The 72,089-nt window shown below is 36.4% G+C and overlaps 2 protein-coding genes across 4 annotated transcripts; both read right to left on the reverse strand.

The window, feature by feature from the left end:
- Window positions 1-34,311: 34,311 nt before the first annotated feature.
- LOC143625736 (nuclear poly(A) polymerase 3-like) lies at window positions 34,312-42,894 on the reverse strand. 3 transcript variants are annotated; one of them, XM_077095995.1, is made up of 10 exons: window positions 42,789-42,894; window positions 42,602-42,679; window positions 42,159-42,266; window positions 42,014-42,076; window positions 41,762-41,923; window positions 41,582-41,695; window positions 41,413-41,475; window positions 40,598-40,906; window positions 40,056-40,220; window positions 34,312-34,898 (listed from the first exon to the last, which is right to left on the reverse strand). In XM_077095995.1, exons 1-10 carry the CDS (start codon window positions 42,819-42,821, stop codon window positions 34,542-34,544), a joined length of 1,452 nt encoding a protein of 483 aa, XP_076952110.1. In that variant the 5' UTR covers window positions 42,822-42,894; the 3' UTR covers window positions 34,312-34,541. The 3 variants fall into 3 exon arrangements, with proteins under 3 accessions (XP_076952110.1, XP_076952108.1, XP_076952111.1); XM_077095993.1 differs by having other exon boundaries at window positions 41,762-42,076; XM_077095996.1 differs by lacking the exon at window positions 42,789-42,894 and having other exon boundaries at window positions 42,010-42,076; window positions 42,602-42,681.
- Window positions 42,895-44,512: 1,618 nt separating this feature from the next.
- On the reverse strand, window positions 44,513-49,310 carry LOC143625750 (uncharacterized). The gene is made up of 9 exons (XM_077096004.1): window positions 48,532-49,310; window positions 48,305-48,434; window positions 47,808-48,235; window positions 47,645-47,725; window positions 47,443-47,541; window positions 47,239-47,364; window positions 46,534-46,620; window positions 46,379-46,450; window positions 44,513-45,097 (listed from the first exon to the last, which is right to left on the reverse strand). The coding sequence occupies exons 1-9, from the start codon at window positions 49,240-49,242 to the stop codon at window positions 44,807-44,809; spliced, it is 2,025 nt and encodes a 674-aa protein (XP_076952119.1). The 5' UTR covers window positions 49,243-49,310; the 3' UTR covers window positions 44,513-44,806.
- Window positions 49,311-72,089: the final 22,779 nt, after the last annotated feature.

The following is a 72,089-nucleotide window of genomic DNA, read 5'->3' on the forward strand; positions in this document are numbered from 1 at the left end:
GAATATGAGTGACTTTCTTTGTTGCATGCCACATGACATTTACCATAGTCTTCCCGGTTCATGGATCCCTAACTCCTTTGGCCTTCTTCAAAAATGATTCGGCGGTCTTCATATTAGGAAATCCAGTGTCGACGGCGTAGGAAGTTCCAGAAGTCTTTTGCCCGCTTTTCATGAGTTGGGTTATGGAATGGAGCATAACCCAAAGTCCTTCATCTTCTTGTAGTATTCGGTGCTCCGAGACTTTCGTTTACCCATCACATATTCTTGTCAGCATCAAAACCCCACGATACAACTCCGGAATGGTCACCGTATTTATCCGAGAATCCCTTTGGAAAGGTGACAATGAACCTGTCTGGATGATCAAATGATTCAACATTTTGATTTGAATTCTTCATCACAAGAATCTTTTTTTGAATCCGATCTGATTTTTCTTTCGTCATCTGAGGTGCGGACATATAATTTTCCAGCGTCTCAGATTCATCTATATTTGTAGCTGGACGAACAATGGAACTTCCACCTTGATCAACTTGAGGTGTCCTAGACGATACATCATCACTATTCTTGAATTCATCTCCAAACTTGTGAATTAGTTTTTGTTGGAGGTCTAGGTACATAGTAGTTAATCCTCCCATGTTGGATTGAAGCTCTTTAATCTTGGAATCTTTATCGGAGTTACTAGCTTCCAGTTCTTGAATGCGTACATCTTTGACAACAGAGTCTTGTTCGAGTTCAAAGACTCGACGTTGGAGAACTTGTACATCAACAGGAGCATCCGCAAGCACAACTCCCTTACCTTTGTTCTGTAAATATTTTTCTTGCATTGCAAGAATCTGAGCAATATTGTCAGAAACACCAGAACTTGACTGACCATGATTGGCTGGGCCAGATGATCCAGAAGGGGCACCATCATGTTGAAAATCAGCCTCAAATTCAAACTCACGAGCAATATCATCAAAAATCTGATCTTGAGTCTGAGGCTCTGCGGTGGATGGGCTTGGATCAACATGAGTCTCAGGAACATTCGACTTAGGTTGATGTGGTGGTTGTTGTTGTTGTTGTTGCTGCTGCTGCTGCAGCTTCAGTAACCAGCACGCCAGGTCTCGGATCTTTCTTTCTTCGTTTTCATGGAATGAGATCGGCGGCTGGTTCCTCGGGGATATCATCTTCTTCATTTACAGCGACTGCTTGAGGAGGCTTCAATGCAGTCGACTGTAGTAATTCCTTAAAAGTCTCAAAATCTTTTAGTTGTTCAGCAGTCGGAGCATTCTCTGTTTCACGTTGTTCTTTCTCTTCATATTCATCATCTGAACTAATCCCAAAAGCAGCATCCCGCTTCTAAGCTGGTGTCACGTGCTCTTCAGCAACTTGAGCAATAAGAGGTATTGTTTCTGTTTCGGCAAACCGGCCAAATTTAACCAGTTCGTGAAGACCCTGGTAGACGACTTTGGTCCTTTTCTTAACTGTTTCATCAACCCAAAGGTGTTGGGTCCCATCGATTTCATATCCAAAGTCTCAACAGATCTAATGAGATCAGTGTAATGTGAATCAAAGATCATCTGTAGGAACCGTGGATACATAAGAAACATCTCTTTCTTCTTTCCCTTCAAATTACTCATCATCTCATCGAGAACGAACTTGGAATAGTTGTAATTCCAATTCATAATCAAAGCAACTACAGCCGACATCTGTGTGGCTAATCTCATCCGAACCTCCTTTTCGTCCCGACACACACGTAAAGAATGTGTGTATAAGAAATCTCCAATACGGGTGGAACAACTTCTTGTTTGCTGGAGGATAGGATCCCTCATAGCCCCATTCTTATAAGAACCTCCGAAACAACATCAGTTGTGTGTTCCGTTGAGTAATCAGGTTAATCCCCAAATAAAAGAACCTCCCGTATAATGGCCTCTGTGATAACGACCGGCTTCTTTTGTACTTTGGATTCTATAGACACAACTCCACCAGGTCCAGGTCCTTGCTGGTTGATTAAAGCATTCTTCCAAAAGTCTGTGATCATGTTCTTGCAAATGACAAGATTTTCTCGTAAGGCGTGAGAAATCCTGCAAGTATTTAGGCCAACGATCATGGACTTGAACTCCTTGAGTGCTGGAGGAGGATCAAACATATATCCAGCTATATTATGAGTATCCACAAACTTTAAGAAAGCCTGATCAGCCATTACTGCAACAAACGAGCCAAGTTAGTAAATATTTTACATGACGTGAGTGACAGTTATAAGCATGAGGTCCTAATTTTAAATTATAAAACATGGAGGGCCAATGTGGCATTCGTCAATTTCGGGTCTCGTTTATGTTCATTAGGTAATCATTTTTGTAACATGTCGATTTCTTTTGCTTTTTATTTTAATAAGTTATACTTCGTAATGGTTGTTAAGCTTGTAAATTTGAACCGTCAAATTCCCTTAGTTTTAGTTTATAAGTGTGGTTAAATAAGCTTTAGGGGCTAAAGTGTGTTTTATCTTAAAGCTATTCAAGTTTGAACCATTTACAACTAAATACCAAACTTGAGTGGCCATTTATGTAAATATGTATTATATATATAAACCAAAAATACCTAACCCTAACATTATTATTTTCATCAGCCGCCACCCCCCCTTGCCGCTTTCCGGCGGCCCCGATCTCCGGCGACGAGCTTCCGGCCACCACCTTACTCCCTCCCCTTTTCTCTGACACCACACCGAACACCCCACCTCTGGTTCGAACCCCTAGCCGCCGACCCTCTTTCTTTTTTCCCTCTCCGGTTCGCTATTCCGGCGACCGGAAAACCGGCCACCGGTGCTCGACCCTCCCTCTCCGTCACTCTAACTCCTGCAGCTCTCTCTCTACGTCACACTCTCTCTCTCTCTCTCGCGGGCTCTTTCTCTCTCTCACGGCTTCTCTCTCTCCCTCTCTCTTCTCTCTTTCTGTTTTTCTTCATTTCCGGCGCACCTCAAGTGGCCGCAATCGGCCTCGGGGACTATATTTTTCTTCGCATCCAACGGGTTCGGCTCGGTCCTTCCCGGTATAGAGCCACGACTCGTGAACAATCTGATAGGTAAATTAATTTGGGTTTTGGTGTTATTAATTTTCATATATCGATTATCGGATTTAAATTGTTAATAATTGGTTTGGTAGTATCGGTTATATTTTTGGTCAATGGATATATTAAGTTCTTATGGGTTTAATTATTTTGGTTTGGTTGGTTTGTACATAAGTTGTTGAACGAGAGGTCTCGGGTTCGGGTCTCATCCTAGATCGGTTTTGGTTCTTATGGGTTTAATTATTTTGGTTTGGTTGGTTTGTACATAAGTTGTTGAACGAGAGGTCTCGGGTTCGGGTCTCATCCTAGATCGGTTTTGGTTCTTTTTATACTTAATAAATTTATTATTACTATTAGTATTAACATAAATACATAAAGATTATATATTAGTATTATTACATATAACTTATTATTATATTTATTTATTATTATTATTATTATTATTATTATTATTATTATTATTATTATTATCATTAATCTTGTAAATATTTGAGTTATTATTATTAATAAAGACCATATTATTATTATTATTATTATTTATTAAAAACCATATTTCTATCATTTATTTATTAACAATAATATTATTATACTTATTTTGTGAATTCGTTTAGAAATCGAACCAACATCAAGTATGGTATCATTATTATTATTATTATTATTATTATTATTATTATTATTATTATTATTATTATTATTTATCAACAACACTTTAACTAATACCAAGACTTTTATTCTATAACTATTATTATTAGTATTATTAATAATAATAATTGTTATAATTATTATACTATATTAGTATTATTAGAAATAGTTATTGTTATTATTATTATCTTATATATCTATATATATGTATATATATAACATATCTTTTTAGAAATATTATTATCATTACTATCTTATCATTAATACTATTATTATAAACTTCATTATCTATTCATTTTTATAAAACCGAACTCTTAAATTAAGCCCGTCTTGTTTCTATTTTGATATTGGTTTAGTTATTTAAAAGCCCAATAAAATAATAATATTTTTTTTTAAATTATCAATTAAGTACGAGTCTCTAGTCATTAACAAATTAACCGGTAATCTGATTAACAGCCGAACCTTCTTGTTCAATGTTTCAATGTAATTTCAACTAAGGTTCAAGTTCATTAATATTTTATTTATTTGTATTCAATTAGCTTTCAAGTCGGATACGTTTGTTTCGTTCACAAGCTTGTTATATGTCGATCATTTATTATTTCCCGATTCGTTAATCGAGGTGAGTAACTTCATACACCGTTTTCTATCTTTTTTTTTGGGGGTGACATTCCATCTTATCTAAACTAAATGTTTTATACTTGGGTCTTAAACCACAAACGTTGTTGTATACTTTACTTAAATACTTGCTCGATTTGGTGTTCTATGCTTATATGTCTATGTGTTTATCGCTTTCGGTTGGTTGAATCTATAAATCCTAGACTACTTGGCATCCCCTTGTAGCAAGGTGTCGTTAACGTAATGCAATTAACGATATTCTATTAAATCCTAGACTACTTGGCAACCCCTTGTAGCTAGGTGACGCTAACGTAATTCTATTAGCGATTGTCAATTTATCCAAGTTGTTGCTTTTATTTATTGTTTTGTATACAAGTTTTGTGGCTTATTATTACTATATACTTATATGCTCAAACTTATGAATTGCTCACCAACCTTTGTGTTGACAAACTTTATTTTATGAAATGTTACAGGTTTGACTTTTGTTGACTCGAGGACTTGACGAAAACGTTACCAAGACTATTAGGATATTAGTAAAACGAACAATATAATTGCTACTTGTATTCAACTTGTTTGTGTGGACGGGATGTGTTGTTTATTGATTTGTTGAAATAAAATGAGTTGATTAAATATTGTCACTTTAAATAGTGTCTTGTGTATTTGTCCAATCACGTTGCACCCCGGAATGTTCCGCCGCCTTTGGTCGGGGTGTGACAGCCAATTATGAAAAAACCATATTAGGTGGACCATAAATGAAAAACAATAAGAGTATTATAATTGATTTCGTCCAGGAATGAGTTTTCTGTCCACAGGGGGAGATTTCGGTCATATAATATAGTTTTCGGTCAAGAGATATGTTCTCTGTCCAATCCCATCGAAAACAAGAGTTTTCGGTCAGGGACAAGAGATCTCGGTCAACGAAAGTCAACCGAAAACCCTTATGGGTTGTCGGTCAAACCCGCTGAGACCAGAAAATCCTTTGTATTCTCTCTTGAAATATGTTCCATCTTCTCCAAGAGGGCCGAAATCCCCATTAAACCTGCAACAGAACTTTTGAGTCCCTGATAGTTAGCCCCAACACGTTCCAATTGAAATTTCAATCAAAGATCTTACAACTCATGACCCCGCATTCATCTATGAGATCCGTCTATTCATCTATCCATCAATCCTTGAGAACACGGTTCATTGAGTCTCACAAAGACACTCAACTTGAGCCTGGGTTCATTACCTATGAGTAAAACAAAAACGAACACCAATAGAAGCTTAGTATGAATGGTTAAGAAAAACTAATTTTGAATGTGAATGTGATGAAAGAAATAATTGAGGTTGGAGTCTATTTATACTCTAAATGACGTGGGCCGAGAACCCACAAGGCTCAAGCAGACGAGCCCAAAAGGAACACAGAGCCCATGTTACGTTTTGATAAGACCAGTAGATAAGATCAAGGTCCAAAAACAATTTAATCACATCAAAGACATCCCAGTTTGAACACATGTTTCAAGGGGAGTAGTTTCAAGATAAAACAAATAGAACAAAGAGAAAAAACAAAAATAAATACAAATTTCAAAAAAAAAAAAAAAAAAAGTTAACACGAAATACCAATCCTTTTGAATTTTGCAAATTTGGGATCAAATTTCAATTTTTATGGAAACGCCGCCTTTTGTGAAAAGATCCGAACATGAAATCATATTGTTTAAGATGCTGTCACAAGGATTCATGTTCAGATTTATTATGGCATAATGAAACAGGTTGATAGCAGGTATAACAAACTTAGCATGATTTTCATTGTATTAGTGATATGAGTTAGGTTCAGTTCGGCATAAAGCTTAGATGGACATCACATTTGGACTTGTGATGCCTCCTATCTCTTCTCAAGGCGTAATTGGCTTTCCCCAGATCACCCCAAGTTGACTCCAACCCCCTAGTGCTTGATCAAAAATTTTAAGAAAGCGATAAAACTTTGGACCTTAAGTCTATTGAATGACAACAACATAGATTATATACGTATTTAACTACTCAAGATTTTTTTTTAATATTAATAACTATAACAAGCACCTGTAAGTCCTGAATTTGGATCACTACAGTAAGATAGCACAATATTTTTGGTGATCAAGACACTAACGGGCTCATTTATGACTGGGTAATTGCTTTTCTGCATATCATTCGGAGAGATGTATGTGGAGACATGCACATTTATTCAAAATGACTCTCCACAGTAAGTTCAGCATATTTAGTTTATATCACTTCTACTTTTACGCATCATTGAAAGCTACCATACAAATCAATGACTGTTCTAGAGCCTTTTAAGCTTAATAACTTCACCGGGTTAGACACACAAAAACAATTTTCCTATCATTTTCCAAAGGTTGGATCAATTTTCATTTAAAAATATTTTGAAGCTTCAAAGAGCTGTTAACTGAATAACCATATCATTTATCATAGAGTTACAGAAGACACACATGTTAAGAACTCAGTCACCCCGGTCACTCTTTAGTTTTCAGGTAAATGGCTATCCCGTATGACCACTAGTGGTTAACAGGACCAAAATACATATGAGAATACGTGTCCCTCCAACTTGGAATTACTGACATAATTTTAAGTGAAAGAACTCAAAACACAAAAACACATCACAATTGCCCCAGATGCTTTCATTCCTTAGATAAATGGCTATCATGTGAATCTACAAGTAGATCACCGAACCAAACATATAAAAGTATATGCTCTTCAAACTTGAGCAACAGACATAATTTTAAACAAGAGTGAATCTTGAAAAAATGTAGTCAAAACCTTTTTTTTATTTTTCTTTTTTTAATAATAATAAGCATACACACATTGTTTTTGAAGTTTTTTAATTTTGTCCCCCTAAATTTGTGCAAATTTATAAAATACGTACAGATTTATTCTAAAAAAGACTCAATCATCGAAATGAAGCATTTTAAGAAAACTCACAAGCACATTAAATTTGGCTGTTCCGACCAGTTTTGTAAATAAGTCCGCCACATTATTATCAGTGTGAACTTGTTCAAGATGAATCAATTTTCGGTCGTTGCAGTCGCGAATAAAATGAATTTTAATATCGATGTGCTTGGTTTTAGAGTGTTGAACCAGATTCTTAACAATTGCAATAGCAGCGTCATTATCACAAAAGATAGGAGTGTCAAGAAATTCCAAACCGTAATCCAGCAGTTGATTTTGTATCCAGATAACCTGTGAGCAGCAAGCTGATGCAGCAACATATTCAGCCTCGGCGGTTGATGTAGAAACCGTTTGTTGTTTCTTGCATTGCCACGAGATAAGATGATCACCCAAGAACTGACAGCCGGCGGATGTGGATTTCCTGTCAATGTCATCTCCACCATACTTGCTATAAGCGAAAGCATATAAATCAAAGTCTGAGTTTTTGGGATACCAAAGACCTAACTTCAGTTGTCCCTTCAAATATCTAAAAATATGTTTAACAACAATTAAATGAGAGAGTTTAGGGTTAGCCTGGAAGCGGGCCACTGGCACACAACAAACATGATGTCAGGACGACTGGCGGTGAGATACATCAGGGACCCGATCATCAATCGATAGAACGTTTGATCTACGGGACTCCCTTCCGGATCGGATGTCAGGAGTGGTTTTTCCGCCATAGGAGTGGTAGCACTCTTAGAATCCTGAAACTCAAATTTTTCAAGCATGTCTTCAACGTTTTTCCCTTGATGCAGCAAAATTCCCGTCGAGCTCTGACGAACCTGCAGCCCTAGAAACGTTGTCATTCTCCCAACGAGCTCATCTCAAATCTTATCTTCATTACTTCTTCTAATTCTGTACACAACTCAGCACTGGTGGATCCAAAGGTAATGTCATCCACATAAATTTGAACTAGGATCAAATATTTCCCGACAGTTTTAAGGAAAAGAGTTTGATCAATAGTCCCCCGTTTATAACCATGACCCAGAAGATGAGCTGTCAGCGTAGCATACCATGCCCAAGGAGCCTGATGAAGCCCATATAACGCTTTATCTAACTTGTAGACGTGATTGGGATTCTTTGGATCCAAAGGTAATGTCATCCACATAAATTTGAACTAGGATCAAATATTTCCCGACAGGTTTAAGGAACAGAGTTTGATCAATAGTCCCCCGTTTATAACCATGACCCAGAAGATGAGCTGTCAGCGTAGCATACCATGCCCAAGGAGCCTGATGAAGCCCATATAACGCTTTATCTAACTTGTAGACGTGATTGGGATTCTTTGAGTCCACAAAACCCGGTGGCTGATCCACGTAAATCTCTTCTTTATCCTCGTCATACAGAAATGCGGTCTTAACATCCATCTGATATACTGTGAAACTCATGTATTACGCATAAGCCAGAAAAATCCTGATGGCCTCAAGTCTAGCTACGGGAGCATAGACTTCAGTATAATCTAACCCTTCTACCTGAAGAAAACCATGAATTACCAATCGTGCCTTGTTTCTAACGATAAACCCTGTGTCATCTTGTTTGTTTCAGAAAACCCATCTTGTATCGAGTGCTTTCTTTCCTTCCGGTAACTCAACCAATCTCCAGACTTTCAACTTATCAAATTGATTCAATTTTCATGCATAACATCTATCTAGCTCGATTCCTGAAGAGCCCTTTCTACTGACTTTGGCTCAATCTGAGAGATGAAACAGGAAAACAAACAGCTGTTTAGGTGACTTGTCTGACTTCTGGTGGAGACACCAGTTTCAAGAGGACCTATGACATTCTCAATCGGATGATTTTTCTGAATTCTTGATGGAACCAATTGTTCGGAGACATCACTGGTAGAATGCAAGTTTGACAAATTTTCATCAACCTCAGTGAGAGGATTCTTCCATCTAGAAGTCGCTGTACTATGTAAGTACGAGGTACTGGCGACATATTCATTTGGAATGACATCGGGAAATAGAGTAATTTGATGAATATGTCTCTCCCCCTCAAATATTAAAGTATTTTGTGATGGAGTTGGTGAAGACACTGTTGCAGTAATCTTCTCTGATTGATTGACTGGCATGGACGGAGTAACATCAAGTGGTTCTGTTAGATCATCATCCAGAACTAGAGATATATGAGACACCGCATGCTGATCTTCTTTCTCAATGTCTACGGTAGCATTAGACGAGATGTCTGAGTTGATGACCGGAAGCACATTGAATGGTTTGAAAAGTTCATTGTAATCGAATAACCAGTTAGGATCGACACGAACATCGGTCTCATTTTCTTCTAACCAACGAACATCATATGACTCCAGAATTTGCTTGGTTGACTTATTGTATACTCTGTAGGCAGTACGACCAGCATAACTGACGAAGTAACAGCCATCAGCTTTGGCCCCAAATTTCGGAGTTGACTCAAGAGTCAGTAGAGTACACGGGCAACTGAACGCTCTGAAATGTGCAACAGTGGGCTTATGACCATAGACAATCTCATAAGGAGTTTTCATTTGAGACTTGTTGATTATCACCCGGTTCTGAACGTAGCATGTCGTATTGATAGCTTCAGCCCAGAAAAATAATGGCAATTTAGAGTCACACAACATTGCCTTGCCGCTTCGATAAGAGTCCCGTTTCTCCTTTCAACCACACCATTTTGTTGTGGTGTGCGAGCTGAGCTTTACTGACGAAGCACCCCTCTTTCTGAGCAAAAATGATTCAACGAGGCATTCTTGAATTCCGTACCATTGTCGCAACGAATGCCTTTCAGCTTCAAGTTATGCTGATTCTCCATAAGCACCACGAATCTCTTGACCAGTTCTGCAGTTTCACTCTTAGTTGACAAGAAAAGCACCCAAGTAAAACGTGAGTAATCATCAATAATAACAAGACAATAAGAACTGCGGGAAAGACTCAAAACATGAACTGGACCGAAAAGATCCATCTGAAGCAATTGAAAAACTGATGAAATGGTATTAATCAATTTTGGCTTATGAGTTTTCCGATGATGTTTACCCAAAGCACAAGCCACCCATTTTTCAGTAGTAATAAAATCTTTAACGGGTAAACCACGTACCAAATCATTTTTAGCAAGACGGTTCAAGTTTTTCATATTAGCATGACCAAGACGTCGATGCCAAAGCATGGCGTTATGTTCAGACACTTTTGAAAACAAGTAGGTTATTTCATGAGGAACATTTTTTTTCATGTCGATCACATAAGCGTTATCCTTTCTTTGTGATCGAACAAGAATCCAGTCTTCTGGTATGATGATACCAGGCTTCAAAATCAAACACTCTTTCTTAGTAAAATAAGTTGAAAAACCTTTATCACAGATTTGTGACACGCTCAACAAACTGTGCTTCAATTCTGGAACAAAATTAATATTTTCAAATTTCAGAACACTGTTACTTACAGTTCCTTCTGTGTAATCTTCCCCTTTTCTCCACCCGCAAAGGACACATACCCACCATTAAAGATTTGAATGTCATGTAGCTGGGAAATGTCTCCTGTCATGTGCCTGGAACAACCACTATCAATGTACCAAGGTCTGATGATATTCATCCATAGCTGTTCCTGCACGATGTGCGAGATCAGTTAGACTTTGGTACCCAGTCCATAGTTACACTGGGTGACCCTGACTCATCTAAAGTTGTCACGGGTTGCCATGACATATCCTTTTGATCGTCTAACATGGAATTCAAAGTCTCTTTTACTAGAGATTTAGGCAACCATTCATGTCTACCTTTGTAAGGCTTAGCATTATATGTACGAATGGACGACTTGATCTCCGGTTTTTCAGGGTTAGAGACAGACGATTTTGTCCTTCTCACTTATTTCGGTTTTGAATTTGTGTTCATTCTAGGAACCAAAACATCTTTTTTACCCTCTTTAAGAAACATGCTGGGTTTGGTCTGATGAGGACTAAACCTACCAGATATGTTTCTGTTCCAGTCATCGTCAGAGGGATTAGCCTGATAGTGCCTGAAATTTTTCCTATAGGTATTATGAGGCATATAAGGCATATTCCTCTGATAAAATTCATAATAAGGAACATACGGACGATGTGTACAATTTCTGGCAATATGACCGGGAGTTCCACAATTAAAACAAGTTCTGAGTTTAACATGGAAATTATTTTGGGCAACTCCTTGTCTGGACTGATTGTGTGGACCAGCTTGCTTAGCATGATGTTCACCACCCTATTTGTCATTAGAGCATCCCTCTTTGACAAACTTAGGCGGTTAATACTTGTTGGAATTTTTTGAATTTTTAAGTTTATTAGGAACATCATTATTGGAATTCAAAGTCTTAACAGAATCAACCACACAAGAATCTTTGCTCTTAAAACCAGAGCCCACACAAGTAGTCGGAATAACATAACTTAAAACATGTAGTTTTAAAGAAACATCATAATCAAAGTCTTTATTAATAGAAACACTCGAGTCAACATCCTCATCAGTCCATTCCTCAACGATTACTTTCTCTGCACATGAGGAAAACACATTAGAATCGTTCACTTTAGAAGCAGACGTGTTGGGCCTAGTTTATGTGGTTTGTACTTAGTTTACTTGTATTGGGCCCGGGTATGGGTTATTATGTAAACCGAGAACACCTTAGTGTTCTCGGTGGGCTTTTGTGTGTCTGCGCCAGTGTGTTGGCTTTCCTATATATAGTTGATATCATGTATAGGGTTAAGGGGGTTCATTCACTTGTTTTGACATTGTGTATTGTAAGTGCTTAAGCACCCGACGTATCTAATATACGTGTGTTTTGAAGCAATACCTTGTTACTATCGTTGTTTTACTCGTGTTCTTGATTCACCAAGTGTTGGTATTCCGCACCAATACTCGTTATATTGATATCATAATTGTAGTGATCCAGATTCGGGACTTACAATTGGTATCAGAGCCTTAGACCTTTTTCAGGCTCGTTATTGTGATATCAAAGACTCAAGAATAACATCTTTTGGTGGTGTTTCCGGAGAGGTACTAATCATTGAAGAAAGATAGCTAATGGTTTGGTCAAGATCCACTTTGTTTGGAAATAATTTGAATCCCATAAAAACAGGGATTAGAGTGTTACCAAATTTACTCGGTCAAACTTGTTTCTGGGTGTTCTCGGCAGATCTTCAGGGTTTTCTGTCTAAAACATTGCTCTCGGCCTCCTCGTTCTCGGCCAAACATTGTTCTCGGCTGCTGATTGTTATCGGCCAAGTCTTGTTCTCGGCCACTGGTAGTTCTCGGTCAAAGGCTACTTTGAGTTCTCGGTCAAACCTTGGTCAAAACTTGGAGTTCTCGGTAAAAGCCCGGTCAAAACTTGAGTTCTCGGTCAACGTTTGCCAAGTTTGGTGGTTCTCGGTCAACCACTGTGGACTTGCTCTCAGCCCAGTTAGTTGTTTGGGCTTGTTTTATTTGGACTTGGACTTTTAAATTTGGACCTAAGTGATAACTGGACTTAAAAACAATCTTTAATTAAAATGGCCCAATTAACGAATGGTAGTAACTCAATCAACTCATCCCTTCATCAAGAACTTGATTCAATCATGGGGACTGCCACTCGCATACCCCGTCTCTTATCTCATGAGGGATTCAGTGAATGGAAATTCCGTTTTGAACACTATGCCTAGATGAAAGATTCTAAAATTTGGAAAAGCATTGTGAGGGGACCTCAAAGAATCACCTACCAAAAGGATGGCTCATACGAAGTTCTTGTGAAACTAGTTGCTCAGTATGACGATGATGATTTTGCTAAAGTTGAGGAAGATGAAAAGGCTCTCTCCACTCTAACCATGGCACTCTCACCTGAGATTCCCCTTCAGTTTAGAGAACTTCAATCTGCTACAGAGTTGTGGGAGGCATTGATAGAAGTTTATGAAGGGAATGAAGATTTGAAGAGAAGTCGCTAAGATCTGTTGTGACAGAAGTTCAATATGTTTAATCATGTCTTGGGAGAAACGTTGGAATCCCAACTTCAAAGATTCATATCTCTCGCGACTGAAATGAGATCAGCAGGGATCTATCTAAAAACTTCAGAAATAAACAACAAGCTGGTGAACTCATTGCCAAAAAGTTGGGACATGAACGTTGCGGTTATCAAAAAGACTAAGTATCTCAACAGAATGGGTATGAGTGAGATGATAGCCACCATTAAAGCATGTGACATGGATGACAAGCAACGTGCAATAAATCAGGCAAGTTCCTATTGTGCGGCCGGATACAATGTTGCCTCAAACAATGCTCTTATGTCTCAAGACATCTTTTCTTTGTTCAAAGCCAACCAACAGCCACCTCAGAGTAACTTTAAGATATTTTCATCTACTCGAGGTCAATCATCGTCATCATCGACCCCAACCTAACTAGTTTTCTTCACCAATTCTGGACAGTCGTCTAATGATACTGAGAAAACCTGCTCACACTTCCAGTCAGAATTTCAATCAGATTCCCACCATATCAAAAGAGACTCAAGAGAATATCGCTCTAATGGCGAGATTCATGAATTGCTACAATGCATTTTTGGCTGGAGACTTGGTTCAACCAGTGGTTGCTGCTGAATTAGATCAGATTCATCCTGATGATGCTGAAGAGATGGACATCTCGTGGCAAATTGCCATGGCATTTTTTCGTGCGAAGAAGTTCACTAAGAGGACGGGTAGAAATAATTGGAACATGCCGAATAATCAAAAGGTGGGTTTAAACAAGGATACTCTTATATGCTACAACTGTCACGAGCCGGGTCACTTTGCTCGAGAATGTACTAATCCAACGAAGGAGGGAAATACAGAAAGGGCTTTGGTTCCTGTTGGAAATGCCAGAATTGAGGTCGAAGGTAATTCTGGTAACGGTGAAAGGGGTATGGTTGCACAACAGTTCTCTTGGGAAGGTCAGATGGCTGCACTTAACATTGGAAACCAAACTACAAATTTTGCCAATGTTGAAGACACTGGAGAAGAAGACACTACTGAGGAGAAGATCAAGGAGCTTCAGTTTGCTTATATGGCGTTCACTTCACCAAGTTCATCTGAGGTAAGTTTCAAACCATGCTCTTTAAATTGTGTTGAAAAGATAGAAATGTATAAGCTTCACAACGATAATCTAACGAGAGACATGGAGAGAATAAAATCAGAAAATTTTAAACTTAAGAAAAATGAAAAAGGGTTTCTAGAAAAAATAGAAGCACAAAAGAAGGATATTTCTAAGCTTAAGTCTGATTTTAGCATAAAAAGTTGCCATCACCTAGACGCCAAACAAGAAATTGCTGAGTTAACTGCTTAACTAGAAGCATCTAGTAAGTTTGAAAAGGCTGAACTTGAATTTAAAAAATTCAATGGTTCCAGTAAAGTAGTTAACTCAATGATTGAGAACCAATTGTGGTGGAAAGAGAATGAGGGTGAGGGAATAGGATACAGTCAAGTTCCCCCACCTTACAACCCGAATTATGTTCCTACTCCTGTCACCAAAGAATAGGAAGAAAAGATAAAGGACATGAGATATGGTAAACAAAATAAGGCTGAAGAAACAGTTCTCTCACTACAAATATGAACGATTCTAATGTATCTACTTCATGTAAAGAAAAAGTATTTGTGAAGGAGTGGACTGATGAGGATGACGACCCCTGTTTTGAATTTAATAATGATTTTGTTTCAGATGTTTCTTTAAAACTTCCTGTTTTGAATTCTGTTATTCCGGCTGTTTGTGTGGGCTCTGCTTTAAAGAGCAAGGATTTTTTCTGTGGTTGATTCTGTTAAAACTTTGGATTCTAATAATGTGGTTTCAAACAAAATTAAAAACAAAAAAATATCAAATAAATATGTTGCACCTAAGTTTGTCAAGGAGGGATGCTCTAATGACAAACAAGGTAATAAATTCAAAGATGGGAACAAAAATTCTCGCAAATTCAAGCAGACTGGTCCACACAACCAGTCCAGACAAGAAGTTGCTCAAGAAAATTTTTTCATAAAGTGTCAAACTTGCTTTAATTGCGGCACTCCTGATCATATTGCCAGAAACTGTCCACATCATCCATATGTTCCTTATTATGGATTCTATCAAAGGAATATGCCCTATATGTCTCATAATGTGTCCAGGCAAGGTTTCAGACACTATCAGGCTAATTCCTTTGACGATGATTGGAATTGAAACGAATTTGGCAGGTTTAGTCCTCATCAGACCAAACCCAAAAAGCCTAAAAGAAAGGTCAGAAAAGGTGTTTCGAACTCTAATTCTAGCATGAGCACTAAGTCTAGACCAAAACAAGAGAAAAGGACTGATTCGTCTCCTTCCACATCCAAAACCCCGGAGGTTAAGACAACCATTCGTAATTATAACTCCAAGTCACACAGACACAGATGGTTGCCCAAATCTCCGACGAAAGTTTCTATAAAATCCATGTTTGACGAACAAAAGGACATGTCATGGCAATCTGTGACAACTGTAGATGAATCAGGGTTACCCAGTGTAAGTATGGACTAGGTACCAAAAACTAATTAATCCCGCGTTTGGTGCAGGGACAACTATGGAGGAATATCATCAGACCTTGGTATGTTGATAGTGGCTGTTCCAGGCACATGACAGGAGACATTACCCAATTACACGACATTCAAACTTTTAACGGTGGGTATGTGTCCTCTGCGGGAGGAGAAAAAGGAAAGATTACTCAGAAGGGCACTGTAAGTAACGGTGTTCTAAAATTTGAAAATGTCAATTTTGTTCCAGAATTGAAGCAAAACTTGTTGAGCGTGTCACAAATTTGTGACAAAGATTTTTCAACTCATTTTACTAAAAATGAGTGTTTGATTTTGAAGCCTGGTATAATTATACCTGAAGACGGGATTCTTGTTCGATCACAACGAAAAGATAATGCTTATGTGATCGACATGAACAAAAATGTTCCTGACGAAATACCTTGCTTGTTTTCAAAAGTGTCAGAACATAATGCAATGCTTTGGCATCGTCAGCTAGCTCATGCTAATACTAAAAATCTGAATCATCTTGCTAAAAATAATTTGGTTCGTGGTTTACCAATCAAAGATTTTATGACTATTGAAAAATGTGTAGCTTGTGCTTTGGGAAAACATCATCGAAAGTCTCACAAGCCAAAGTTAATTAATACTATTTCTTCCGTTTTTCAATTACTCCACATGGACCTTTTCGGACCAGTTCACGTTTTGAGTCTTTATCATAGCTCCTATGTCTTGTTATTACTGACGACTACTAACGTTTTACATGGGTATTTTTCTTGTCAAATAAAAGTGAAACTGCAGACTTAATCAAGAAGTTCGTGATACTCAGGGAGAACCAACTAAACCTGAAGCTGAAGGGAATTCGTTGTGACAATGGAACGGAATTCAAGAATGCTTCATTGAATCATTTTTGTTCAGAAAAGGGAGTACTTCGTCAGTATAGTGCAGCTCTAACTCCACAACAAAACGGTGTAGCTGAAAGAAGAAACATAACTCTTATCGAGGCAACAAGGACTATGTTGTGTGACTCTAAACTGCCCTTGTTCTTCTGGGCAGAGGCTATCAATACAGCATGTTATGTTCAGAATCGGGTTATTATCAACAAGTCCAAAATGAAGACTCCATATGAGATTGTTTATGGTCACCAACCCACCGTCACACATTTCAGAGCGTTTGGCTGTCCATGCACATTGCTGAATCTTGAATCTACTCCAAAGTTCGGGGCCTCAGCTGATGAGTGCTATTTTGTTGGTTACGCGGGTAATACAGCTTACAGGGTCTACAACAAGTCAACTAAACAGATTCTTGAATCCTATGAAGTTCGTTGGTTAGAAGAAAATGAGACAGACGCTCGTGTTGGTCAAGATTGGTTATTTCATTACAACGAATTCTTCAAACCATTCAACGTATTTCCAGTCATCAACACAGACTCTCCAAGTGGTTCCATAGTGGAAGTTACGAAAGATAGTTCATAGGCCGTGTCTCATGTCTCTCCGTTACTGGATGATGATGTTGCTGAGTTAAGTAATGATTTGTCTACAACTGACACTCAGCTCAAGGAATCTTCAGAAACTGATTGTTCGCCGAATTCGTCTGAAGATACTGCTAATGTTGAGGGGGAGAGTTCCGTCCGTCAGATATTCGAGAGCACACTGTTTCCCGATGCCATTGCAGATGAATACGTTGCAGGTACTTCGTACTCTCACAGTACGGCGACAACTGGCTGGAAGAATCCCCTTACTGATTCTGATGAGAACGTGACAAATCTTCAACCTAACAATGATGTTTCCGATCATTTAATTCCGTCGAGAATCCAGAAGAACCATCCGATTGAAAATATCATAGGTCCCATTGAAGCGGGTGTGTCCACCAGAAGTCAGACTGGACACATAAACAGTTGTATGTTTTCCTATTTCATTTCTCAAATTGAGCTAAAGAATGTTGAGATGGCTTTTAAGGAACCTAGTTGGGTTGATGCTATGCATGAAGAATTGAATCAGTTTGATAAGTTAAAGGTTTGGAGATTGGTTAAACTGCCAGAAGGAAAGAAAGCTCTCAATACAAGATGGGTTTTCAGAAACAAGCAAGATGACACCGGGGTTATTGTTCGAAATAAGGCATGACTGGTAGTTCGTGGGTTTCGTCAGGTTGAGGGGTTAGATTACACAGAAGTCTATGATCCAGTGGCTAGACTTGAGGAGATTAGATTTTTTCTGGCCTATGCATCATATATGGGGTTTACAGTGTATCATATGGAGTAAAGACCGCGTTTCTGTATGGTGAGGTCAAAGAGGAGATTTGTGTTGATCAGCCACCCGGGTTTGTCGATTCTAAGAAACCAGATCAGTCTACAAGCTAGACAAGGCATTGTGAGGGCTACATTAGGCTCCTCGAGCGTGGTATTCTACACTGACCGCGCATCTTCTTGATCATGGCTACAAGCGTGGAACCATCGATCAAACTTTGTTCCGGAAAACTATCGGAAGAGATTTGATTCTCGTCCAGATCTATGTCGATGATATCATTTTTGGATCCACCAGTGCTGAGTTGTGCAAAGAATTTGAGGGTGTAATGAAGAAAAGGTTTGAAATGAGTTCGTTGGGAGAAATGACAACGTTTCTAGGACTACAGGTTCGCCAAAGCTCGACAGGAATTTTACTGCATCAAGGAAAGTATGTTGAAGATATGCTGGCAAAATTTGAACTTCAAGACTCCAAGAGTGCTAACACTCCCATGGCAGAAAGACCACTACTGTCATCTGATCCTGAAGGGAGTCTCGTAGATCAAACGTATTATCGATCGATGATCGGGTCTCTGATGTATCTCACAGCCATTCGTCCTGACATCATGTTTGCAGTTTGTCAATGTGCTCGTTTCCACGCTAACCCTAACTCTTTCATTTAATTGCTGTTAAACGTATTTTTAGATATCTGAAGGGACAACCAAAGTTAGGTCTTTGGTATCCCAAACAATCAGAATTTGATCTTTATGCTTTTGCTGATAACAATTATGGTGGAGATGACATTGAAAGGAAATCCACGTCAGCCGGCTTAGGAGATCGTCTCATTTCTTGGCAGTGTAAGAAACAACAGACAGTGTCCACTTCGACCGCCGAAGCAGAGTATGTTGCTGCATCTGCTTGTTGCTCTCAGGTTATCTGGATGCAAAACCAGTTGCTGGATTATGGTTTGGAATTTCTTGACACTCTTATTTTCTGTGATAATGATGCGGCCATTGCAATTGTGAAAAACCCTGTTCAACACTCTAAAACCAAGCACATCGATATTAAAATTCATTTTCTTCCGTGACTGTTTCGATCGAAAATTGATTCATCTTGAACAAGTCCACACTGATAACAATGTGGCGGACTTATTTACAAAACCAGTCGAAACAGCAAAATTTAATGTGCTTGTGGGTTTTCTTAAAATGATTCGTTTTCAGGATTGAGTATTTTTGGGCATAAATTTGTACATATTTGTTTACTTTTGCACAAATTTAGGGGGAGAAAAATCAAAAAGTCAAAAATAGTGTGCGCGCGTTGTTTTTATCATTAAAAAAAATTTATTGTTTCTCTTGATTCATTCTCGCTTAAAATTATGTCGGTTGCTCAAGTTTGAAGGATATATACTAGTATATGGTTGGTCATGTGTTCTACTTGTAGTTTCACAGGATAGCCATTTACCTAACGACTGAAAGCACCCGGGGCGATTATGATGTGTTTTGTGTTTCGTATTCTTTCACTTAAAATTATGTCAGTAATTCTGAGCTGGAAGGATATGTGTTCTCATGCATGTTTGGTCCGGTTAACCACTTGTGGCTACGATGGGAAACCATTCACCAGAAATCTTTAAGTGACCGGGGTGACTGAATTCTTAACACGTGTGTTTTTCTTAACTCCCTGGGAAGTGATATTACTATTCAGTTAACAGCTTTTTAGAGGCTTCAAATATTTTCAAATGAGAATTGATCCAACCTTTGAAAAGTGATATAAAAATTGTTTTTGTGTGCCTAACGGGTGAAGTTATTAAGCTTAAAAGGCTCTAGAACAGTCATTGATTTGTATGGTAGCTTTCCATGATGCGTAAAAGATAAAGTGATATAAACTAAATTTGCTAAACTTAATGTGGAGATGGGGGGACAAAAATAAGTCCTGTCATGTCTCGAATGAAAGGCCTGTAAGTCTGGATGGCTTGTAAGTCCAACGTTCAACCTTAAAGCTTAAAATGTTTACTTAGTTGATCCATCTTAATCAAACTAGTCCAAGTGTATTTTTAATTCAAACAAATCTGAAAACCCACTACACAAAAGCCCAAGTTAGATTGATCAGGCCCACTTTGTTTGCAGATTGCGTTGACCGAGAACTAGGGTTGACCGAGAACCACAGTAAGTTGACCGAGAACACAAATCGTTGACCGAAAACCACTTATGTTGACCGAGAACACAAATCGTTGACCGAGAACCACTTCTTTTGACCGAGAACTGAGATCTTTGGTCGAAAACCAGTATTGTGTTTAACAGAGAACTAGTTTTGGGCGAAAACGATCAAAATATAACCGAAAACACTTGATTTAAGCCGAAAACCAAAGAATCTTTCAGATTTGATTGTAACTAAATTCAGAGAAGTATGGAATTTTATTTGTTTCCAAACCAAAAACCAATCTTTCACCAAAAATAGATCTTTCACTTCTCTGATTAACAATTCACCGGAAAAGATAACCAAACCACCAAGGAACTAAGATCTTGGATTCTTTATATCACATTCAAGCACCATGCCAAATGCGTCTGAAAAAGAAGAGCAAAGAAAATAAAGCATGTCCAAAAGTAAACCACTGATACCAATTGTAAGGTCCAAGACGGATCTTTCAATATGATATCAACGGATCTTGATGTTGGTGCGGAAATCCAACACAAGATGATTCAATAATAAGTAACAATAACACGAAGAACACCAAGTAATGCTACAAAACACACATTCTTATAACGTTGGGTGCTTAAGCACGTAGCTTACAATACTCGTCTAATACAAGACTTAGACGGCCAAAAACACAAAACTAACCAACACCAAAACCCTATACATGAGATCTGTATATAGAGACACAAACTAGCTAGCCCAAAAAGAGCCCAAAGCCCACCGAGATCCATAAGGATCTCGGTTTACATATATAGCCCAATATAAACCCCAGCTATGTACAAACCATTACGTCTAGGCCCAACAATTGTGATAAACAATATAAACCATTTACCAAAATATTGTTTTATCAAATTGTGGTAAACAGTTGTGTTTTCCCCATTATTTATTTTTTCATATTTTAGTTTTTTCAATGTTGAAAAACACAATCGATGGAGACGGTGACAACTATCAGCAACAGTTTCCAACAACTTTCTCGATGAATTTTCCAATGGATTTTTATGACGAACTTTTTCCGTTGAGGTGGTGGTGATGGGTTGTGGATGGTGGAATTGTGGTGGTTATAAGAGATGAGTGAAGATGTAAATGGGTGTTTGAGATGAAAGTGGTTGACCACAATATCATGCTTTCTAGCATTCTTAAGAAAATAAAACATTTTCTTTTAACACAACCCTTTAAACATATTATTATTATTATTATTATTATTATTATTATTATTATTATTATTATTATAATAAATTTTTTAAAAAGTTTTTTAATCTTGATTTTTCTTTACATAAAAATAAATAAATAAACTAGACTAAAATAGAGTTGTTCAAATAGGTCGCACCTAGAAGTTTGCTCGAAATTTACTTTCACAATTTACGACATTTCAATGACTGCTTATCCGTAGCTCATATTAGATCTTTATGACTTGGTAAACTATCTGATGAAGGGTACTTTATAACATTTATGGATGACCACAATCAATATGGTTATACTTGTTGAAACATAAAAGCAAACTTTTTGAAGTGTTTAAAGCTTTCCAGAATGAAATACAAAATCATTTTGGTGACAGGATAATAGCCATTCTATCTTCTGAGCTGCAAGATTGAACAAACTGTGGTTCCCGGCTGTGGCTGGGGATTTCTGTTGAACAGAGGTCCCTTAAAACAGATTTCAGGCTACCTCCGTGAGCACGTTTGTTTCCCAGGGTACAACAGCCGAAGCAGTATGTACTATCGGGATTACCCTAGTACCCGAACTGTATTTGTAACGAGAGATCGGGATTGATATTGAGAGAGAGTTGGAACTGAGAACACGTATCATCGGCAGGAGCCATTTAGTTTCGCGTGTCTATGTGATTGATCTAGTTTGTCGGTGTGTCGGTTGCATCTAAATCTGAACACCACCTTTCTATGTATAACAATGCATGAGATGAGTCAGCATGACACATGACGACTTGTGGAGCACACATCACCAGGAGTTGACACCTAGCCGCTGACTCATCATGGCGCACAACACATGGTGCCATATCTCACACACACGACACTTGGCGCGATGACTCACCTACCTGGTCCAGCCACACAATTAGAGTATCAATATCACAGTCATATATACTCTTTGGACCCGTTAATAATTAGTTTATTAGTAATATATACTAATAAATATTATTAGTCCAAAAATTTTTAACAATCCCCATATGAATGGAGATCGATCCATACACTTACGTGTCAAATAGAGTTACAACGGTTGAGCGTTGCAGGATAGGTAGCGTTAGCCTTGAACCTTCTTTTCAAATATCTCTTTATGTTTGTAAAACTTTATAAATGGTTTCACAATAAGCTATTTTCTTTCTAATACACTGATGTGTGCGTGCGATGTGGTAAAATATATTTTGGATGGGATTTAGCTTTTACACAAGATCGTATTTTAAATTTATAAAAGTGATTTCTACTAAGACTAAACACAAACAAAGTAGGCAAGTGTACCTATCGTATATGTAGAATAGTATTGGTAAGAACCAAGTATCGATCCGTGAACACAAATGTCTCTAATAGTGAATCTTCATTTTAGTTCAATTGGAGAGTTTAATCATTTTGGGGTTGATTTTCAAATTTTTTATTAAATAGAAATACTTATATATATATATATATATATATATATATATATAATAGGTAATAAGAAGAGAATTTCTAAATTAGTAATTCAATTATAGGAAGGTTACCATTTATAATCAAGAATCCACTCCATTCTTGCTTGATGATTATCATGTAAACATGTGATAAACTTGCCTTAATAATATATGATAGAATATTCCCTCATTTATATGTGAACATATTCTATGACATAAAAGAAAGTAGCATGCGTATTTTCAAGTCCATCCTTGATAAATCTAATACTACCACGAGAATGTCAATTTAAGTAGACAAGTAGTTTGGTAAAGTAGAACGATTAGAATTGACTTCAATTTCTCAAATACCAATCCTAACAACTTCGGGTGATTGTAGTTAACTCACACAACCTCCCCTTGGTTGATTTAATTAAGTTATAGTTGCACATTCCATTAACATATGATTTCTTTAACTAGCATGATAACCTAAGCAATCGTGTTAACAATGTTATTTTAGAATTATCAAGACTAGAGAAATAGATCATAGCTTATATCTCATAATTTCTAAGTACAATATAAGGATCCATGTTTTATCTTGAATAAGTTATCAAGGTATTCTTTTTTACCATTTCTAGTCTCCAAGAACATGAGTGAACATGAATGATTATTAGTCATCAACCTTGATGTATCGAGTTAAAGTGATAAAACATTTCTTCATCAAAGGATAATTGCAAAATAACCATGTACTTTACCAAACTAAATCACATGTTTAACATAATCATCAAGTAAAACAAAGCTTCTTCATAGATTTTAGATGATAAATGGAGTTTAGATCATAATGAGCATGGTTATGAACATTAAAAGAGATGAAGATAACAAACACATGACTAAACTAGAACAATCTAACCAAATGTTGGATGAATCATCCTTCTTCAATGGTGATGGATGATGATGATGGATGATGGTAACCTCGAATCCTTCAAACTCTCCACAAGATCTTCAATATATGTGTAATGTGGATGTTTTTATAAGAGAAACATGTATAGAGATTTTCTTCAAGCACACCAAATGAGTGCAACATGTTCCTATATTTATAGGTTGTTTGGGCACTCAGGCACGGCCCTGTGCTCCATGAGGCACGCCCCTGTATCCACGTGCCCAGTTGCATTAAATGCTTTGTCAGATCGTGCATGATGACTCAGCACAGAGGGGCGTGCTTCCTGAGGCACGACCCCATGTTTTTAGTCTTTTTTTATATTTCTTTTGTCTTTTCTGAAAGTGATCATGGCCCCATGCTTCCTGAGGCACGGCCCCGTGTCCACGTGTCCAGTATTTTGTCTTTTCTTGCAGATTTTTGTCTTTTATTGCATAGAGAAGCATGGGGGCGTGTCCAAGGAAGCATGGGGTGTTTTCTTGGGTTTTCTTTCATTTTTCTTTGGCTTTTCACTTGTTTCTTCGTTTAAAGCTTGGGTTTAGCTGAAAGTACATTTTAATATGATAAGTAGAATTAAAGACAACACATGTCCAAGTTACTCTGTAGAAGATTATCGACTTCACATTACTTGGTTTATAAAATAACTCATTTCTAACCGCTCATTAGATAATAAATGATCACATATAATTTTTAAATCATTGTGGTTTATAACAATAAACCCATTCTAACACACCCGTTAGAAGTCTAAACATTTAGAGACAAATGTTTATAACTTTTAGTTATATATAAACCGCATTTACTATTATTATTTTACCAAAATAATAATTTCTAACACTCTCGTTAGAAAACTTAAACGCTCGCAAGGGTTTCTCTATAGGTTTATAAACCCCCACATTTTCTAGTGCTCATTATAAAACTAAATGTCTAAAACTTACTATTTATCAAAACAATAATTCTAACACGTTTGTTAGAATATTAGACAAATTCTAGCCATATTATTATACAAAATAATAATTTGTAATATCCATGCTAGAAGTGACCCAGTTTCGAATAAACCATTTTGAAACCTTTGGTTTATCTAACACATGTTAGATTAATTAATGTTCGTAAAAAACCCTTTTATAAAGGAATCATTTCCCATACGGGTGCTAGGAAACGAATCTTATTCTTTTACACAACATTGATTTCTCAAAAAGGCGTCATAGCCTTTTGGTTTATATCAAAAACGTTTTAAATTATTTACAAAATAATTGTTTCTAACACTCATGTTAGGAAATGATTCGTTTAGTCCAAAATATTTTATAATCATTTTATGACCAACATGTTAGGAGATGAAACGTTTACAAAAAAACGTACTGATTATAAATTAAACCCGATCTAATGCACGTTAGCGTATTCACATTTACACAAACGAATGGTTTACTAAAAACCACTTCAAATCATTATAAAAAAAATTATAGGATTTTCCATGATTTTAGACATAAACGATCACAAACTTGGTTTAACTATTAAACCCCACGGTTACCAAAACCGAATCTAACTCTATAGTTAGAGCATAAACGATTACAAAAATAGTTTCCAAATGGTTGAATCAAATCACTCGTTTTGTATCACGGTATTCGGATTATGTATCGTACTCCAATCACAAGTCTTTACTCAATTGTACTACACAAATTTTTTTCCAAACCATATATTTATAAAAATCCAATTAATAATTTTAAATATTCATGAACCCAATGTCCTTTATAAAAGTTTTAAGATTGTTACAACAATCTTGCGATAGCCCGGAATCTGTTTTAAGATTGTAGGACATGGATCACGATTTTATAAAAAATATTAATTAAACAAATAAATAATCTCTTTATACAATTTGGGAAATTGTATTACATATACCTTATACAAATTTAAACGAGAATAACAACAAATATAACATATATATACAAAACTTGATTCATACCGAGGACATTAACATGTGCTCTTATAGTGAATTCTTCAACCGAGCCAAAGTCGAGTTGATCATCGTGTTTTAACTGCATCGGAACCGTGTTGACAGAGACCTACCGAGACATGAGAATCACCTCCTAGTCGTGTCTTCATATGTGGTCATTCTCTTGGTGAACCTCTCTTGATCACCATAAGCCATCCTTATCTTCTAGGCTGCAAGATTGAATAAACTGTGGTTCCCGGTTGTGGCTGGGAATTTATGTTGAATAGAGGTCCCTTAAAATAGATTTCAGGCTACCTCCACGAGCCCGTCTGTTTCCCAGGGTACAAGAGCCGAAACAGTATGTACTGCCGGGATTAACCTAGTACCCGAACTGTATTTGTAACGAGAGATCGGGATTGATATTGAGAGGGAGTTGGAACTGAGAACACGTATCATCGGCAGGAGTCGTTTAGTTTCGTGTATCTATGTTATTGATCTAGTTTGTCGGTGTGTCGGTTGCATCTAAATCTAAACACCACCTTTCTATATATAACAATGCATGAGATGAGTCAGCACGACACATGACGACTTGTGGTGCACACATCACCAGGAGTTGACACCTATCCGCTGACTCATCATGGCACACAACACATGGCGGCATATCTCACACACACACGACACTTGGCGCGATGACTGAACTAAATGGTCCAACCACACAATTAGAGTATTGATATCGCATTCACAACTACTCTTTGGACCCGTTAATAAATAGTTTATTAGTAATATATACTAATAAGTATTATTAGTCTAAAAATTTCCAACATAAACTGCAAGAATTGTGGTCACAGTTGACTCCAAGCATGCGGCTTCGGTTTTGTTGTTCATTAGCGATTCTTGGGCATTGGCTAGCACTATTCATTGTTGCGTGATCGTGGATATCGTTGTGAAGTATTCACTCAATTCAACAAGATCAAAGGTAAGGAAATTAAAGTATTTTATTGTTTCTTCTTCTTCTTTTCGGACTTCTTTTATTCTTGCATCTGAAATCCTAACATAAACGTCTTGTGTTTGATCTAAATGGTTATTCATGGTTTTAATCATCCGCTACATAATATTTGATTTTTGAAAAGTTCACACAATGTTCCAACACCATATTGGCCGAACAACACCTCTTCGGTCTCTCCTTTTCACCAGATCGATCAACACCCTTTCTATCTTTCTCCTTTTTTTCTTCTCTTTCTCGGCTAAACCACACCACCACTATAGCACACGGCTAATCGTACTATCAATATGTTGTCCGCTATGCCCACAATGAGCTAAAAAATATGTTTTTAGTTACCTTGATGGAGACTTCCTAGAAGTCACTCATCCTAGTACTACTCCTACCTTTGAACGTCTAGCTGTGAAGTTGATATGATACATTGCCAATGCGCCCAAAATAGTCGGTAATTATTGAGGCGGCTCATTTATTATGAACTCAACATGTCTCATTTTCATGAACCGATGTAGGACTTTCCTATGGTGTTAAACTCCCCTTTCTCCCGATGAGGTTTGTCACGCCATCACAAATAGCCCAGGTTTGACTCTGGCACCAATTACAATGTTAGACTCTTCGTACCATCAACATTGTCCAAAAGTAGCTCACATATTTGTTTTTGGTTGCCAGGTGGAGCCTTCCTAGATGTAACACATCATACTACTTCTCCCACCTTAACACGTTAACTATGCAGCTCTAATGGGATCCAATGTGCTAAAAACACATACGTGATATTTGAGACGAGTCATTACTTATGAACCTAGCATATCTCATGTCCATAACTAATGTTGTAAGGCCCCGGTCCCGGTGCCCTACATTTCATGTCGGATTTACTCATAAACACAGTTCTTCAAATCAGATTTAATTAAAAACTTTCGCGGAATATAAAACTTCAACCCATCATTACAAAACATTCAAATCTTTTCTTTAAAACATAACATAAAACATCATATTTAAAACGTCATTTCTTCCATCTTCAGATGTCAGCCGTTCAATCCATGCCATGTGCCATCCTCATGCTCGCTCATTAAACATATATACATGTGTGCATACTAAAAGTCAGCTACGCTGAGTGAGTTCTGGTTAATCAAGCAACATACAATACCTTCTCATATCATACATATATACGTATCCGAAGATACATATTCTTAGTTATCCTCTTACCTTTCTTACATACATACATATATACGTATCCAAAGATACCTAATAATACCTTGTCCTTAAATATCCATAAGAGGAACGTTACAAAATATTCATTACAAGAATATCTACCTAAGTCCATAGAAGGAACACTATATATTATCCATAGAAGGAACACTATATATATTTTCTATAGAAGGAACAACGTGTATTATCCATAAATTGAACACTACATATTATACATAGAAGGAACGACATGTACTATCCATAAAAGGGCCGCTATATATATATTATCCATAGAAGGAACGACGTTTATTATCCATAGAAGGAACTCTATATATTATCCATAGAAGGAACAACGTTTGTTATCCATAAAAGGAACATACTATTAATCATATAATATCCATCTAAGGAACGCTAATGGGTCTACAATCCTTATCTACGCTGTTACCTTCCACGTCTATGTCCAAAAGAAGTTAGAGGGATTTGCCATCCTAACTTACTATGTCGGACGTAGAATGTACACACGTAAACAAGCATACCACATCGTATCATACAGACACACTGGGCATCCTTCACATTAATCTTCTAACGATCACATTTCCTGGCAATACGTGCAATATCCGAAGATCGTTCACGTACCGACAAATATTCATTTATATCTTCAATAACTTTCACATAAATCATATATGGCATACACTTACCACTTAAGGTAAGTGTATTAACGAATCACATTGAGTATGCACACAGCCCCAAAAAAATAACAAGGAAATGGGGCTAGAAACTCACCTGAACTCGGTTCCTTTCGGAGTTAATAGTAGCTCCTTTCTTTAACTGGGCACGACTAACTGTATAACAATTACACATATCAATCAACTATCCCTATCCATATCGTATTTCTAGAACGAACGAGGGTCCGGGGGGCAGATCCCCTGACAGCGGGGTTCCATGGGCGGCAACCCCTAGCGGGGTCCAAGGAGCAGAGCCCATGGCTGGGGTTAAGCTGCCAGGTCAGCTTGGAAAAATTTTATTTTCATTAACAGTTCTTAACAAAATTTCCATTAAAATTCTTTAATAATATTTTATTTGCTATCCCATTCGTTATAACAAATGGTCTCTAGTTGAGTCTCATTCGTTATCCCATTCGTTATGACGAATGGTTCATTTCGTTATAACAAATGGCTTGATTTGAGACGAATGAGTGCATAACGAATGGCTAAAGCCATTCGTGCTTTCTATAAGACGAATGAGGGCTCATTCGTTGCAAGTGTATCTTATAGCGAATGACATGATTCGTTATCTTAACATAGATAATGGGTGAGTAACGAATGACGAGTACTATTCATTATTTATATAAGACGAATGAGAGGTTCATTCGTTACAGGGGCACGCAAATGTACCTTATTCGTTATGAATGTTTAACGAATGGCAAACCATTCGTTCATCATAAAGAATAAGCTTCAGTATTCATTCAACTTTGACTTTATTGGTCAAAGTCAAAATCGATATGAACCCAAACCAGTCAACAACACCAGATTTGCGATTAAGCCCCGAATCATAACGAAACAACACGAAATTGGTATCATTGAACTCGCAATCACATCTCCTACAAACCCTAAACAACCAAACACTTAAACATCATGTTTAAATGGTGTATTTGATCGATATATAGCTACAACCTTTGATTAATTAACCCAACCGTTGTTAACGAATTTTAACAAGATTCGGTATGTTTGATTCGATTTTACCATTTGTACAGATTTAGGGGTAATAAACAAGCCGAACAAGTTTTCATTACAAAACATACCTTTAAACGAATCGGTTTACACACGCGATCTAGTCTTGATATCGGTTTTGGCTCGTTACGATGCTCTAACACTATTAAGCACGGGTTCTTACCTTCGGATCTTGGTTCGGGATAAAGGAGCTGTTTGCGTGCGTTTTTGAAGGTGTAGGTTATGGTGTAGAGATGGATGAAAATGGAAAAGATTAGGGTTTAAGGGGTATTTACACTCCCTTAAGCCCATGGACCTTAGACCCATCTTTCATTTTTGGTCCATATTTAATTCTATCTAATTAGCCTACTTAACCTATCTTTATTATTTTATTATTTTTCTACCAATTCAAGTAAACTTTTCTATCATGAATAAATAATATATTAAACATTATTCTTTGAAATTTCGGAATGTTACAAATGTGATATTTACCTAGGATGTTACAACCACTCCATCCGCAGCTATCTAGATAGCTACCTACCTACATATCCTCTTATCTAGACCGAATAACACACCCCATATGTGCCATTTCTCGGTTGATCTCCAATAATGAGATTTCATGATCTCGAACCATAACCTCCCAGTCTCATAAATATAAGGCGTTCAGTCGGCTGATCTCCAATAATGAGATTTAATGATCTCGAACGATAACCTCACAGTGTCATAAATATAAGACGTTCAGTCTCATTTTTAGACTAAATTATTAATTATAAAATCATATTAATAATTAAAACAATTTGGATTCATGCTGGGGTGTTCCACCACAGAGGCAATACACATTATATGAAGATTGATGGAAAAGTATAGAGAGAAGAAGCGCGACCTCCTTATGGTGTTTATTGACCTAGAAAAGGCGTACGACAGTGTGCTACGCAAAGTTCTTTGGAAGTGCCTACAGGGTAGAAGGGTTCCGAGGAAATATATAGAGGTAATTATGGATATGTATACCAGGAGTGCAACAAGTGTTCGTGCGCCCGTGGGAGATACCGATTTCTTCCCTGTGGAGGTAGGCCTTCACCAGGGGTCAGAGTTGAGTCCGTTTCTTTTTGCAGTAGTCTTGGATGAGTTATCAAAGTCAATTCAAGAGACACTACCGTGGTGCATGATGTTCGCAGACGACATTGTGTTAGTTGCTGAGAGTAAACAAGAACTAAACGGGAGGCTAGAGGAGTGACGAACAGCCTTAAAGACAAAAGGATTAAGGATTAATCACTCTAAGACGGAGTATCTACACTGTGATTTTAGCGGGGTAGATGACAATGAGGACGTTCAGATCACCATTGAAGGGCATGTGGTTACGCAGGTAACGAAGTTCAAGTACCTAGGATCATTTGTTCAGAGCGATGGGGAATTAGACAGCGATGTGGCACATTGAGTTCAGGTAGTATGGTGTAGATGGAGAGCAACCACAAGTATATTGTGCGACAAGAGTTTCCCAACTAAACTAAAGGGAAAATTTTATAGGGTTGCAGTAAGACCTGCAATGTTATATGGAACAGATTGCTGGGCCATCAAGAAGGCACAAGAGCGGAAATTGGAGGTAGCAGAGATGAGAATGTTACGTTGGATGTGTGGGCACACAAGGTTAGACCGAATAACAAACAAGGTGTTTAGGGAGAAATTAGGGGTAGCTAACATATCCGACAAAGGACAGTGAGAAGGAATCCAATCAATTGATCTTAGATTTGAATGACTGAGATTAGTTTAATAAATAAAAATTGATGAAAACGACATGAAGGTAATAACCCACTTTTGTTGACTTTCTTTCTCCACATGCAAAGCGCATGTCAATTTTCACTTCATTTTAAAATGTCCATAACTTTTTCATACGACATTATTTTTTTAAAAAAATTTCACCATAATTCACCATAATAATAAGCGTTTTTAATCTTTAATAGTATCATATTGTTATATAAAAATAAAAAAAATTAATGGGTTTTTTAATTGTGTTTTTTTGCTGTTCATTGTGTCTTTTAGTTGAGTTTTCATATAAATTGTATTATAGATTTTGATCATTATATTTTTCAATTGGTACTCATATTATAGACAAAAATTAAGACAAAGATTACGTCATTGTGTCGTTTTGTTCGTTATTAACTTTTAGTCATTGTGTAATACGTTCATTGTCTTTTATTCGGATTGACATATGACAAATTCATTTAATTTGAGAAAAATAGTATTCCTTCATTGTATATTACGTTCAAGTCATTGTGTAATATGTTGTTTCCATTGTGTTTTACATTTCAAGTCATTGTGTTATATATATTCACCATTGTGTCTTACATTTTAGGTCATTGTGTTATACGTATTCACCATTGTGTTTTACGTTTTAGGTTATTGTGTTATACGTATTCACCATTGTGTTTTACGTTTCAAGTTATTGTGCAACATGTATTAATTATTGTGTTTTATGTATTAGATAATTTGTTGTTATTTTATCATTATTTTTACATATTATTATTACACAACGGTGTTATTAGTATTTAAAAAAACATAATGATGAGTTGAAAGACACAATGACAGAAAAATACAATGACGAAAAAAGACACAATGATAAGCGAAAAGACACAATGACGAAAAAAGACACAATGGTAAGCGAAAAGACACAATGGTGTGCGAAAAGACACAACAACGACAAAAGACACAATGATGTGCGAAAAAACACAATGGTGTGCGAAAAGACACAATGATGTGCAAAAAGACACAATGACGAAAAAAGACACAATGGTGTGCGAAAAGACACAAGACGTGATTTTTGTTTTAAATTTTATATAACAAAAATCATACTCATATTAAAGATAAAAAAACGCTTGTTATTATGATGAATTTTTTAAAAAAAAAATATCATACGAAAAAGTTATAAACATTCTAAAATGATGGGGGTATTAACATATGCCTTGCATGTGGAGAGGGAAAATGTGTATAATTACCTCTATACCTTTTTTCTTTTGGTCCCTATTTGACACATGTCAATTATTTATGACTTTTTATACTTCTCATTTTTGTTACCCTTTATTGACTATTTTTAACCCTTTATATTTATATTCAACCTAAATCAAGCTAGGGCTGTTCAAAAAGCTCGCGGCTCGTGGATCGCTCGAAACTCACTCGAAAATAGCTCGAAAAAAGCTCGGCTCGAAAAAGCTCGATTCTAAATGAGCTCGACTCGACTCGGCTCGATTTCTAAACGAGCCGAGCTCGAGCCAGGGTCAGCTCGGCTCGTGGCTCGGTCTTGGCTCGACTCGTTAGCTCGGCTCGTTGGCTCGTTTAGAAAAAACCCTAAATTTTAGTGTCTATATATAATAACATCATACCAAAAAATAAATAAATAAAAATTATACATATATTATGTCACTCGATACCTAAAACCTTATAAAAAAATAACGAAAATAAAACAAATAAATTTATAAATTCTCTAGTTTATAAATTTTATATAATATGTATGCTAAAATTATATTTTTTGTATTTTATATATCAAAATTTGTAAAATAAAAAATAAAAAATAATAAATAAAAATAAAAGAAATTAAAAAAATTAAAGAAGTCCGGCTCGACGAGCTCAAGCTCGGCTCGAACTTTATACGAGCCGAGCTCGAGCTTGATTTTTCAGCTCGATAAAGAAAACAAGCCGAGCTCGAGCCAGCTCGATTAAGTTCGAGCTCGAGCTCGAGCACACTCTGGCTCGACTCGACTCGGCTCGTTTACAGCCCTAAAATCAACCGTCACATAAATTAATCCAAAATTATAGGATATATCACTTGTGACACTTATATACCTTTTTGTAAATTTATTAGATGCCAAAAACTAGCCCATCCTACCAAACCACATTAACGCGTACCCTAGCCCATGCGTCACATACTTTAATTCCAAATTAGTTGGTTCACTAAATCCATACACATCAACATCAATAGATCATGGTAAAAAGTTAACCAAACTAACCTTTCACATCACTGGAATTATAACACCCCTTGAAAGCAACCCAACTTAACGGAGTTGTGTCGTAATTCAACCACTCTAGGAACACCAAATGCAATTCCAAGACCCAAATAGTAAATGTATTAATCATTGTAACTCAAAATGAATTTCCAAAACAAAAACTCACTCGGACAATGCTTAAGATTTATATAGTAGCAGTTATGTAGTTAAATGGGAGCTAGTAAAGGCTTGTAAGAGTAAAAACGAGAATTTGCGACTTGTGCGGATAAATATGTTATAATACCATTTTACATAATACTGATATGTTGTTTGTTCGGGGTGGGATTGATCTTTTATTATATGAGAATAAAGTGTTAGTATTTCATTTTCCATTGTGCTTCTACTAGCCCATGTCTTAATGATATTTGAATTACGAAAATCAGTGTCATCTCATTTTGCATTGTGGTGTTGATGGGCACTGGAAGCCTTTGTTCGTAAACAGACGCAAATACCATTGCCCGTAAAACTCTCACGCATACAAATGTCACTATCTAATTGCTTCCTAAACTTTTTACGTTGGAAACTCAAAACACCATGCCTAAGAATCCTTAATTTATATGCTCTTTTTTATGACAAAACTGACTTCATATTAAAAGAATCGCAGGAAGGCTACACTTCAACACGTGTAGTAAACCATAGAGATTCTAGCTGCACTACGATATTAGTCCTTTTCTGCGCATATAAACTTAAGCGGCTGCAGCCGTTATTATCAAGATCTAGTTTTCATGTTTGGGTCCGATTTCTAATATTACAAGATTCAGATTTGGTGCTTATGCATGCATCACACACGTTCTTTATAAAAGAAAGATTGGTGACAATGATCCATGTTTCCTGCTAATTTTGCCCCCACCAAAAATGCAACTTACAACCAAGTATGTGGAGTCCGCAGATTATAAATGCATCCGACCCGGTACATCAGTTAGATAGATATAGTGGTGTTAAAACTACATAAAGAATACTATCTATCCCTCACTATACCCTCTCAATTACAAAACCACATATCCCAATATTTATGTCTTCCTTGTGCAGCCCATTTTGACGTTGTTAACTCATCATTGAGTGGCCGAATATCCAACAAGATAACAAGGCTCATGCGTTGAATAAACAGGTATCATTTGCTGCTGATTGTTAAAGTTCGACAACCTTAATTCTGCGTTTTTGTTATCATTTGCAAGCTCCAATATCTTGGGCAACTGAGATGCTTGAACAAGGGTTAGAGTCAAACTTCCTGGGTTATTAGGATAACCGATAACAAGATTTCTCATGAAGTCGTTTGTTGCATTGTTTAGGTCCAAGTTATCCCCCCGACCGGGAACTAATCCCCAGTAAAATACAATGTTGGGCATTTGTATGTCCGCATCAATGTATTCTGTCGGGTTTGGGTCACATAAAGCATGCATCTCTTCCAACTGCCAGTCATGACCAAATACAACATTAATAACTGCAATCGGACCAACTAGTCATAAAAGTTACTTCTCAAGCAGCTTATCACATTATGTCATAAGAGGTTCAGTTTTAACGTATCTACCTAACAAACGTGTCAGATTCTGATTTATATTTTATCACCAACAGAACAAAAGGTAGAACATTGACTAAAAATGAGTCAACGGGTAGAAAGCCGAACAAAAGGTAATCTTCATCAGAGATTGTTAAAACGTATTTGCTAACCAATGAGTTGATTTTGATTTATATTTTATCAACAACGGATCAAATGAGTAAAATCATGTTGAAAGTCGTACAAATTGTATTCTTCAATTTGTAGCTTTATTATACAAAAAAACTAATTACTATTTGGCAAATTGTGGATTATAATCCCACCTTTGTGCGGTTGGTCAATAATAACCCCAACCGAGAATATTCCTGCTAGCGGACCCACCTTCTAAAATATTTTTTTTCTCATTGGACCTTTGTTAAAAAAAAGTTAACGGCATTAAGTTTTATCCGTACTTCCAATTGATGTTTTAGGGCTTTTGACCTGAAGGAGGATACGAGTCAATTGATGTAAAACTTATCTCGAAATGGCGCTCCAACCGACTTGATTTTTGTTAATTGGAAGTTCAAACACACAAATTGAATCACCATTTCATCGTTTGGAGCACCGTTTCGAGGCAAGTTTTTACATCAATAGACTTGTATCCGCCTTCCTATCAAAATCTCTAAAACATCGTTTTGAAATTTGGATAGGCCGATAAGTTTCTTTTAACGGAGGTCCAATGATAAATTTTTTTAAAAGGTGGGACAACCGGCAGGATTATTCTCAGTTGGAATTATTATCGGCCAATGACAAAAAAAAGGGATTAATAAAATCCAATTTGCCTTACTATTTTTGCATTTTAGTTTAATATATCTAAAAAACAAATGGACAAAAAGCATAACCGGGTTAACCCAAACCGTATTAGAGGAAAAACACTACACAAGCCTGGCCTCTATATATGGGTTCAACAATGTGATCTACTCATGACTCAAATTCCTAAATATTTAACTCGTAACTCAACCCACAACAATCAATCAATCAATCAATCAATCAATCATACCCAGTAAAATCCCACCGACAGCAGAGCTATAGGTAGGGTCTGGGGAGGGTGGGATGTAGGCACACCGTACCTCTATCCAAAGGAATAAAGAGGTGGCTTCCAGAGAGACCCTCGGCTCTAAGAACATGTGTATGAAGCAAAAAAGGAAATCAAAGTTTAACAGTTATATAAAAAACTACTACTAATTATAATAATATTAATAAAAAGGTCACAGTTTAACCGCAATATAAAAGCTAATAATAATAATAATAAAGTATGTAAGGGAAATACCATTATGGTATGTGACCTAAATAAGTTAAGTCTAAGCCCTAAGGTATTCAATTCTCTCTAAAAATCCTTAACTTTAATTCTACTTCTCCACGAATTCCTATCCTCAACCATGTCCTCAGAGAGGTTTAGGTCTATCAAATCATGCCTAATCCTCTCATCCCAAGTCAATTTCGGTCGTCCTCTACCCCTCCTCCCCTCTATAGTAATGTTTTCTACGGATCTAACAGGATTCGTCGTCTGTCTTCTCTTTACATGTCCAAACCATCTCAATCTCCACTCTCTTATCTTGTCTGCTATGTTCGCCACCCCTAATCTCTCGCGAAGCACAACGTTTCTTATTCTGTCTAGCCTTGTGTGCCCACACATCCAACGTAGCATTCTCATTTCTGCTACCTCCATCTTCCGCACTTGTGCCTTCTTGATGGCCCAACAATCTGTTCCATATAGCATTGCAGGTCTAACTGCCACCCTATAGAATTTTCCCTTCAGATTAGTCGGGAAACTCTTGTCGCATAATATACCTGTGGCTGCTTTCCATCTACACCATCCTACCTGAACTCGGTGGGTCACATCACTGTCTAATTTTCCATCGCTCTGTACAAATGATCCTAAATACTTGAACTTCGTTACCTGCGGGACCACCTGCCCTTCAATTGTGATGTGTGCGTCTTCACTGTCGTTTATCTCACCAAAATCACAGTGTAGGTACTCCGTCTTAGATCGGCTAATCTTTAAACCTTTTGTCTCTAAGGTTGTTCGCCACTCCTCAAGCCTCATGTTTAGATCTTGTTTTTTCTCAGCAAGTAACACAATATCGTCTGCGAACATCATGCACCACGGGAGAGTCCCCTGAATCGACTTTGACAACTCATCCAAGACTACTGCAAAAAGAAACGGGCTCAACGCTGACCCCTGGTGAAGACCTACCTCTACAGGAAAGAAATCAGTATCCCCCACTGGCGCACAGACACTTGTTTCACTCCTGGTATACATATCCATAATTATCTCTATGTATTTCCTGGGCACTCTTCTACCCTCCAAGCACTCCCAGAGCACCTGTCGGGGCACACTGTCGTAGGCCTTTTCTAGGTCAATAAACACCATATGTAGATCACGCTTCTTCTCCCTATACTTTTCCATTAATCTTCTTATAAGGTGTATTGCCTCTGTGGTGGAACGCCCCGGCATGAAGCCAAATTGGTTGACCGTAACCTGAGTTTCTTGTCTAAGTCTAACCTCAATCACTCTTTCCCATAGCTTCATAGTATGACTTAGTAGTATGATTCCTCGGTAGTTACCACAACATTGGGCGTCTCCTTTGTTCTTATAGATAGGAACTACAACGCTGCTCCTCCACTGGTCTGGCATCTTACCTGATTTGAGAATACTATTGAACAGAGTAGTTAACCACATGACTCCTTCCTCCCCCAGACACTTCCACACCTCGATGGGTATGTTGTCTGGGCCAACCGCCTTAGACCTTCCCATCCTCCTAAGTGCGTCCTTCACCTCTTCTCGTGTGATCCGTCGGCAGTAGCAGTTATTCGATTGTTGTCGATGAAAGTTTGTGTTGTCATGTTCTTCTTGGTAAGCTCTCCCATTGTTAAAAAGATTGTGGAAGTAGGTTTGCCATCTTAGCTTGATGTCCTGCTCCTTGACCAGTACATGCCCATCTGTATCCTTTATGAACTTCACCGGTCCTAGATCTTGCCTTCTACGCTCCCTGGCTTTGGCAATCTTAAACATAGCATGTTCCCCCTCTTTTGTTTCTAGACTTTCATACATCCGTTTAAAGGCCGCCTTCTTTGCTTCCGCCACTGCCTTCTTTGCCTCTATCTTGGCCGTTTTGTAGTTGTCCCTCAAATCCACTCGCTCCTCCTCATTCGTGCACCTCATTAGCTCCCTAAAACATCCTTGTTTGTCCCTTATCTTGTCTTGCACTGCGTCATTCCACCACCAAGACTCCTTATGCCCACTTGACTTTCCTGTTGTGACTCCGAGAGTCTCCTTTGCTACTTGGATGATCTTTGTCTCCATAGCTTCCCATATATGAGTTGAGTCCCCATTTAGTCGAGCCCGCGTATGCAGTATGAGTTTATCCTTAAACAGAAGGAGATTTTCGTCCTTCAAATTTCCCCATCGAATTCTCGGTGTACCTTTCTTCTCTCGAACAGTCAGCTTATTTCTGAAGGCTATATCAGTCACTAGTAGTCGATGTTGAGTCACAACTGCCTCCCCAGGTATGACTTTGCAGTCCTTCCACCAACGTCGGTCTCCTCGCCTCATCAAAAGGTAGTCAATTTGCGTGTCGCGTCCGCCACTGCTAAAAGTGATTAAATGAGAATCTCGTTTCCTAAAAAAAGAATTTATAATACCTAGGTCATGTGCCACCGCAAACTCTAGAAGATCTGTTCCGGTCTCATTCCTATCACCAAAACCGAAACCCCCATGTACGGCTTGAAAACCATCGTTAGCCTTACCAATGTGTCCATTAAAATCACCTCCTATGCAAATCCTCTCCCCCCTAGGTATGCCCCCTACCACTGCGTCTAGGCAATCCCAAAATTCTCTCTTTTCCTGATCCCCTAGGCCTACATGAGGCGCGTAGGCGGAGACTACTGCCACTACTTCCTCTCCTAGTACTAATTTCAACACCATAATCCTGTCATTATGTCTTATCACCTCCACCACACTAGTGTGTATTTCCTTAGCCACTAGAAACCCCACTCCATTCCTAGCTCCATCAGACCCCGAGTACCACAACTTATACCCATTACACTCAGCCCCTCTATGTCCTTTCCACTTAGTCTCCTGGAGGCATGCTATCTGAACCCTACGTCTTTTAAGCACATCTACCAATTCTAACAACTTACCATTTAATGTTCCTACATTCCAAGAAGCCAAACGCAATATACGCTCCCTATCTTTACTCTTTCCTACACCCCTCGATTCAGGACATGGTCTCAGGTAATAGTCATGGTTCCTACGCTCTATGGTTGCAACTAATCACACAAACACAAGCAATAGAACACCAAATCAATAATAATAATAATAATAATAATAATAATAATAATAATAATAATAATAACAATAATAATAATAATAGTAGTAACAAAAACTAATAATAATAATAATAATAGACACACGGCACACAGTAACAGATAAATTGGACTGACTACTCTAGCAGCATCAAGGCCTATTGCCAACAAAAATAAAAGATATGAAACGATCTCACCGGGATTTTAGCAAGTCACCAATATTGAAACCGGGATGAGACACCGTGAGCTAACGAGAATAAGCTAGAAACGTGACACAATCTACAACCCTTGAGTTTCGGCGGCGGCGGCGTTGAGCGGCGGCGACGGCGGAGCTCCGGCGACGTGTTACGGTGGCGGCAGAGGGTGAATCAGCTAAGATCCTTCAATGATAACACCTTGGTAGGCGGTGGGTTTGATAGATCGTCTCTTTCAATTGTGGAGGTCGGATGAAATCGAAAGAGTGGTTGAGACAGTTGTATGAAAAATGATGTTGATTGCAATTTCTTGGATTTGGAGGCCCTTTAACCCGAATTAATATTAAAATACAGAAAATATTCAAAATTCTAGCTTGGAATAAATGCAACGCCTAGCTGAAACTTCCACTGTTGGTCAAATCACTAATATAACCCTCTACGTGACGATTAATGGAACCTTGTTCTAACCAAAACCAATGCTATAAATATGTTATTGGTGATTATTAATTCTATAAAGATGGCATGCTTACCTTAACAAGAAGACTGTGGAAGCACGACTTAACCCAGTGTACCCAAGAGCCAAGCTCGACGTTGTTGTATGCTGAAACACATATTTTTATGAACCGCAAGTAACTCTTTGAGTAAGGAAATGGCTCAAATAGGTTACCCCAGTTAAATTGTGGCTTGAAAGGATCCTGCAGTAAAAGGGTTTGTTTGATAAGAAAAAATGGCAATTGTCACCTTGTGCATGTATGTTACAATATGGTCCCTGTGGTTTGGTCAAAGTCACACATGTGGGTACTAAGTTCTAAGAGTTGCTAGTTTAGGTTTTGCAACAAGTTTGGGGCCTAAGGCTAACTTTCAGTAGTTTTTCTGTTCAATTTAGGTAAAAGTGACCAAAATACCCTTTTACTGATGTGATTCGAACAAACTGGATTTTAGAACTTAATACCTAAAGATACGATTTTGAACAAACCAAAGGCACCATTTCTATAATTAACTCTGAATAGTAGATAATAAGTATAAATTTCAATGTATTTAATACTATTTAACAGAAAAGATAGTTGTAGACCTGAGTGTGACGATATCCTCTACGAAACTCGGATCGGATCTTGTTAAAGGTACTAGTAGTGATGTCTGAATGGCAATACTCATCTGGAGTGCTTGGCAACCGAATAAGCATCAATGCTCGGGTTCCCGGGGGAAGAGGTGGCAGCAAAGGCACTGGACCGTCTTCTACAACAACTGGTTCAGGCCAAGGCCAAAAGGCATATGTTTTAAAAAAGGCTGAGATTAGATTGACCAAACTGCCACTTGGGTTCTTGATACAAATAAAAGCAGCCAAAACAGCCAAGTGGATGCCCCCAAACAGCCCAAATAACTGGAAAAAAATGGAATAAGAAGAATACGATTAATAACAAATGATACCAGTTTATGGAAAGACGGGTCCTAAACGGGCAACTCTGTTTTATGCATTTTGTTAATTTTACAATCAGTTATCTGTTTGGCATGCATCCTCTTTGGTTTAATCTTTCAGGCTAGCCCATATGACCCATTAGAGATAAAACATAACCCAAATCAACCCATTTTCTAATGAGATGATTTTGGAGGTCATATGCATTTGAATACACTTGGGTTTACTTTTGACCCATTTGGCTTGTATTTTTTTTCTTTTTTTTTCTGTTAAATCTTTTAATTTAAATTGTCTGGCCCCTATAGAGTTAAGCGAAACCCAAATCAGCCCATTTACAGGTAATTGGACCAAAATTGCGACCTTTACCAATTATCCAACAAGAGGTGAGTGTGCCAAAGAAGCAAAAGAGTGGTGTTTTTTATGGGTCCTAAAGAAAAGATAAATGTCAAACCGATTGAAAACGAAACCCTTACTTCACTATACACCCCTCTTCTCTTTGCCCATGACCTAGCACATTGTAACAGCTCCTTAAATATCTGCAAGAACCAAAGAAATGAGGAAAACAAAAGAACAAAAAGGATGAAGAAAAACAAAAAGAACGGGAAATTATGTTGGAACAAGTTGTAGACATGCAATTTGCACCTTCACATCTGGAACAATCTGCAGGATCCGATTCATTACACGTACTCCAGACAAACTCATCCAGCTCGTTTCATCAATATCCTGTTTGAACGATGAATTGGATATATCCACATCCTGAAAACATAATAAATCAATAACAGAAACCTATGTGCAAGAAACATAAACATGAATCACACTCACCTCAGGAACAGCTGCATATTGAAGTTTAGCAAAAGACAAATCAATCAAGATTCCATCAAATATAAACTGCAAGATCGGAACCTTTGCTTCCTTGACACAGTGGATACCAGACACCTCTGGTCTCCCTGCAAGCATGTTGTACAAAACTATGAAGAAATCCTCCTGCAAAAACAAATAAAGAATCAAGTTCAGAAAACTTTGCAGTTCCAAAATGTTTCTAACAGTATACCAGCTAACAGAAAGAAGACCCACTGCCAAAGAAGCAAAACAAGGGGCAACACAAACAGCATCAATGTTGGAGTCTGCATCATAAACCTAATAAAAATTATCAGAAGACTAGATTATCTTGTTCACTGCAGCATAGAAGCAAAGAGAGTAGATGAAAAGACAAACTCACATCAAGACCATAGGATCCGTACAGTAATAGCGTTGCTGAGGCGTGTTTGATCTGGTGTTGTGGCAGCCTACGCTGATAAGCAACTCTTGTAATCCAAATCATGAGTATCTGCATCATCAATAAATGGACTTTTGTGAGTAATCACTAGGCAATATTTGATTAGCTACATGATTTTGTTTTTCTTCTTTTAAATTCTCCACTCTATGCTCAACAGTAACAACAAACTTAATATCAAATGTGATAAAACTGGGAGGACACAAGAGCAGCGCCACTCCTTGTAGACACTGTCTACATCTGAATTTTAGAGATATCTTTTGAATCTAATGAACTAATGCCCGCCCTAATATTCACTTAACAACAAACTTGAAAGCAATAAAACTCTAAAATGAATAAAGTTGGTTGAAAAACAGCATTAAATCTGTGTCTACTACTACTACTACTACCTCTTTAAGGTTGTGAATGATGTTCTTTCTCTTCATTTTTTGTTCTGGAGAAACCAAAAGGCCCTCGTCACTCATAAACTGCAACCAATAACAAAACATCACCAACACTGAAAACTAAACTAACATATCAATCATTCATTCTGTGATAATGGGTGGAAAAATAAGAAGAAAGAAAAAAAGATGAAACCTTTAGAAGAGAAAGAGAAGCTTCGGATTCCATGTTGGATTATTATTATTTAAAGCAAAAGGAGATGAATGCTCATCATCGTCATTTTGGTTGGTTAGGTTACAGAAGCTGAAAATGATACGACCAGGTACAAAAAATCAATCCATCTTAGGGTTTTCAATTACAAAGTAAGTAACCAAGGAAGGATTTTGGGCAAAATGAATCTTTCTTTTCTTTTCTCGCTATTTATTTATTACCTTTTAATTTAATGTATCTTTCTTGAGAAATCAGATATTATATTTATTTCAGTAATTGCTCATCTCATTCTCATGTCCTAAATAACTAACTATTCCTTTCAATGCTTTCTCCTTTTTTTAATGTGTTAATGTCACGGTATGTTAAGCAGGTGTGTTTGAAACTAAACCATTAACTTTATCGTGTGTCTCTTTCTGTTCATCTCAGTTACTATTTATTTCTAAAACTTTTTGATTTTATGATGATGTTTCTTCTTCATTTATGAATTGTTTTGAGTTTAATATTGTTAACTTTGCTTGCATTATTTAGCACCTTGTGTGAGAGAGATTTCATCTCATCTTCAAAAATTAATCCTCCGTTTCTAGAACAACCAAGGAATAAAGTGTTCAGTTATTTATACAAAACGTAAAATAAAAAAGTCCTTATGACACTCAAGGAATATTGATGGTGGAATTTTTATATATTAATATAAAATACAAAAATAAGTTTTAATATTTCAATAGCAGAAACATAATAATCAAAAAACAATTAAAACATCAAATTGTGTTCAAAACCAAACTCCTTTTGTAGGTTTAAAGTACACATAAGTTTAAAACTTTAATATGATATTTTTATAAAGTATAATAGTAAATCCATCAACCAAATACTTGTCCGGACTCAATTAAAAAAACTTAAAACTAATTCTAAAAAAATCATGTAATTCGACATTATTCTACACAATATAATCCTAAAAGATGAAGGTAGGGCAATATCGATATCATCGGTAACCTCATTGTTGCTTGGAGGATCGAGTATTATGCTAAAGATATTGCCCTACCTTCATCTTCAGCATGCATACTCGATCCCCCAAACATTAGTCTTATCAAGCATAATTGGAACACAATCACCCCCCACCTTGAAGAGAAGTTAACTTTTAATGCTCTTCTTGAAATCATATAGTTTTTATTTTTATTTAATGTTATCTTTAATGTTGTAATTTTTAATTTATCAAGGGAATATAATTTTAAAAAAATACCTTATTTATTTAAATTTTATTGAATGGTGTGAGTGTCCATACCGCTCATGAAAGATGGTAAGAAATATTTTAGTGAAAAGTTGATATGACGCTTACTTGAATGAGTGAATGACGAAAGATGGATTTGACCATCCCTCCAACCTTTCTGGGGCTTCATTCACCAACATGGAGAATCCCATACTAAAGAAGGCTGCAAGACAGGAAGAAAAGCAGGGCGCGGGGGTAGGGTGAGCGTGGAGGGAATGGCGACCATACCAGCTTTGCGATGAGGGTGAAGCAACGTCTTCTTTTGTTTTGAATGGCACCGTATTATAGTTTTTACTCCTTGAAATAAATCAATACTTATACTGGAAAAAAACAGTGGAACTTAATTTTGGATAACAAAACAAGCATCATTTCTTTTAACCAATTCATGTATATCATCTGCTGAGATTAAAACATAAATAAAACCAAGGAACATGTCCATGATGTTTGTTGCAGAAACTTCTCTCGGTGTTTCATCGCCCTCTTCGAATCTTCAACAACAAAGATTCTTACAGCACAAAATAATTTAGAATTAAAAACTTCATTTGATAAAACACAACCCAAATCTTCTATTCAATTCACAAGCAAAAGGACGGGTTGAAACTTGACATGCAATTCGGATCAAGACATTCACTCTCTTTCTCAAGTAATATAGTTGGCGAACGTTAAAAAAAAACTATTAGGTATCGACTCTAGAACGTTAATTCATGACAATATACAATACCAGATCTTGTAACTTTTATTATCATTTCCTCCCTTTCTTCTTTCGTTTACTAGAGCTCCCGTTTTTGGAAGCTGAACCACCATTAGCTGCTGCAAAATTAGGTGAACCACCATTGGCTGCAAAATTGTCAAACATGCCCGACTGGACAGCGTTTTGTAACCACTCCATGAATTCTTCTTCCGTCATGGTTTCATCCATGTTTGGTATCCCTCCTCCTTTATGACTCGAGCTTGCCCCCTTACTGTGCTTTGATATCACACTTGTGTTCACATGAAAGCTCGGTTTGTGAGTATTTGCTGGACATCTCATTCCCTGCAACCAAAATAAATGTCATGTTGGTGATGGTTCATAACATAGAAGCCGTAACAAGGGGTGTTAAACGGGTTGCGTTTGGGGGGTCCAACCTAGGGGTGTGAATTTCAGACCACAAAATTTGTGGGTTTGATATAAACAGGTTCAGTCAAACTCGTTTAGCTAAAGTGTCCGTGTTCAGGTCAACCCGTCATGTGCTCTGATTGACACATTTAACTCATTTATCTTATATTTTTATTTTATTAATCGTGTTTGATGTAATAAATTAAATTGGTTGGATTACTAGGTATCTTGTGTCAAAGATTAAAACTAAAAAGGATATTGATGTAAAATTTTAAAACTAAACTGTAATTATTTTATATAAATATGTAATTTTTGTTGTAAACAATGTAAATTTAAGTATCAATATGTAAAAACATTAGAATAAAAAAAATCAGGTTACACAGATGATTTTGTGTCAAGCTGCGAGTACTCATGCCATGTTCTGATTCACATGTCTGACACGAACCAAAAAACCCTGTCAGGCACATTAACCCAAACACGACACGCATACTCGCGTGTTGACCCAAAACTTTTAATTTTTGATTAATTTCAAAAATTAAAACTTTAGATTTACACTTTTTAAAACAGAAAATACAAATTTACATAAATTATTTACAACTTAATTTTAATAACTTATGTCAAATTCCTTTTTAGGTTTAAATTTTGTGATAAATACCTAATCAATTTAATTTATTACTTAAAACATTTTCAAGTAAATATAATATTATAGCACGGGTTAAATGGATCCTGCCAGGTTGACAAGAAAACAACCCGTTTCGCTAAACGGGTTCAAGGGTTCAACCTGTACCCATTTATATCAAACTTATACCCACGAATTTCGTGTTAGATCCGTGTTGTGTCAAAAAATTCACACCACTAGCCATAACTATACTTCAAGAAAATACAACCTTTCCATTTATGCACAATGAATTGAGGTGGCATGATACGAAGGATAACGGGTTCTAGTTGAAACAGGTCAATTATTTACATCTGAGTATGAACACACACTGTGTGTGGGCACTGAAATTTTCTTTTATGTTCTGTTATTCTGTCATATTATCATATATAACCACATTGTTGGATATACAAGTCTAAATTGCTTTACAGAAACTTCACTCGTAGTGTTTACTTTGAAATGTTATGTTTTATATACATACACAACTAAAATATCTTCTTTTAGTCCATAAAAAATAATATTATTATCTTTTTCCAGGGCATAAAATTAAAGAAAATATTTACCTGGCAGAGATACCATTCGGTGGCATCATATATCTTGCTATCCGCACAAACATAAGCACGAGGGGTATCCACCTGCACATTATTGGCAAAATTAATATAAGTTTAAATTAACACCGTATGCCAAACAAAAACATGTATCAATAATGCTTAAATACCTTCTGAAATATCCCAAAAAGGAATGGTTGGGATGATTGTTCAACCCACCCATCCCCGTCTTTGGCTGGATGAAAATCTTTACAGTCCTTCAAAGTCAACAATGAAAAAAAAAGTCATCTACTGATTGCACATAGATAATAACTAACTACCTTGTGTACATCTTGGTTTAAAAAGCGTTAGGCGAGGCGAGGCGTTTTGCTTCAAAAATCCAAAGCGCTAAGCGCTAGGCGCGAAGCGAGAGCTTCACGTATGTGAGGCGTTCTTATTTAAAAATACTAAAAATTAATTATACATGACATATTTTACTTAAAAATCAATCATAAAGATAAAACATATTTGTAAAACTAAACATATTTTACCAGAAGGTAGATATTTGGAGAAGATAAACTTTGAATATGAAAATTAAAGAGTGGTTTGAATTAAATAGAGTGATAAATATATATAATGCGGTTGGGTAATGTTTTATAGATGAGCCCCAACGTTATTATTTTAAGCAGATGGCCCAAACAGCTACATTTTCAATCTAATTTGGACTGAATCACATGAGGCGCTGTCTCAAGCGCCTCACGCCTCGCCAGCTAAATGCGCGCCTCAGGGCGCCTCATGTATTTTAGCGCCTTACCTAAAATAAGGCGTTTTCAAAAACGCTTCGGGCGCCTCACGCCTCAGGTTTAAACCAAGGTGTACATAAACATAAACATTACCTGACACGATCTTGCTCTAGATTTTGTCTTGTTTGAGTAAAACCACATATGAAAACTGCCACACTTTTGGCATGCAATTCGTCTAGATTCTCCCAAAGGATCATCAACATGAACATCTCGTTTGTTCTGAAAGTTATATTATTTTAAGGTCATATATCCAAAAAAGTAACTAAACAAAACGTAAAACAGAATATATAATCAAACCTTTGGGGCTGCATTTTGAAATCTTTTGAAGTAATTCAAGAGATCTTCTCTTCTTAATTCATCATCATATGCTTTTTGCTTAGAAGTGTCTAACAAAACCTTGAGAAAAATAAAGATTTGCACTATAGTCAAAAAAATAAAAAAGAAAGAAATATAGACAATAGCCATTGAAAAATAAAAACTTGGAAACAAGAAAAGGTACCTCGTATGCGTTTTGAAGTTTCTTAAAAGCTTCAGCAGCTTTTTCATTACCCATATTTTTATCCGGATGTACCATCATTGCCTGATATCAAAATAAAAAAAGTTAGCATTAACACATCATTACTCATTTTTAGTTTACAGGTGGCAAATATTTTTGTTTGAACCTTTTTTCTGTATTCCCGTTTGAGAAAAGTGACATCTATTTCTTGGAATCTAGACAAACCCAATGCTGCATAATGATCTACTGAGTTTAACAACCGAACAACTTCATCTTCAGAATCAGACCCACTGGTTGAAGGTACACCAGAGCCACGGGCAGGTGGTGGGTGGGGCCCACCATCGGCATGCTCTTCCTCATTAGGGACACTTGGTCCGCTTGGCATGCCAGCTGTGTGTTCAGGTCCACTGTTGGCTCTTCTTTGTTCATTCATGTTATTCCTCAAGAAGAATATGAGACCGTCACTTGAGAAAAATGATAAATTCAAGGCTAAGACAAGACCGAGCCAGCCGACCAGTGTCCATGCAGAATATAGAGAGTACACAGTCATAACTAGCAGCGCAAGACGCTGATAGTTTAATGTAAATGACATTCCTGCATATTACAGAAAATAAATTTAGACAACATTGTAAAACATGTTCGATCAAATGTTGGGTGGCTCACCACTAATGGTTAAAACAAGTAAAGTTGTCCAGAAGCTTCCATACAACCATAAGAAAACAATCCCAGAAACAGCAAGCAACAACAGACCAAGAGTGAACCCTACAAAAACTGCTACCAAAGCAACTATAGCCTGTAAAAACAAAGAAAGTCAGTTGTCACAGAAGCAAGAATAAGTCTTTATATGTTTAATAAGCATAATGTGAATGAATAAAACAAAATATGCTTACCCCGACAGTAATAAACTTGAGCATTCCAATCATGGCAACCGAAGAAAATATACCGCACCAAATAACTGTGAAAAATGATGTGGTCCCCATGCGAATAAGCGAGTCTACACCTCTAAGCGCGCAATCCAGCCACACCATCGAAACGACTAGCAATATGCTCGTGAAATGTGCAAGCCATTTCATAACAATCGGGTACACATGCTTGAACTTCACTCTAACATAATCACGAGAGATTAATATATTGGCTATTAACCTATCAAGCAATGGCCTGTGTTTGTGCAGCCATTCAGTCGACGCCTTTGAGACAGACGACATAAACGTCTTCAAAGTTTCTGGAAGCTCAACGTTTTCAAAATTTCTATTCTTTGATCTACGGATACGATTAGGAGGCGACCATTTATTTTCTTCCAAACGAGAACTTCCGGTTGTTGGCACGTCGGCACTGCAATCTTGAGAAGGAGCATCACCAGGTTCTGATTGCTCTACGTTAATATGGTCACCGGATTTGCTTGTTTTTCTCTTATCTTCTTTAACATGATTGGACGGCTGCGCATCACTTGAATGTTCTTCCTGTTTAACATCTTTCGCGTTGTTCACACTTCCCTTTTGCTTTTTATATGGTGTTGCAGACCCTGACTGGAGTCCGCCTTTTTTGTTGGTTGATGCGGTTCCACCCAAGCCGTTCTTGTGTTGGTTTCCTTTACGGGCCATTGACTATGAAGCGATTTGAATCTAATCAAAGTTAACCTCTTTCCATCGCCAGTCTTAAAAATACAGAATTCAGAGGCCTGTAATGTAATGTTTAAGAGTCCAGGTATGGGACATATAAAGAAGCTAAAAGCGACTGATAAGTATATGCCCCCCGCCCTATACAATATGTGAAAATATGTATTTATTTATTTATTTTTTTCACTTATTCAGGGTATCAAGTAAAGTGTTGGTTGCAATGAAAGAAATGGATTCTTGCAGCATATATATATATAATGGAAGTTATAAGATGAAAGAAGTTGGCACAAAGAGTTGAAATAGTTTGAAGCTCCAGCAGTTGTTTGGGGTTTAATATTAGACAATTAGGTCAAAAATGCATAAGGGCACTTAGCATATCCCAAACAAAATAAAAAAGAATCCTAATTGAAAGTGAAATTAGTAAGAAGAAGAAAATATGTATGTTTGTTGAAGGAAGGAGAAGATTAAGGCGCGTGCGTGGCAAGAAATGAATGGAAAGTTGAATTAAGCGTAAACCTAAACTGATTGATTGAAAGAAATGGATTGGTGTAAGTATGAAAACCCTAGCAGTGAATAATAATAACAAAAGAGGAGCAAGTGAAGAAGAGAAATTGATAGACTTACGTAACGGAACCTGAATGGATTGAGATTGAATTAGAGAATTCTCTGTTTGTTTGTATTATTAATATTAGGGATTGGATTTGTCTGTCTGATTTGGGGCGGTAGGAAGAATGATCCATTTCCAACGTCAAATCATCATCCCTCCTTTCCACAACGGGTATTCGGTGCCCCTTCCTATTTTCACAACATCCATCTCAATTTTCTTTTTCTTTAATTTTAACTTTTATCTCTCTTTTACCTGTTTCACCCCTACGCCTTGGGTTATACTTTAACATTCAGGGAGTTAAACCCGGTTTGACAATGTAGTAAAATAATTTAAGAATTCTTTTTAAATTAAATTGAGGGAGGGTTAAACTATTTCGTTTAAGTGAAATGTTGTAAAATGAGTAAAGGTGTGTGATTAACACTTACGTGAGATGAATGTATATCATATGACCTGAGTTAGAGATGAGTTACCTTAAATAAATATTTATTATTCCATTAACATATTTGATTAATCAATTGAAATGGAATGAATTATTATTTGTGTTGGTTGCAATGTTTTCATATTGGACCAGAGAATGTACCGACCGTTTTGTTAGTTCACTTATCAGAACCAGATTGGAAAATGTCACCTTCAATTGTTCCCACCACGCTGATGCCCTCCCACGTAGCCTGGTAGCGATCAAACGCACCCGCTTATTTTGAGGCACCTCCTTGAATTCAAACACCTCCTCTACTGTGTCCAGCCAATCAATGAACCCTTCCGGATCCAAACTAGTCCCATCAAATTCTGGAATATCGATTCGTATTCCAGCATCCCAACGTCGGTTGCCATCTCCATGTTCTCGCCTTGGTTCCCTCTCATGAACCTCATCGGAAAACGAACCATCATCACCAAAAAAGGATTATCAAAGCCACGCCCATCCCTGTTTTCAGGTGCCTGCCTTCTACGATTCATCAAGTCAGCCATCCGATCAGTTAGTTGATCGAGCACTTGATCCAATCGTTGTTCCACCAGTACCATAAACCGCTGTTCCAACTCTCATTCATAAACCTCATCGATTGGTTGCCTGTATCTCCTTGGAGGCATTTTGAGCCAGGAATTCGGCTCTGATACCAACTGATGCAGCGGTAAAACGAAAACGAAGATCGAATCACCTTGATTCAGTGAATTCCCGTGATGAACTTTCAAAACTCCCAATTCCCACCCCATAGGTTGTCCCACCCCATAGGTTGTCACACCCCGACCAAAGGCGGAACATGCCGGGGCGTAACATATTGATTGAACAGTAGCTCAGAAGACACTAATTAAAGCGACAATAATTATTTAATTTCATTAACATTAAACAAGTACACAAATCAATAATAAACAACAATTACATCATGTTTTGTATTTTGAATAATATCCTAAGGTAAAACTAATTTCTTCGATCTTGAACAATGTAAATTACTTGTACCTGTAGCATGTATGAAAATAAAGTTTGTCAACACGAATGTGGGTGAGAGTACATAAGTTTTAGTTGATATATATATATATATATAGATAAAAATCACAATTCATATGTAAAAGATGAGTATTACAATTTCTATGAAAATGTAAACAACTAAATAGATGTGGACCCGTTCTTATTGATACGAAATAAAAGTACTTGAGTAAATGTATGATCATGCTAGATGAGGATAGGTGAGGATGAGAACGAGATAATAAAAGAAAGAGCTAGGATGAAAACGGTCAAGCTTCTCGAGATTTGCCGACAATTAATCCTAGTTGATAACGATAAAGTGAGTTAAATATAAAATAAGACGGATCTTGGGTCTCGATGAGGTTATTGATCTTATTGTCATTTTATTATGGTTGTATATTATATCATTAATGTGATTATCCTTATTGTTGTTGTTGTTGTTGTTGTTATTATTATATTTGCTTTCTTTACATTAAAAAAATTAAATGTTTATAAAGTGATAAAAGTTGGAAAATTTATACGTACATGAATCTTTAAAATGAATACAATTTGGGTGATTAAACGAGTTGTCATAACATATATATTCATACATATATATAAAAGATTTATGAAGAAAAACGACAAGTCTAGAGGTTCGGTAACCATTCTTCGTTTATTAAATGTTATGAATATAAATTAATATAAAAGAAAGTTATTTAATTGTGTTAGAAAAAAATTAAATAACAAAACCGGGTCCAGGGGACTTGAAGGTTCGGTTTTGCCAAGGTTATATTTATAAGATTTATTAAGCAATAATAATAATCAACAAGGAAGTTAATATGAAAAAATATCACCAAAAAATGGGTAAAAAAAAATTAAAAACGGGCTGGGTCGGGTGCGAACCCGCGACCCAGCCTTGGTGATATGCGTGACAAGCCAACTTGTAACACCCCGGCTAAAGCGGAAACGCCTGAGAGTGACGTACAGATTGCCCAAAACACATGTGACACTATTAAGTGACAATATTATCATTAATTTATTCCAAAGCATCAAGTACACAAGTTATTTCAAATGAACAAACACAAGGGAAAAGGAAAAAACAACATCTTCTTGTTTATTATCTAAATAACCTAACTTCTAGTATCCTCTTCATTTCATCCTCCAATGAAAGTACCTGTAGCATATATATAAAATAAAGTCAACTAATTGAATAGTTGGTGAGTTCACACAATTTTTTATATAAGTACATAAAAAGCATACAATTCCATGAACAAGTGTAAATGAGCAAGTAAGGTCCTTTTCAGTTGAGATTATGCACCAACGTACTCAGTTAAGCGCAAGTGATGTCTTTTCCAATTGGTAACAACCAATGTACTCGGATCGAGGGTCCCTATTCCACTCATAACATCGAGGTCCTGAGTGCATAGGGGGGCGTATGATCATACTTATTGAGGAAACCATGAGCAACTAAACAAATAAACACACAAGTCCATGTAACGAATTGTACTTTGTAAATAATAAATAAAAGAAATTGTAATGTTGATAGGATATATATGCTATCTCCAAAATGTGTAAAAGCGTTAAAAAGGGGGTGTGAGAAACTCACATTTGATACTGGAGACAACTTGAAATAATAACCGAAAGCGAGTTAACAAACGAAGCAATTGAATCTCACGAAACTATAAATAATAACGAAGATACAAAAATCAAGGACTAGCTACCGGAATTATAAAGTTAATTAACTTATGGTAAATAGGGACTTGGGGATTTTTAATAAGTTTAACAACAATGAATAAAGTTTATAAAAGTCATTTGATGTTTATTAGTTTAAAAATATTTTGTAGATACATAATTATAACTTATTAATATAAGATTAAATAACAATATTAATAATAATTTATGATTAAACGTTTTTTCAAGTAACATAATTAATTAATTAACTTAAATGTTTTGCATGAATTCTTTTAAAGTAATTATAAATATTAGTTTAAGTTGAAATAAAATAAACAATAATTAATTTACTCAATTATTAATTTAAATATATGAAGTATGTTATATCTATTGTGAAATATGTTAAATAAAAGGAATTTTTTATAAATCATATTATTTAAAAGAAAGTTTATAAGTTTATGATGATCAACAAATCATAAGATGTAGATAAATATTTATTCATGCTTGTTCTTGCATAATAACTAGGTTTGATCCAATATTTAGAAAAATCATAGTGTTTATCTTGGATATCCATGATCATAATGATTCTTAAAACCAAAATATAAGATTTTTATGATAAAAGTAACATGATCATGAAGAACAACTTATGAATAAGTATGAACATTCAAGATAAAATCAAAACAAAAGCTATAAAATGCTTGAAATGATAACAACTTACTTGTTAGTGCTCTTAAACTTAAGAAAAGAATGGATTGAGGTGTGAAAATAATGGAGGATTTGTCCTCCTTTTATAGTGAAAATATAGAGTTGTTATGCCTTTAGGAAATTATGAAAATTAATCATATTTAATATAATTAAAACACAAATTAAAAATTGTTTAATAGGGTATTCAAAGGTTAAACTATTTTAATAATTTTTATTGAATTAAAACATTCATTAGTTTTTATTAGTTAAGTAACATATGAAAAGATGATGATAATAATAAAATTAATAATAATAATTATAAATAATAAAAGTAGTAGTTGTAGTTAAATAATAATTATAGTAAATTGCATGGGACATGTACATAAATATTTTATCTTGATTATGAAATGTTTTAAGTGAGTATGTAATACTACAAGGGTGGTGAAATGTATAATTGCATAGAAATGATCACATAAAATACATTAACGAAAATTTGAGATTAATTTATAATATTATAAAAATATATAAATTTAAATAGAAAGAAAACCAAAAATTTAAAAGAGAACAACTAATAAACGGAGTTATTGGAAATTTTAGCAATTTTATACATGCATAATTAAAATAAAATAACGTAGATCTTTGAATGACCCGAAAGAACGCCACAAATAGGAAAGATGACAAGGACACTTATATATAGGATGTACCAGCGGCGTATCCACCATGCCCTTATCATATTGTATTTGCCCCGTTCTTAAAAAATCATTCCAAGTTCCGAGTTATTCCACACAACCGGACTTATTATATTTTCCATGCGAGGACTTTCATAATTACGTGTCGACCCATAATTACCTCTATCGTCGTATGGTCCATATAACTTGCTCTATTGTGTGGTTTTAAGACATCGACTTTATAATTACATAAAATTCTCATACAGAACGTTGAAAATAAAAAAAAATAATGAATTTAAAGGGTAAGCATTACTAAAACATATTGATAGACCATTCAGACCAAGGATGACGTGAAACACTAAGTCAAGTAAATAAAATCATTGAGTCTAAACCAAGTAAACGATTTAAAAAAACGAAATAAACGAGGTAATGAAGTTAAAGAATGAAGCATTTGAATTATGAACATCGTAACATGTAATTGAAATAATGGGGTTGAGAATAACGTGGTAAGTAAACGTAGCATTTAACCAACGAAATATGAACATGTAATTTGTTGGGTTCGAGAATAGTTTAAATGAACGAAACTTTTAAGTATCAAAATATCATGATGTTAAAAAAATGAAAATCTCCAATAAAACATTGATGTGACCAATGGCAGCGTTGGGATGAATAAACAATTATATCTTACAAACATGTAAATTGATATAACTTGAAATGAAATGGATAAATGAAAATTTTAATATTAACATATTGAAATCGATTAAGTTTGTGAAAAGAAAAATTTTTAATAGTAACTTTGTGCTTATCAAGTATATAATTAGAACTTCGAAATTAAAATAAAGTAATTGTCTTAAATTGATGAAATCAAGAACAATAAAATGGTTCAAATAAAATATTAAGTGGAAGAGAAGTACAAGAACAAACAAAACAATTTGTGTAAAAAATATATCAACAGATAAAATCGGCATGTACATGGGACACAGTCCCGGTTCTAAGTAAACGAATTCGTTTGGAGAGAACCGGTCACCGATAGTAAAATGTAGAAATAAAATGAAATTACGGTTTCTATTAGGTAACTATGTACACATACATGTTCATAGTCTTAATTTCCACTTAACGGTTACGTTGATGGGAAATTGGTCATAGATCCCGAGGTAACAAACGTAAAACGATTCACAAAATGCGACTAAGGATGATGTACGAATTTTCGTTTCGTAAAATACAGACGAAGATCATTAAACAATCGAAATAAACTTCGTAAACAATATTCTAAAGAAGTGTATAAAAAAATCACCTTGGGGTACGTTCGAAAAATACGTGAAGGAGAAGTTAAAGAAAAGAAAATGTAGATTGCGATGTTTGTCTTTTCAAGTGTCCGTTTGTTTGGGGTTTGAAAGTTGACGTGAGAGATGGTGTCATAATTTCTTAGCCGAAACTCATTGCGTTAACGAAAGGGAAATAAAGGAAGGGATACAACATATATTTTAATATACAAAAATCGGTTGTAAATCGTGGTATTTTTGTATCTCATGGTGAAATAAGATTTATTCTATTATATTTAGATTTTTGGTTATCGCTAAGACTTGCAAGTTTTATGAAACTTTAAACGTAAAAACCAATGTTTCTTTTGGCCAATGACATAGGAAAAAAAAATAATTATCAAGTTACTTGACTTGTTGAATGAAAAATAGTTTCAAAAGGACTCAAAACTTGTTTGAAGCAAATATTTTACTTTAAATATTGTTATATTAATAGTAGTGACGATGATACTAGAAATAATAATATTACTAATAACAATAATAATAAAAACATTAACATTAATAATAATAATATTGATAATTACCGTAATAATAATTATGGTGACGGTGATGATACTAATAACAATAGTAGTAGTAATATTAGCAGTGATGATAATATTAGTAACTTTAATAATAATAATAACAGTAATAATAATAGTAATAATAATAACAATAGAGATAATAAATTCTTTTTAAATAAAATCCATTTGACTGAAAGTTAAAAATAACTGAGGATTTGGAATTAGGCGCAAAGTGTTAGTAAAAGAAATAAATTGTAGGAAAGTATGCAAAAATAAATATAGACGAGTTTGATGAGTTTTGTAAAGATCTAAGTATTGAAACCGGGAAATCGTGTAAGGTCGACAAGGATGTGGGGTGAGGGTATTGCATGGCGGAAACAAATTAGGCCTTCCAAAGTATGGCGAGTGTGCTAAGGTCACCACAATGTTAGTAGGCTTGAAGCATGAGGTTAAACATGTGATTGAGACAAAAGCTTAGGTACAGGTCTTGCAGATGGGTGAGTGACGTTGACTTTGGGTAGGTCTTAGCAATAAGTGGTAATTGAATCTACCACAAACTGAAGTATATCAACGTTTCAGGGAAGTAAAGTGGTGGGACTTACACATACTATACAAAGGGCGTGTTTCAGCGTGAGGTTTTTCGGTTGGGTTTTGTTTGCGTTTCCAAGAATGGTGCTGGGTTCGGATTTGAATTTACTATAGCGATAAAGGTGGGTGCGGTCAAACGTGGGGTGATCGGGATCGCGGAGACCATTTGCTTGATAACTTGGATTAAAACGCTTGCTAAGAGTGTGAAACTGATCGAGCTATGTTATGGCCAAAAAGGGGTTTAATTAGGTGACGGGTTGGGATTTTAAATGGAATTGAGTTTAGTGGAATTGTTGGCGACGGGTAGTAGAAGGTTTCCGCAAGTTTAATTGGTTCATAACATGGGGGTTATATAGATCACGAAATTAGGGTTCGTTTAGGCTTAAAATGGTTAGTTTATCAAATTACGGACTAATTAACACGCTCCTACTATAATTAGGTGTCGGTTACGCGTTTACTTGGTGGAATATGCTAATTTCCTAACTTAATTGATCATAACGAGCGGGAATTTGGAGGTTTTTGAATGGTTTGGGGCCGTCGGGTCGGGTTTGGGTCAACTGGTAGGACCAGGAGGTGGTTTGGGTTATAATATGTTATTTTAATATCAGAACTTAATTGAATAAATACCCGAACCCGGGTTGGGTAATGATTACAAAAAAAAAACCGAGAGGGAAACGAAAAACCCGAAATGTTACAGTATTCACAACTTTTTAGAAATTTCGTCCTGAAATTAAAGAATAAAGAAAAGAAAAAAAATACCATAGCATAAAGGAGGAAAACAAAAATCAAGAGAGATTTCTTTTTTTAAAAAAAAAATTATTTTATAATAATAAATAATAACACAAAACTTCGAATGAACTATTTAACGCTACAAATGGAAGGTATGATAAGGACACTTATATATAGGATGTACTAGCGGCGTATCCACCATGCCCTTATTACATTAATATTTGTACCGTTACTCTAAATCACCCTAGGTTCCGAGTTATGAAACACAACCGTATTCACCATGAGTTCCATGCGAGGATTTTGATAATTATGCGTGCACTCATAATTATTTAGATCGTCGCATGATGCACATAGTTCGTCCCGTTGTGCGGGTTTGAAAACAAGGGTAAAAGAAAACTTTTTAAATCGATATTTAAATGGAATCACTTGATCAAGAGTAATGAAGTAAATATTGAATGAAAATTGATGAACATAATTAACTAGTAAAATAATCCTAAAAAAATGACGAAATTGTTGAAGTTAACCATCGAGAGTAATAACAACAAAATGAAATAAATAGATAGAGGAAAATTTTGAAATTATATAAGTAACTTATACCAACGATGTAGAGAGAATACTTGAGACGACGACAAAATTCACGCAATTATAAATAGGTTCACACAACAAACGCATCACATAACCTATGAATACAATAATATATGAGGTTTAAAACCAAGATTATAAAATCGATGAGATGATGGTAAGAGTACCGTGAGGATGAGGTGAGTTTGGAGGGTTCGGGTAGCCATGCATTAAAATATCAAAATAAAATTTGTACATGTGACTACTATTAGATAACTATGTACAACACATGTTCATAGTCCCAATTTCCAACACGTTTGTAGGAAATCGGTCATAGGTAGTTTATGATACAAATACGACACTATTAGATAACTATGCACATCACCATGCACATAGTCCCGGTAAATAACCGGTCATAGACCACTTAAATCATGATAATAAATTGTGTAACAATAAATAGTGCAATAAACGACAAGATAGGAATAATGAGTGATTGAATACCATTAAAAATAACCATAATTCTCATTCATAACAAAACTGGAGATTTAATGAAGTCAATACATTATATTTAAATGAAAAGAACTAAATAAAAGAAACGTCTTTTGCGTAGCATGTCTTCATAAAGGGTTAGGCTCAGACTTGGGAACCGTTGATGTAACACACATGTCCTTGAGTAGCTTGGTTAAATTGAGGTTGGTTGATTGGGATTTGGTTGACTTGAATTGGTTGAATGGGTTGGGCTTGAATTGCTTGGATGGGTTGAGCTTGGATTGGTTGAAGTTGATTTACTTGGGCTTGGTAAGCTTGATATTGAGTGGTTTGAGTTAGGTAGGATTGAATTTGGTTCATGTGTCCAAGTCTTGGGCATGCATTGAGAAAATGGCTCGGGTCTCCACAATTGTAACAAGCTCTAATAGTTGAGGGTGCTTGAGTAAACGGTTGAGCATAAGGTAAGGGTTGGGTAAGAGATGAGGTAAATGGTTGCATCAAAAGTTGGTTGAGTTCACTACATGTGGTAAAGAGGTGACCAAATCGATTGCAATAGGTGCGTTGTCGACACTTGAGGTTAGGAGAATGGTGAAAATTACACGTATCACATAATGGGTGGGGTCCTGTGTAGGGCTTCTTGGTGGGTTGGGTTTGCGATTGGGCCAAGACATAGTCTTGGGAATTGGACTTTCTTTTATTGTTACGGTAGTGGGGAGAGTCGTTGTTGTGCTTGAAGCATTCGGGCTTAGATGGCTCGGGTTTGGGAGATTCGGGCTTGGGTTATTTGGTGGGCTAGGATGCAGGCTTATCATTGGGCTTCTTAGAATTTTTTCGCGTCAACGTCCCGGCCTTAACGGTGGTTTTCGGTGAGGGTACCGGCTAAGGTGATGGCATCATGGAGGGTTTGAGGGTCACGACTTAGGACGGAATCTTGGATTGCATAGGCAAACCCGAGATGTACTTGTCGATTGAACGTTCAAGGGGAGTGACCATGTGGGGGACGAGAAGGCTCAGTTCATGGAAACGATCGTTGTAGATGGCGTCATTTCCACTTTCTTGGTTCAAATTCCAAAACTCCTCTTCCAACTTCCGAAGCTCATGTTTAGGGCAAAACTTCTTGAGCATGAGTTTCTTGAGGTCATCCCATGGCAAGGCTATGGCAACCTCAGCGCCAAGCGTGCGCTTCTCACCGTTCCACCAATTGAGGGCATTCTTCTTGAGCATGCTCGAGGCGTAAGTGGTTTTCTTGTCCTCAGGACATTCAAAATGGAGGAATATGCTCTCCATTTCTTCGAACCATTGGAGGAGAATGGTAGCACCGTCGATACCGAAGTGTTTGGGCGGGTTGACACTCTTGAATTGTTCGAGGGGTAAGCAATTGGGTTCGGAGTTGTGGATGATGAAGAAGCATTCACAGTTTGGAGTTGAGAGATGATTGTTGGGAGGGCTTCCACGATTCCCTTAGCGATGTGGGATGACATGCTACGGCCTGAGTTGCTGGTGCGACGGTTACGGTTGATAAGGCGGGAAGTAGACATGCTACAATGACGACACGTGAAAATTTTATTATGTTTTGGAAAAAAAATGTATAACTATGTGAAATTTCGAGTTTTGTGAAAATTCATGAGAATACAAAATAAATTTTTAATAACCTTAACTTAGATAATGATGAAATTGATAATTTGAGAAAATATTCATTCTTAATAAAATAAAAGAAATTTAGGACAAAAAAATCTCATCATTGATTTAAGAGTGTGATCGTCACATGACCACGTTTGATACAATGAGGGTAGCAGATTCAGGTACGTTTGGTGTGATATGCTTTGGCCTAATAAGTTCCACACCCTTACTAAACACTCCAGGAAGGCAACTGGATCTCGCGGTTGATTGAGATTTATGCGCATTGCACTTCCTTAGGCTCACAAGCCTTGGTGTCACGTGTTCGGTAAACAAGTGTGTCCCTCTTACAGTTACTACATATCTGTCCCAAGAATCATCCTCAAGGAGAGGGGAGCAAAAGGGTGGGATTTCTTATGGAATTTCCTGATTAAAAATCGTCCTAGAGTTGTGAAAACAATTTTGTGAGTGAGGCATAGCCTCGGATTAAGTGTGTGCTTTTGTGTACAAGAATAACATTAAATCATTAAATAGTATTTAAGCTAATGCAATCAACAATATTATTCAGGATGTAAACACGTAAAGGCATATCACGTATAAGGACCCTAAGCATGCTACTAGGCCGTTATATCTAACCACCTATCTTATAGCCTTCGGCTATGATACCAATCTATCACACCCCGACCAAAGGCGGAACATGCCGGGGCGTAACATATTGATTGAACAGTAGCTCAGAAGACACTAATTAAAGAGACAATAATTATTTAATTTCATTAACATTAAACAAGTACACAAATTCAATAATAAACAACAATTACATCATGTTTTGTATTTTGAATAATATCCTAAGGTAAAACTAATTTCTTCGATCTTGAACAATGTAAATTACTTATACCTGTAGCATGTATGAAAATAAAGTTTGTCAACACGAATGTTGGTGAGAGTACATAAGTTTTAGTTGAGATAAATATATAGATAAAAACCACAATTCATATGTAAAAGATGAGTATTACAATTTCTATGAAAATGTAAACAACTAAATAGATGTGGACCCGTTCTTATTGATACGAAATCAAAGTACTTGGGTAAATGTATGATCATGCTAGATGAGAATAGATGAGGATGAAATACCAACCACCAAGCATAAAATAAACAATTAAGAACATAGAGCATTATCATAGAGCATGCAATAATCACACATAAACATATATTGAATTGTGTTTTGAATAGATGTGAAAATAAAAATAAGTAATTTAAATAGGGTATATATGCCACCCCCAAAATTTAAAAGATGAAAAAGGGGGATATGTAAACTCACCATATAGAGTAGGATAAACGAGGACGAGATAATAAAAGAAAGATCTAGGATGAAAACGGTCAAGCTTCTCGAGATTTGCCGACAATTAATCCTAGTTGATAACGATAAAGTGAGTTAAATATAAAATAAGACGGATCTTGGGTCTCGATGAGGTTATTGATCTTATTGTCATTTTATTATGGTTGTATATTATATCATTAACGTGATTATCCTTATTGTTATTATTATTATTATTATTATATTTGCTTTCTTTACGTTAAAAAAATCAAATGTTTATAAAGTGATAAAAGTTGGAAAATTTATACGTACATGAATCTTTAAAATGATTACAATTTGGGTGATTAAACGAGTTATCATAACATATATATATATATATATATATATTCATACATATATATAAAAGATTTATGAGAAAAACGACAAGTTTAGAGGTTCGGTAACCATTCTTCGTTTATTAAATGTTAAGAACATAAATTAATGTAAAAGAAAGTTATTTAATTGTGTTAGAAAAAAATTAAATAACAAAACCGGGTTCAGGGGGCTTGAAGGTTCGGTTTTGCCAAGGTTATATTTATAAGATTTATTAAGCAATAATAATAATCAACAATGAGGTTAATATGAAAAAATATCACCAAAAAAATGGGTAAAAAAAAAATTAAAAACGGGCTGGGTCGGGTTTGAACCCACGACCCAGCCTTGGTGATATGCGTGACAAGCCAACTGATCCAGATTAACCATTTGTTAACATAACATAAACAAAAATATAAGAACACAATCAAAAGAGAATAAGAACCCTAGATTATCAAATTGGGTAATCTGATCCATGTTCGATCAAACAAGGTTGGGGCTTTTGATCTATGACAAAACGCGATTCTAGCCTACCTTTTAATTGGATTAAAACGCTTGCTAAGAGGGTGAAACTGATCGAGCTAGGTTGCGACCAAAAAGGGGTTTAATTAGGTGACGGCTTGGGATTTTAAATGGAATTTAGTTTAGTGGAATTGTTGGCGATGGGTAGTAGAAGGTTTCCGCAAGTTTAATTGGTTCATAACAAGGGGATTATATAGATCACGAAATTAGGGTTCGTTTAGGCTTAAAATGGTTAGTTTATCAAATTACGGACTAATTAACACGCTCCTACTATAATTAGGTGTCGGTTACACATTTTCTTGGTGGAATATGCTAATTGCCTAACTTAATTGATCATAACGAGCGAGAATTTGGAGGTTTTTGAATGGTTTGGGGCCGTCGGGTCGGGTTTGGGTCAACTGGTAGGACCAGGAGGTGGTTTGGGTTATAATATGTTATTTTAATATCAGAACTTAATTGATAAAATACCCGAACCCGAACTCGGGTCGGGTAATGATTACAAAAAAAAAAAAATACTGTAAGGGAAACGGAAAACCCGAAATGTTACATAGGTCAAGGAAAACGAAGAGAAAAATATTTATTACTAAAATTCAAGTCTACCTCTTCAGATTACATAAACATGATATAAATAGAGTTTCTAATACGAAATAGGCCCAAAAAAGGCAATGGGCCAAACACAAACCCAAAAAGAAAAACGTAAAAATTGACGAAAAAACATAAAAAAACCCATAACTTTATTTAGAAGGCGTTTTTGGGCTTCGGACAAGGGCGAAACCACCATAGGCATTTGCCACAACGTGCTCATCGTCTCAAGCTTCGATTTGACTGGAAATATGCTTGAATCGGAGCTTCGTGGGCCAAGTTATGCCCGTTTTTGTGGGCCACATTTGGAAGCACGATCATGGGGCTCCAAATATAACATGACACGTTCATCAATACTTGGGCCTCCATCAGTTTACCATCTAATTTGAAACATTTTCAAACAAATTAAACTCCGATATACGATCCAAATCAAGTCCAAACTAATGACCTTGAAGAATCTTTTGAAAACTTTGAACCAATTATTCTTTTTAACTTTTTAAACACCGAATTTCACCTATTTTGAAATTAATCAAGTCCAAGTTAATGACCTCGATTAATTCATTAAAACAATTCATTCCCATTTTTGAATAATTTTGTCAGAAAACAATCTCTCGATTCCGATTCTTGGATATCCAGACCCGAATCACCTTTCATCAAAGTCGAAAATAACTCAGAAATGTAAAATATTTTTGGTTTTAAGAAAGAAAGATGTAAACAAGACAAAATATATCAAACAAAGAACAAATAACAAATAAAATGAAACGCATATTTTTATGAGTTGAGCAAGAAATCATATTGATCAATCTGTTCTTCCATCATGGTTTTCAGTTTTATTATGTCTAATTTTAAGTCGGTTATAGATATTGTTGTCCACTTAAACTTTTGTTACAAAAGATTCAGAGACATCAGTGACATGATTGATGTGAGGTCGAAGACTCACTCAAAAATAAACTGATTACAACTGTTAGCTAGCGATAAACGGGTATCGAACACAGAGAGTTTGTGGAAATTGTGTTACCAAGTAGTTTTGTTATTTATCTCAATTAAACTAAATGAAAAAGTAAATTCAAATAGTTGGTTGTTTGATTTTAATTAACGAAAATAGCTAAAACAATAAACGAGTTTTAAACAATATAAGAAAGAATGCTCTCTCCCGATTTCAGGTTTCCAATGTTTATAAAGTTAATGTTTACTTATGTGATGAACTACACAATTATCGTTCATGAAAATGTGCTTGTATGTGATAAGAGAGGACTAAGTACTTGGATTACAAAAACACAAGGTTGTCCCTCAATAATCAGTTTAGTGTTGTTAACCCTAATTCTCTTCTACTAAATCTCGATTGCCTATGACACCAAGAACGGATAGTCAAGAACACGAATTTATACCACACTAACAATTACAAAACAAACACACAATCACCAATGCACAATAATCATATGATCAAAATACTATCTCACCAATAATATAAACGATTAACAAATATCCAATTAGAAAACCTTACAATTCGGGAGAGAACATAAAGAGTACTAGCCACACATTGTTTGATTAATCATCACCTCAATTAAGAGAATCCAATGAATCATAAACCCAAACAAATGATTATAATCACCGAAATCTTGTTCTTGCTCTTCACAAATTCGCCCCTAGGTAGTTTAGAATGAAAGATATGTGAAAAGACACCAAAAACGGAATATAAACAAGTATTTTCGGCATTGACAGCTTCGCACCGTGGCCCACGGTTCACACCGTGGGCCATGATGGCCTCCACGGTGGTCCAAGAACCCACGGTACGGTGTAAACTGTTGTTTTTGAGCTGGGTTGACCGTGGGCCACGGTTTTGACCGTGGGCCACGGTGGAACACTTGCTCAACTTCTTGTTTTCTTCATATCTTTCTCGTTTCAACTCCGTTTTCTTCGCCGTTTTCGCCCACGTCCTCGTAATTCCATCTTCTATCTTCTCCTACCTGCAAGTATACGATTAAACATAGTCATCTAATTCAAAAAGATAAACCGATTAAACGCATGAACATTAACGGCCTTAAACCACTTAAGGGTTGTCCCATGGACCACCTGTCACATTCCCACACTTACCAGTTGCTTGCCCTCAAGCAACATCTCAACACACAGTTTTTATTATTTTCAACTTGTAGCCACCAATCTTACCACAATTTCGGTTTGGTTAAGTTCCCAAGTCATACCCTATTCCCTTATTTTTTATCGGTTGCACTAGTTCACTTGACGTTCCATTTAAACCGAAGATTTCTAACCAAACCTAACATGCTTTCGGCTTTTACCTATACATAACACACATTTACACAATAACCTTTCCTTGGTGATCATCCATACATTTCTCATTTAATCAAGTCTCCTCGCATACGCTTATACAATCATCAAATCTCCACCTATGTAAATGCTTATTGAAATGAATACAAATCAAGAGGTCTTAAAACAGGTTGTAATGGGGCCAAGTGTAAGGGTATGGAAGGGAATATTGAAAGTAGCTCAAGCGACCCGGTCCGACTTATTACAAACAAACTAAGTAAACAATGAAATAAACAACTATCAACATCACTAACTTCTCTTTTTCTTTTCTTTTTTCTTTTTTTTTTCTTTTTTTATTCTCTTTTTTTTTTCACTCAATACATAATACTTTGAACATTGCATATATAAACCTTGCAACACTAATACAAACTTTTTTTTTGATCAAACATAATACTTGAACATTACATACTAGCATGATAAACATAATGCTTCACATTTCTAACTGATAAATACTAAAACAATTACATAAAAACCTATTAAGTCGGATCGTGTCGCAATATAACACCAGAGTTGATTAAATGAAAGAATAGGCCCAATAAAGTTTTCTAAAGGAACCGACCCCCTGCCCCTCACATAACCATCCTCATATGTATAATGTATGAGGCCCCAACCCCCTAGTACCCACACTCTCGCTCATCCAGACGAGGCTTAACCTAACTGCCTCTATCACTTTTACACTCATGCCACACTAAGATCTCGAAATGCACTAATTGTACAAGTTCTATCAGAGAATATCAACCATTTCACCAATCCTCGCTTTCTCATTTTACAAGTGTAACGAACGTGTTATGCAAGTTATTACACCGAAAGCATGCTAACCTTGATTAGAAAACTACATAATCTCCTTTTAAAAACAACTAGACACATTTTATTTAGGGAATTGTGACCATGAAAAGGGACCAAAACTTTACCCCGCCATCTTACCACTTTCTAGGTTCTTTTAAACACAATTTTTTTAAAATTTTTCTATTTTTCTGATTTTTAATTTTTTCATTTTTTAACGAAGTTTTTTAAAACAAACAAAATTAACCTCATCCCCACACTTGGGATACATTGTCCCCAATGTATGGTTTTGAGAAAATAAATACAAAGACACTACTAAGTAAAACTCCACTTCCTTCCATGAAAAACTCGGGTTGTTCCCAACATAGTGTCGAAGAGAAATCCATAAGAATTTCCCCACACTTGGTTTTTGCTAAGATGGTAGCTTAAAATACCACTAAAAACAAACAAACTTGAAATTATAATGCAAAATAAAAATTAAAATATACAAAATGTACAATTACCACCTTTTTGAAGCTTTTATGACATTCAAGATGGGTGATTGGCCCACTCCCGTGCAGCTTTCTCATTATAAGCACGCTCCTTTTCAAACAACTGTTGCCAGTCTTCTGGCAAACCAGGGTCAGGCCTGAACATCCTCACCCTCCACCCTGGATCATTTTGGTTAAGTGGATGTCTCACTTTCGTCTTTCTTGGTCGGCCACCTTTTTCTGCCGCCTTCTCACTTTGTTGATGCTCAACTTCTTTCTTCTCAACTGACCTGTCAATCACAAAACACTCCACTTTCGTGTGATCGTTGCTCAAGAATACACACTTGTTAACAAAATCCGCCTTTAGGCTTTCATTGTCAACGAAAGAGTCAGTATTATTTTCAAATAATAACAGTCGTTTATCATGATTCCCACACTTTATTCCCAGTGTCCCCTTAGCACAATCAATCACTGCAAGTGAAGTGGCAAGAAAGGGTCTACCCAATATGACTGTGGGTTGCGTGTTAGTTACATTTTAGCATAATCAAGTACTAAAAAGTCAACTGGGTAACAGAAATCCTCCACATGTACCATCACATTATTTATCATGCCTCGGGGAAGTGTATGGGTTTGATCCGCTAAAACCACGGTGGTGTTTACTTTTTGTAGCGGACCAAACTCATACTGATAATATAAACTACCGGGCATGATACTAACACAAGCTCCAAGATCTAGTAGTGCCCGATCAGTTTTAAATTCACCAATTTGGATTGATAAAAGGGGCACTCCTGGGTCTTGAAGTTTACTCGGGAGAGTACTATTATCAACCCTCTCATCCCTTATTTTGGTTAATTTGTCATTTAAACATTTATCACAAGAACCATTTTCACAAAAAAGATGTTTCATTCGGTTTTAGTTCAGAGTTATTTTGAAAAATTGTTTCATAATTAACCACATTTTCAATCTTATCACTAATATCTTCCACCACCCCCTCAACAAATTATGGTGTTTGGTCAACTTGAGCATTAGAAATTTCAAAATTAGGTAAAAGACTTACTGCATTGATATGCACGTTGTTCCCATTCTTTAAACTCGAGCTGTTTTTCTTCAAATTCGCCACATTGGTTGCAAGTTGACCCATTTGAGTGGTCAACGATTGTATGGCTTTGTCACGAACCTCAAAAGGGTTGATTTCTTCTTTGCATGCGAATTTTATCGAGTTGATTTCTTCTTTGCATGTCTTGTTGCATCACTTTAAGCATCTCCATAACTTCATTTCCACTAGATGAACTTTGACCCGTTGACCCACTTTGAACGCCACCTCCTTGACCTTGAAACCCTTGATTATTCCCGCCATGAAAATTACCTTGGTTATTATATTGTTGGCGATGAACATAATTGCCTTGATTTCCTTGAAAATTCGTGTTAGATTGAGTGGCCGGGTTTCTATATCGAAAATTCGGGTGATTTCTCAACCCGGGGTGGTAGGTGTTGGATTTCATGTTGTAATTCCTACCACCTCCCCCTTTAAGGGCATTCACCTCTTCCACCAGTGCTTGACCTACCGTACACACCTCAGAAGCATGACTCAACTCGTTACAATTTGTACAAACATAAATTACCTGATTAGTGGTTTGTACATTTCCTTCTTCCACGGCTTGCACTTGCGGTCTACCAATCACCGGTCTTGCTCTTCTTCTGGTTTGGGCCTTTCTCTTTGAGGTAACTGCCATTTGTTCCAAATACGCCCAATCATCTTGCTCATAATTGGTACCAAATATACCATTAGTGATCGACCGCAAATCTCGTTCATCCTCCATACTCAAACCCTCATGAAACGCATTCAACAATTCCCATAAAGCAATACCATGATGAGGACAATTCTTGATCATCATATTGAACCTCTCGAATGCTTCATGAAACATTTCCCCCGATTGTTGTTGGAAGGTTCTCAAACTTCTTCTCGCATCGTTGGTCTTTTGGGCCGTATAGAATTCTTCCAAAAATCTTTGTTGCATTTCGGCCCAAGCATAAATAGATGCTGAAGGCAAAGTATAAAACCATCTCTTTACTTTGTCTTCCAACGAAAATTGAAATAGAACCAACTTGACTTCATCCAATGTAAAACCTTGACCCCCAATTGTGTTGCAAATGGAGTCATATGCCTCTAAGTGGAAGTAAGGTTCCTCCGTTGCTAGACCTTTATACTTCGGAAGACTTTGAAGTGAATTTGTTCTTACTTCAAATGTCCTCCCTTGATGATTGAGAGAGATAACCACCAGAGACGGATTATTAGTAATTATGGGTCGGAAATGGGCCTCAATCCCCCTTACCATCTCTCTTGCATGCCTTCTTGGTACCCCCATTGGTACTCTTGGTTGACCCATTTGCCTATAAACGGGCCTTGGTTGCGCATATTGTTGTTGAAACTGTGGTTGGGGAATTTGCGGTTGGAATTGTTGATCTTGAGGTTGCCCTTGCGGTTGTTGAACAATTGGTGGCGGTTGAACTTGTTGATTAACAACAACCGGTGGTTATTGTTGAGCTTGTTGTATAACTGGCGGTTGAGCTTGAACAACTGGTGGTGGTTGTTGTTGAATAACCGGCGGTGGTTGTTGCCATTGACCATAACCAAAATTTCCCGGAATTACCATTTTTCCTCCATCACCTCCCATGTAGTGACTTTCCACTTCATACCCCTCAAATTCACTGTCAAACCCATATCCGTATCCGTCACCTTGTGATCTTGAATGTTGCATGAAAGTTTGGGGTTGATATTGGTAACTTGATTGTGATGATTGAAAGGTTGGTGGTTGATATTGTTGAGATGATGATGACGCACCAAAGTTAGGAAAAAGGTTGGTAATAGGTGGCAATGTGGATGATGTTGCATAAGTGAATTGAGCAACTATAGGTTCGGTTGTAGGTGGTGGTTGGAGTTCACTTGATGCTATAGATATATTAGTAGTGATCGGTGGAGGTGGATTTGGTGGAGGTGTAGTCGGGATTGTTTGACCCGAAGTGGGAAGTGGTGAATCCATGTTGTTTGATGCGGTTGGAGAACCAAGAAGCTTATTCTCCCTAAGTAAGACTCGGTTTCTTCGAAGCGTTCTGTCAATCTCGGGATCAATTACTAGCGGTGATGACTTGTTAGAGCCTCTAGAATGCATACACCTGTAGGTACCTGCACACTAACATAACCAGCTTAAACCCGAAAATAAAACACAAAAACTACTAAAGCTAACACACGTTGCACACTACTCCCCGGCAACGGCGGAAAAATTTGACGTGAGGTCGAAGACTCACTCAAAAATAAACCGATTACAACTATTAGCTAGCGATAAACGAGTATCGAACACAGGGAGTTTGTGGAAATTGTGTTACGAAGTAGTTTTGTTATTTATCTCAATTAAACTAAATGAAAAAGTAAATTCAAATAGTTGGTTGTTTGATTTTAATTAACGAAAATAACTAAAACAATAAACGAGTTTTAAACAATATAAGAAAGAATGCTCTCTCCCGATTTCAGGTTCCAATGTTTATAAAGTTAATGTTTACTTATGTGATGAACTACACAATTATCGTTCATGAAAATGTGCTTGTATGTGATAAGAGAGGACTAAGTACTTGGATTACAAAAACACAAGGTTGTCACTCAATAATCAGTTTAGTGTTGTTAACCCTAATTCTCTTCTACTAAATCTCGATTGCCTATGGCACCAAGAACGGATAGTCAAGAACACGAATTTATACCACACTAACAATTACAAAACAAACACACAATCACCAAAACACAATAATCATATGATCAAAATACTATCTCACCAATAACATAAATGATAAACAAATATCCAATTAGAAAACCTTACAATTCGAGAGAGAACATAAAGAGTACTAGCCACACATTGTTTTATTAATCATCACCTCAATTAAGAGAATCCAATGAATCATAAACCCAAAAAAATGATTATAATCACCGAAATCTTGTTCTTGCTCTTCACAAATTCGCCCATAGGTAGTTTAGAATGAAAGATATGTGAAAAGACACCAAAAAACGGAATATAAACAAGTATTTTCGGTATTGACAGCTCCGCACCGTGGCCCACGGTGGTCCAAGAACCCACGGTACGGTGTAAACTGTTGTTTTTGAGCTGGGTTGACAAAACCGTGGGCCACGGTGGAACACTTGCTCAAGTTCTTGTTTTCTTCATATCTTTCTCGTTTCAACTCCCTTTTCTTCGCCGTTTTCGCTCATGTTCTTGTAATTCCATCTTCTATCTTCTTCTACCTGCAAGTATACGAGTAAACGTAGTCATCTAATTCAACAAGATAAACCGATTAAACGCATGAACATTAACGGCCTTAAACCACTTAAGGGTTGTCCCATGGACCACCCGTCAATGATTAAGGTTCAGTTAGGCACATAATATCAGAACATGATCCGTTTCTAATCTTGATTCAGGATTATTTTGATTTTTACCATATCACCCCAACTTGACTTAAACCTTAGAACCAGCAGATCAAAACTTTTTAAAAATTTTATCTTTTTGCAATCATAGCAATGGCTTTCCACAACAAGGCATACCCCCGTTATCAAGAAACACACCAAGTTTCCTTTGCTAAGGATGAGTATGCACGATTTCATCTGTCGGCTTACATGCATCGTATTCCCTTGGGGTCTGTTTCTTAACCGTATTAAGGCGCCTTCAAGGGAGGAACAATGTATGGCTAACATTTTTGATCAAGTCAGTAATGAAATTTTGTACTTTTGTACATAGCGATCAAGTTTAATGACTTATCAAGGGTTCACTCGCTTGAGCGGGATTTGAAATATTCTTTCGAATACCCAGATGAAAACCGCATAAAGATCTCATGGCTCCAGAAACTATGCATCCCATCAATACAGGATTGAAGGCCATAAAACCATACAACATTGAAGTGTAGACCATGTACCAGACACTTAAAACACTTTATTAACACTTTATTTTTGCAATCTGCTGAAACATAAGGCTTGAGTATGACATGCTATTACATTTCTGCCTTCATTACCAAGACTTTTGCTAGAAGACTAACCCGTCTTTCAACATGACAATTTATGTTTATATCACTTATTCTCTTACTTGTTTGTTCAAAAGCCTACCCATACACCGAACATTAATTAATAAACTTTTATTCTTCAATTTACCGGATTTGGAGCAAGACAATCAATGTACTATCATCTTCCTTTTATGCATCAAAACTCATTTTGAGGATCAATTTTCTATTTTTTTTTTCTATTTTTCACATTTTTCAATGTATTTGGCTTTTAAGAGTTTTTCATATGTTTTTGAAATTTTACCAAACGCCCCAGTTAGTTTCCATTCTCAGGTAAATGACTCTCCCGAATATCTATAAGTAAATATCATGACCAAACATATACAAGTATATGTCCTTTAAATGTGAGTAACTGACATAATTTTCAGCGAGAGGTTATATTTGAATGTTTTTGGTTTTTCTCTATAAAAAATAAAATCACAATATTTTTGTATATTTTCCAAACCTATTTCTCCCCTTAAAATCAGAAACCATTTAAAGAACATATTTACAAATTTTAAAAATTTTTGACTCGGTGAA

This window comes from Bidens hawaiensis, unplaced genomic scaffold (assembly GCF_021521415.1).
Source record: "Bidens hawaiensis isolate Kalapana, Puna unplaced genomic scaffold, B.hawaiensis_p1.1 tig00004234_1, whole genome shotgun sequence".
Classification (NCBI taxonomy): Eukaryota; Viridiplantae; Streptophyta; class Magnoliopsida; order Asterales; family Asteraceae; genus Bidens; species Bidens hawaiensis.

What these genes read in the sequence shown, in the direction of transcription:
- LOC143625750 (XM_077096004.1), bottom strand. Translation starts at nt 49,242, where the DNA reads ATGGCCCGTAAAGGAAACCAACACAAGAACGGCTTGGGTGGAACCGCA. An exon ending in AACGGGAATACAGAAAAAAG is followed by an intron (nt 47,726 to 47,807) that starts GTTCAAACAAAA and finishes TTTTGATATCAG; the next exon opens with GCAATGATGGTACATCCGGA. An exon ending in CTAGAGCAAGATCGTGTCAG is followed by an intron (nt 46,621 to 47,238) that starts GTAATGTTTATG and finishes TTGACTTTGAAG; the next exon opens with GACTGTAAAGATTTTCATCC.
- LOC143625736 (XM_077095993.1), bottom strand. Translation starts at nt 42,821, where the DNA reads ATGGAATCCGAAGCTTCTCTTTCTCTTCTAAAG. An exon ending in CTTCTCTTTCTCTTCTAAAG is followed by an intron (nt 42,680 to 42,788) that starts GTTTCATCTTTT and finishes TATTGGTTGCAG; the next exon opens with TTTATGAGTGACGAGGGCCT. An exon ending in TCATTCACAACCTTAAAGAG is followed by an intron (nt 42,267 to 42,601) that starts GTAGTAGTAGTA and finishes TTGATGATGCAG; the next exon opens with ATACTCATGATTTGGATTAC.